Source organism: Elgaria multicarinata, chromosome 4 (genome assembly GCF_023053635.1).
Source record: "Elgaria multicarinata webbii isolate HBS135686 ecotype San Diego chromosome 4, rElgMul1.1.pri, whole genome shotgun sequence".
Taxonomy (NCBI): domain Eukaryota; kingdom Metazoa; phylum Chordata; class Lepidosauria; order Squamata; family Anguidae; genus Elgaria; species Elgaria multicarinata.
Window position 1 is genome coordinate 49322145 of NC_086174.1, and position 55563 is coordinate 49377707.

The 55563-nt window shown below is 42.0% G+C and overlaps 2 protein-coding genes across 3 annotated transcripts in view; one reads left to right on the plus strand and one right to left on the minus strand.

Annotated features, from left to right (window-relative positions):
* Positions 1-429: 429 nt before the first annotated feature.
* Positions 430-25013, minus strand: RSPH9 (radial spoke head component 9). The gene is made up of 5 exons (XM_063125618.1): positions 24779-25013; positions 22325-22484; positions 19547-19676; positions 17150-17296; positions 430-671 (listed from the first exon to the last, which is right to left on the minus strand). The coding sequence occupies exons 1-5, from the start codon at positions 25003-25005 to the stop codon at positions 511-513; spliced, it is 825 nt and encodes a 274-aa protein (XP_062981688.1). The 5' UTR covers positions 25006-25013; the 3' UTR covers positions 430-510.
* A 29980-nt stretch (positions 25014-54993) lies between these two features.
* The window catches only part of LOC134397518 (epoxide hydrolase 1-like), a 16606-nt gene continuing 16036 nt past the window's right edge, over positions 54994-55563 (plus strand). For both annotated transcript variants that reach the window (XM_063124251.1, XM_063124250.1), the window contains exon 1: positions 54994-55128. In XM_063124251.1, the coding sequence (XP_062980321.1) occupies positions 55100-55128 (29 nt within the window). In that variant the 5' untranslated portion in view covers positions 54994-55099. The remainder of the gene's footprint in view (positions 55129-55563) is intronic.

The window sequence follows — 55563 nt, forward strand, 5'->3', positions numbered from 1 at the left end:
ATGTGCCAAGTTGTACATAATTAAGTAACAGCAAAGAACATAAGTAGGTGTGTTAATTTTGTTTGTGCAATTGGAAAATTATATTGTATGTTTATAAAAGAAGCATATTTAAAGAAAAAGGCCAGGGGAGACTGTCAAAACCAAAAATCATGCTGACTGTCCTATTACAGACTGTTTTGGACTATGCACAACATTCAACACCTCACACCACAAAACACAAATGCATTTTCTGTGTGGACATCATTCATGTGCCTGAATGCAGATCCAATTAAATTAGCTGTTTCCTGATATCCTAGGGGCCATCTTAATTTTAGTTAATATGTAAAATGGCCAACTGGGATGAATAAACAGGGTGAATTACCGGAGGAATTCTTTGGACTACTTAAAAGATTTTTTTAAAAAGGCCCCAATGACAACTAGACTGCTTTCACTTTGATTTATTGAAGCATACACGCTGTTTCAAGTACAAAATTAGTAAATAACTTTCCTCAATTTTCAGACTCATGATCCTCACAGCATGAAGGGCAGGTCGATATTCTTCTCTCCATTGCCAAAGTAGATATAACCATGCTGCTTAGTATTAGGAATATGGTAGAATGTGAGTCCAGGCCAAAGCAGACTTCGTAAGACTATCACTCTGCCTCCCCTCTCCACTTGGATACTCCAGGACCCTGCACAAGAATAAGATGCAAGAATTAACTTTGTTTTTGTTTGTTTGCAGTAAGACAACTACAATCAGATGCATTTACTGGACAATGAAACTCAAACAGAAAATTACTCTAATGACACTGAGCTTCCAGCCTAATCTAACTGCCATAATTAACAAGAGAAGGAAAGAGCTCTATAACTGCTTTGCTGTGCATAAGATAAGCGAACGATATCAAACAAAGCATTGTCAAAAGCTGCCTTCAACCAAGTTAGAGTGTTAGTCTATATAGTTAAGCATTGAACTGGGCCTGTTCAGACAGCATGCTAAGCCATGGTTAGGCCACTAACCTTTCGCAGTAAATGTTAGTGATATGTTTAAACCACAGTTAAGTAACCACCATTGTTAGGAATGATTCACATGACACACTAAGCCATCATGTTTAGCTCAAAATGTTTAACCACCGTGGCTTAGTGTGTTGTCTGAACAGGGTCACTGACTGGCAGTGACTCTCCAGGATTTCAGACAAGATCGTTTCCCTGCCCTACCTCTATCATTGAGCTACTGACCTCAAAATATCAGGATAATGTAGAGCAATTTCAGGCAAGAGAAACTCCAAAAAGAAGGAAGGTGTTGCACTTCATAATCTATTTGATTTGTAGTGGGATGAACTTTCAGTGATAACTTCAACTGCATTAAGTGGATTGAAAAGCTGTAAACTATATGCCCTTTGGTTTAATCAATAAATAGAAGCCCCGATCCAGTTGCTGTATGCAAAGTTCTTGACACTCAAAAGCCAGAGCTGGGCATGCATAGAGCCCCAAGTATCTGTTGAGGAAGGTGGGAGGCAGCAATGTACATGACTATGAACATCCTAAATAATGTCTAGCAAGAATTAAAACTGCTATAACAACTCAAGAACCCAAGCTCTCTTAAAAGCATTATTCTTCATATTTAACACAATAATAAATCTTAATTCCTAACCATTTTTTTTTTAGAACAAAAGCAAGAGACAATGCCATTTCAGATTTGGGGAGAGAGGAGGCCAAGATTCTGAAGGATACCCACAGCTGGTCTTGAGTATATTTAAGATTCATGTGTGCAAAAAACTACCTTATTTAGCTTTGCTCGTGAGCAATCAGGGAGGAAGTAATCTTGTTTGGAAATATCATCAACCATAACTGGAGCAGAAAGACCAATAACTCAGTTCTCCCAAATTCAGTGCCTTTGACATGATTGTTGCAATTGATTTATCCAATTCTATGCTTCAGCCTAAAGTTAGCATACTGGTTTATAATAATGGCACAATTATTTGTTGCACGGGATCTAAATGTTTTCTCTCATAGCCACAACATCTTGTACCATGAAAAATGCAACCATTACCCTGACAGCACACACACTGATTGCATAAGCATTATGAAATGAAAAGTTAGGAATGGTATAACTCAGTGACTCCCAATGTGACACCTATGGGGACCTCTAAAAGTGCCCATGAAGCTCTCCACTCCTTTCCCCCTTCAAACCATTTTTCAAATTTAAATTTATTTCAAGTAAAATCTTAGGGTAATCTCCCTCTCCCGTTCTACCCTCTAGCCTTGCTCTTTCTTTTCCCTCTACCTTGCTATTTCCCTTCCCTCCCTGCCCTCTAGCACTGCTATTTCTCTCCCCACAACACACCTAGCCACATCCTCCATGAGAGCCATTTTGCGGTGGTGCCCACTGCAGTTTCTCAAATTCCCAAATGTGCCCTTAGGTCCAAAAAGGTTGGTGACCCTTGGTATCAATCATGTCTTTCTTCCCACTCCACTCCTAGCTTTAATGTTTTAAAGCAAGTGTGTGAGGGCGTGGTCTTCCAGATGTTAATGAGCCAGCATAACCAATGGTGATGGATGATGGGAATTGCAATCCAACAACAGCTGGAGGAGCCACACATTCCTCATCTGTTTTAAAAGCTCCACATGGTATTATTCAAGTCAAGAGTGTTTATTTAACTTATAAAAATCTGACCACCAGCAAGGATCCCTCCTATCCTAGCAATAATGATTTGCCATTTTGTGACAGAGACCACATCTACTCCCAATTTTTAATAGGAGAGAGGGAGATAGCTATGCTGCTTCCTTATGTCCCCAAAGCAAGGCTACAGATGGCTTGGATACCATACTATTATGTTTGAATTGGGACTTGATGGAATATTATCCAGAGACTAAAGTGTACTTGGGACACATATTCACTGATTGCTTGTATAAGTTCCCAGAAAGGAAATTAAGCCAACACAGATGCTTAGGAAAAGGAAACAAGAAAAGTGGTTGACAAAGAAATGTACCAGGCATATTTTATAGAAGAATTAACTTTCCTTGGAGTCTAATTTGCCTCTACCTTTGGCGGAAGTGTGCATTGGGGCAGTAAAGGGATTAGCTTCAATGTTAATTTGCTTTGGAGCTGCTGAGAAGGTTAAGAGGCAATGCAAAAATGAACTTTCTACTAGAATAGGCTGCTCATTGGGTTACTGAATATTTTTGTTCCTGAACAGACAGCCTGAGAAATGTGGAAGTGAAGTAAGCTGGGATATTCAGTTCAGCAAGGTGATGTTTGGAGAAGGCAGTCAAGTAGCATCAAATACTACAATGAAAGGAAAAAAGATTCACATGTGGGCGTTTCCACGCAACAAATGAATAATTGAATAGCAGTCTATAAATATCAGAGCAAACTGGGAGATGTTTCCTAAAGCTGCTAATCTCCTGGCAAATGCTCAATACTATGCATGTCCCATATAAAAATGAATGTTCAGGAAACCAAACTGTATGCTAGAATATTAGGAGGTGTGTGTGAATACATAAATTATACCAAGTTCTAAAATCTGGCCTTAGTATAATTATTTGAGATAGTAAAAAAAAAAAAAAAGCAGCAGTGGGCAATGATACTCTCCTTTTCTGAAGGTCAAGCTGCCGTATCCTCTTCAACACAATTCCAGTCAGCAATTTGTTTTTTCTAGATTGATTTCCCTAACACACTCTATTTGGGACATGCTCTTTGGGACTGCCATTAAAGGCCATTCAGAAATTGCAGCTGGTTCAGAGAGCAGCTGCCTGCTTTGCAACAAGAGAACATCATAACAGAGCACGACTCCCCCATCCCCATCACCTGCCAATCAAATTTCAGATCCACCATAATGTCCTGTTTCTCCTCTTTTAAGGTTTGAGCAGCAGGCTTGACGTCCACCTATTCCGATAGCATCATTCTCCCTACAACCCATCATTTTAATTGCAATCAACACAGTCCTTCACATAACGGAGACAAAGGTTGAATTTAAAATGTTTTTAATTCTGCATGCTGCCTAGAGTACTTTGTATATAGATGGGTTATAAATTGAATAATTAAAATTCGGGCCAAGTTTCTTACCAAAGAGCTACAATTCTGTAAAAAAAATTCCTTGAAAAGATCAGGATGTTTCTATTGTTCACAGAATAAAGCAAGAGGCATTGTTTTCCACAGGACTTTTTGAAAAGTTGGATCTCATAACAGTGCTTTCCTGGTTGACTGTAACCAGTATCAAACCATAATCACGAGGTGGCTGACAAGAAGCAGTTCAACAAAGCACTTCAAAACTGCATCTAATAAACTGTGATTACAAAAACAAAATAAAAAATACTTGGGGTGCTAAGACAACAAAATGTCTCACTCAACCAACAACACTGCTTTTTTTGCTGCTGAAGACAGTGCAATTTGGGGTTTGCTTGTTATTTTAAGATTGATTTATGTTTTAATTTGCAAGCTGTTTTGAGGGCCCTCTTTAGGCAGAAGATGCAGAATAAACATCCTATTTTAAAAAATACAATTGTGTATATACTTTGAAAATATTAGAAGTTAAGGAACCATTTAAAATGATGTTCCAATTACAGCCAAGAGAATTTAATGTGGTTTTTCTGGAATTATGTAAAACACAACCCCAACGTCTAGGATATGAAAAGCGTTAACTAATGCTTCATCATATGTCTTGTTCATGTAATGTTACCAAAAGGCCCTGATCCAACTAATTTTAATCATGACAGACTGAACAATCCTATTGTAACCTTATTCTGCAATCCTAAACACACTTACTCAGATGTAAGTCCCAGTGAATATAGTGGGACTTACTTCTGGGAAAACATACATAGGCTTGCACTGCACATGCCACTGAAATAAAAGGCACAAACTAGTTGCAACTAGTCTCAATGCTTTCAAAGGCGCCACTACTAACTTTAGTGGGAACATGGTCAATATTAAAATCTTCTAAACATTTTTTTAAATGAGGATGCCCAAGTTTAGCTATGGATAAACAAGGCACTTCCCTTGCCTCTGTGGTCAGTAACCCAGTCAGACCTTTGGTGGACAGAGTGAAGCAAATAGCAGAAAGCACAAACTACCAGTTGAGGCATGGACAAGGTGGTGCAGTTCCGACATGCTGAGTATTTCAGCAGTGGTGAAGACTTCGAATAAGGATCAAAGATCTTGGGTACAATGAATTCACGAGAAAGGCTTTGCACAGTTACTTTGTTAGTTTTCATATAATAAGATAATTTGCTTTTTTAAGCTGCACCCACCAGAGCAAGCTAAGCAAAATGCTGGCTGGCCTGAAAAAAAAATTGCCTGTCAGGGCTCCAGGAGGGAAAGGAGGGAGTTGCTGTGTGGGAGGAAAGAGCCTGGGAAAAATATCCTTTGGATGAAGATCTGGAGCTTCCCAATCCCCCTCTGGAGCAGGCTGCAACCTTCACCCTGCCAAATACGGGTGGGAATGCTGAGGAGGTGCCTAGCAATTTTCCAAGCAAGACACTGCTCTGCATGCATTTCTGCCCAACCAGCCAGTGGCTCTTTGGATGGCTTCTGTCAGCCACCAGGATCCTATCACTGCATTTTAAACATTAACCTCCCTCTCAGCTTCTGCTTCCTTTTCTGTCTGCCACCAAATCCATACCTCATCCCCCCATGGCTGTCTGGCCTCTGGCTTGATGCCCCTACTATATGCAGGCAATGGAGATGTTTGAACTAACTGTAAAATGAGAGGCTCTTGAAACAACGGAGAGCTGATCCACTTCAAATCCACTCTTCCATAACACTGGTGCTTTGGATGTATTTCAAAGCTTGTTGTTTGTGGGGAAAGCAGCTTTCAAAGTAACATGCCATTTGGTAAAAGCTGCCTATCCCAAAAGGTCACATCAGGGTAATAAAAAACAATGGTACCTATGTTAGAAATCTTGCCACTAGGGTAGTAGTAGAATTATACTATACATTATTCACAATACATAGAATGGCTGTGTATACACACACACACCCCTTTTCTTGCTTCATTCTCCTGCTGTAGCAATTGCAACAGAACCAGCTACTTCACTTATGTAGCGTGTTTGTGTGTATACATGTGCAATTACATTAAGATTTTAATTACTTCCATTTTCCCCTACATCTTCCTTACAGCATTAAAAACTATGGCTGTCCATGGTCTTTTGCAATGATTATAAGGGCCTATGTGGGGGTGTTTTACTTAAAGAGTACACTCTAGCAACTATTTCTATTCGGGAGGACAGACATTATTAGGATGAATCCATTATGTCCCTTTAATACTGTTTACCCTAGCATGGTTGGAAATACTCATGGGACAATCAAATTGGATTTTACATCAAACTACTGGTGAAATGCAAAGCCTACAGCTGTTGGGGCACTTTTAGTGGTGGATATTTTTTGTCAAGAGTGCACTTTGTAGACCACATTATACCGAGTTTAGATCAACTTCGCTGGCTTCCCATTTGTTTCCGGGCACAATTCAAAGTGCCCATTATGATCTAAAACGCTCTAATGGGTTGAGACCAGATGGCCTTCATCCACATGAATTTGCCTGTAATTTACAATCATCATCAGAGGCCCTGGTATATATCCCACAACCTAGAGAGGCTACACTGGTGGGTACTTGAGACAGGGGGCTCCATCACACCAGCATTTTATTGCACTCTCACCATGCCTAGTTTGCTATTTTGCAGCATGGTACTCACATGACGTCGTGCCTGTCCTGCAGTCACCCTGCCTCTTCCCCTTCATTTTTCATGTTTTCCTAGAGTGGCGAAAGTCCAGTTTATTTCCTCCATGCAGGATTAAAGCGTTCTTCCACCCCATGTATTGCCGTCCTCATGCTATGTCCTTTGTTGGGGGCATCTACTTTGAAGGGAAGTCTTGCTGATGAAAGAGGAGGGTGGGATGGTTCTCTTTCTCCAGCACGCCGTGTCAAACGAACAGGCTTGTGCTGCTCCAATCCCACCCTCAATAGAAATTAACCAAAATGCTTACAGCTCCCTCATTTTTAACGATAAAGAGATGAAACTTGGCATCAATAGCTCTTAAGTAGGACTTTAGGCATGCCAAGTTTGAATCAGATCCCTTCATCCGTTGATTTTTTAGGAATTTTAAAAATATTTCCCCTCAAACCACTTCCCCGCCATAAACACACTGATTCTGCATCAATCCACCCCTGCGGATTTATGTAGGGAGAAAGCTGGAGGGCGAAGGAGGACTAGGATGGAGCAGGGTGGAGTAGGAAAGCGAACAAGCGATGAGGTGAAATAGCGCAACAATGCATGCATGTGAAAGTGACCAGCGCTTGCTGAGCTAATGAAAAGAAGGTCAAAATCATGGGTGCATATCAGAAAAGAAGGTGTGATGGAGCTAAGAATCTTTTCAGTAGCAGCACCCCAATTATGGAGTTCCCTTCCAAGAAAGGCAACATTTGCTCCTTCCTTATTTGCTTCAGATAGACAACATGCACTGTTCTGTTCATTCAGCCATTTAATGTTAAATAATGTTTTGTCACTCTTCAATTTTAGTGCTGTTCTCAAATTTTGCTCTATGTTCTTTGCTTCTGTATTGCTTGGTTTTATGTGAACTTTTAATGTTTTTATTGTACATCGTCCTGAGTGCCTGGTAGCGGAGAGCGAGTTTTATGAATTTAGTTAATAAAGGAGCAAGTCCACAACGCATAACCCACATTACTGAATTCCAACCATCATTTGAGGAGGCGAGCATAGCAAAATTAACAAGATGCTTACTATCTACATATATGATAGTATAGCCATCCCTACTCTCCAGAGCATTTCTATGTTATTTCTCTGCAGAAAGATGGCACCTCCAACGACCTGCATCTCCCACAATTTATCTTATACATATTTATTTGTTTGTGTGTGAGACAGTCACTCACATACAAACGCACATACATATATAATTATTCACCACTGCATTAACTAGTACTACCCATGAAAGTACTTCCTATTTCAGAGCCTGGAGAATGTTCCCGAGCCTCTCATTTGCAAGATAGGAAAGCATTCACCACGTACCTCTGTTCTGCCATGCAGTTTGCTACTAACCTACTCATCTGAGGCAAACAGTAATTGTCCTTGGTGGTTAAATAATGAACGGACTGGAAAAGTTGAGGTGTTTGTGCTGCATGTGTTTTCTGTCTGTCTTCCCTGGAATGATCAGGAAGGGAGTAAGGAGAGAGTTGAGATTGACACTACTTCATTTCCCCAACTAAGCAGAATGTGTTCTTCTGTCTTTAGCCATTAACGCCAGAAAAGTGAGGGAAGACACATAACCAGAAATGCACACTGGACTATGGTGGCTAACAGCGGTAGCTATTATTACCAAATTTCTCCAACTGCAATATTCATTAAAATCACAAATATTAGCTTTGTCCTAGAGGCAACATGTCTGCAGCTTTAACAATGATTATTGATGGAGGTTTTTTACTCCAAAACATTTCTTGCAGCAATGTATTAATGTTGCAGTTTGGCTTAAGGTGGTGTACCCTCATTCCATCATGCTAATTGTTAGCCAATAAACTGAATCTAATTGTGCCTATTTCTACACGCCACAGCTGCTTTAAATGCTATGCTTACAACCAAAAAGAACCTTAGAAATTTCAATTCTGTGACTGTTTGTCTTTAATAAATAAATCCCAGCAGCATTACATTTTCATTCTTCGGGTATACTAATAACTACTTTATGTAGTATTAATTCTTCTCTTCACACAACTGAATTACTTTTAAAAACAGCCCAGGACATAACAGGGCTAGATTAGAACATGCTGTAGATGAAGAATTAACAATAAATCCAGGCTGCACAAATCGTCATGGATTATTTGTAGCAAGTTTTAAAAGCCCTGCAACTACATGGAACCTTTCTTCTAGGGGATGTGTTTCCAAGGAATCTTTACACACACACTTTCTAGCTCAACTGGTTGCTATAGAAACAGCTTTGGTGCGTGCTAGAAGTCACGTAGCATCTACCTGAAAAGCCCCTGGATTAATATGCTACCTTCACGTGTTCTTCAAATCCTATTGGCTATACGGGGGGGGGGGGGGGAATTAAAGCTCTTTTGCTTCATTCATTATTCCAAAACGAAGCCAGGCTTCCTAAATATTAGCTTTAGATTCCAACTTCAAGCTGCTTTTTTTCAAGCTTTTGTCACCAAACAAATGTGACCTCACTGAAACATTCATCAAAATGTTAACCTAAACGAGCAACAGGCTGCTTTGTTCAAGTCTTAGGATCCTTCTGCCTGTTCCAGTTTTTACAGAGTCTCCTTGCTTTCATGACAGCAATTGTTGCAGCAAAAAACTACAAGGAGCCCTCTGGCACTTTTCCTAATTAAGTTAGAATATTTGCCTTTAAAAAAAATAAAGAATTTATAACCACTTCATTTCTTGACATGTCCACTATGGTTTGCTTAAAAGAAATCGCAATTAAGAGTTCCACTTATGTTTGGGAAAATACTGGGACAAACACAGAGCACTCTGCAGAATAAATGAAGGATATATCCAAGCAAATCTCCTCCCCCATCTTGCAAGCTGCTGCTATTGACCAAAAAAAAAAAAAAAAAAAAAAAAGCGGGGGGGGGGGGGGGAAGATGTTGTCCATACCACATTGTATTATAACATGTCACTATACTCCACTTCCTTGTTTTTCTCATGCAGAATCCTGTAGTTAATTAAAGGGGTATAAGCTTTGTGCAATTGGTCTCAACCAAAGTCTCACATTATCCTTCTTTCTGGCCATTGTCCTACCCCTCTTAGTTCACGGAGAGCCTTTTTCTTCCCCCACCCAAATGAATTGGCAACAGATCTTGCTAGAAGCACATGAAACCCTAGCTAGCTTCCTCTGCCACCCACGTTTCAGCGTACTATTAGCCTTACAATCTCTCAACATGTGAACAAATTGCAGTAAGCTTTAGGCTCATGGACTCCATCCTCCTTTCTCCTCGTGTTTTGTGCCCACAACAATGTGAATAGAAGCTTTTCCTTCCAATTTTGAACAAACCACAGCTCCCTGTGACACCCAAATTTGGAGAACTGGTTTGTTTAAATTATGGTTAGCGAAAACAGGACAGGCTCAAACTATAGTTTCACAACTTGGCCTTTTTTCATAGTTTAAGCAAAACCACAGTTACCCAAGTTTGGACATCACAGAGAACAGTGGTTAGTTTAAAACCAGAATAGGAAGCTTCTGATTCCCTCCTTCAGTGTGCAAAAGAGGTGGAGGGGGAAGTTTGCTGCATGGAAAACCAAGGTTTCATGCTACATCTGAATCCAGCCTAAGTCAAATTTCTTGGGGCAGCATGGATGCAATTGGGCAAATTCTGCTTTTATTAAGAAAACTAATCAGTTTTTTTAATTAAAAAAGGCCAGCAACTCTAGTAGAAGCAAGTGTGCATGTATGGGAAATATACAAAGATTAGTTCCAGAGCTGCAAGGATCAAAACTGAAACGAGATGAAATGTGACAAGAGTGCTGGGGCAGAAGCATCTTAATTGGCCACACTCCAGAAAAACCTGTGGGGTGCAAAGCTACACAAGGGCAATTATTCCTCCAACTAATAATCCAACGTTCACAGTAGGGGGAAGGATGTAGGTTGAGAACCTTCTTCCACAACAAGGGAAAGGAGATGCCCAAGGTCAAAGTGGGTGGGCATTTAATGAGAATTTCATTATAGCTTATCCGGTTTGTATCATGTACATAAACATGACCTCAACCTACCCTTTCTCACCATCAAAAATCTAAAGAGGGGCAGTGTGGTATTATGGCAGCTGTCTCCTTCCAAAAAATCTAGTGCTGTGCCACTAAGATGTCTGCTTCTCTTATTTCCTTTATATCATGCTATGGTTCATGATTATTTTTTATCATTTGTTTCAGATTTATAGCATGACTTACAGAACATTTATCCTCACAGCAATCCTGCTAAATAGATTACTTTCCCAGTTTGTGAACAGAGAACCAAGACTGAAAAACAAGGCCACCCAATGAGTCCCTAGCTGAAAAGGGATTTGAAACAACGTTTTCCATGTCTAAGTCCAAGGATTTCCCACCAAGTAACATTAAATCTCACTTCAGCATTATATGTAGTCTTCCCTCATCTCTGCTTTCCAATCTATTAACCATTATCTGTATCAGGTCCTATTACAATAAAGCTGTTAAGAACAAATAATAATATCAACACCCCATACACTTGATATAAACTGGATTGATTATGCTGGCATCAAAGATTAAGACCCGCAGGGTTCCTTTCTGGGATCATGCTCTGTCAGTGACAGTCAGAAATTCTTCAAGGTTTACACTAACTGTGAAGGGTCAGACTTGTCAGAGAATTGCTTCCTCACAAACATATGAACTGCCAAAAAGAATTCACTTTCTAGAAGCCAGTTACCTTGGGAAATTATACTGAGAAGTACTCAGACCATCTCCTCGCTAAGTGAGGCGCCCCGTCAGCTGAGATAGCTAGGAGCTATGTTTCTGTGAATCCTAAATTGCAAGCTTAAGGAGGATCAGCTATGGAAACACGGTGGGACATTCATATCCGTATTTCACTGCTATGCTTTGAAGTTCATTTTGTACACAATTAATTCATAAAGCTCTTCTTTTTTTGCAGAACTATAAATTTCCCTTTTTCCTCTCTTTGACAAATGGAGACGGGGAGACAGCTTGCAGACATGTGTCCCACCCCTTTCCCACAGCAACCCCCACCAGATGCAGATGGTTCCTAACAAAGTCTGACTGTATTACATTTTCTTGTTTTCAAAAAAGAAAAGAAATGGCCTCTTGCTCTAGGATTTTACTTTCACATTAGTTCTCATCATGCCTTAGAATAAGATTTATATCTTCACTGATTTATGTAATAAGTAGAAGCTGTTTCTGTCTCAGACTCTTCAGCTGCATTTAATGTAGATCAATAACAAAACTGAAAGAAAATATGAACCAAGAACAAAGTTGCATATTGAGTGGAGAAATACTTTTATCCCATTATAAAATAAAATAAAATAATAATAATAATAATAATAATAATAATAATAATAATAATAATAATAATAATATCATCTTTTTAAATACCTCTCCTGCCATGAAACTACACTAATTTTATGTTCTTGTCCTCATTTGCTCTGCATGATAAAACACTCCACCACCTCAGAAATGATGAACGGCCTCCTTCAGGATGAAAGGCCAAGATTTCTAGATAAACAGAACCCCTGAAGTGCTTTAGTGTTTGAACCCAAAAAATAATATGATGGTTTATTGCATACAGAAGCAAAACTCAAGAAATATAGGCATTGTTCCAATCATTTGGGCAAATTGTGGGTGGTCAGAAAGCCACAGCAATATTCTAACTTGCTCTTTTCATGTTACTGCATCCCATAAGGATCAGTTTCAGAGAAAAGGTCACACCTTCAGGGAACACCCTATGATCAGTGTAGGAGCAGCAGCAGACTCCAAAGTGTGAATACAGACACACATTCTTGGCATGAACAGGCCCAGTGTGTGGCCTTTGATAAGAAAAATCATGGGAGACCCTGGGTTGAACACACATAGGATGATGGTATTAAGAAATCTATCTGAAAAAGCCAACATGCCTTCCTGAAAGTTGTGTGAACTCTAGCAGGGCTAACAGTCTCCTCTCCATATCCATAGTTCAAGAGGTCAGTATATACCACACACAGTCTAGTTTCTCTGTCCTCACCTCACTAAAGAGTCCAAATCTTTCTCATATTACTTCATTAGGGTTTTTGTTCTTCCCACAGTGCTACTAAGGCTGACACCACAGTGTCCCCTACTGGAAGATGATTGGTACAGCAGGCCAAGGTTTAAGTAGTATGAAACACAAGATGTAAGGCACAGGCAAAACAAAGTCCAATTACCTGCTACCTTTGGCCATTGACCAGATCAATTTATCCTCACACTCTGGGGAGTAATTTGTCCTCTCAACAGCAAACCGAGGTGCTACTTCAAGAACTCATTTCACTGTGTTACTGGAACTACTTACTGGATTTTTCTACCTTGCTGAGTAACTCCAAGGATCGCAGTATGTCCACCTTTTGAGAATGTACAGATTCTCAAGGCTGCCCTTCTCTATTGAGGAACAGACTGAAGAAACACCACCAGATCCTATTTCTCCCCCACCTCTCTTTACAGCAGCATCTCCACTCCCCCACCCCCTACACACACCATTACTTCCCTTCCATCCATTATAGGCCTTTTAGTTTAGTAAAGCAGCTTGAAAGGTCTTGTCCCCATGTGGCTCTTGGCAGACTGAGAAGTAAGTGCTCTGGCTCACAGCTCTCACAGGGCTGTGGAGGTGCTGCTTAGTGTTAAGCTATGAAAGCGGAGGGCTCAGGTCACATCTGTGAAACGTTAGCAGAGAGGGGAGGCTGGGCGAAAGTAGGTGGCCAGTGCAGCGTAGCACTTTGTTGGGTTTTGCAAGGCCGCTTGGGAGATAGGCAACCATTTGTCTTAGAACCACCTCCACCCTACCCCGATAACAGGCTGCCTTGCCGTCTGCTTGCCGGCTCGGGGCTGTAAATACCTCTGCAGACTACAGCTTCTTGAATGGCTGGAGACACAGCCTGATAGGGGATTAATAACTTCAAGAGGGACTTTGAAAGGGAATTAATTAGCTGTGCTAATGCTTGGAGATAAAGTGGGTTCATGTCTCTTGGGTTCACTCCTCTCAGCACCCTGGGCTTTTGCAGCACCCAAGAAAGCTTTGTGTGAATATCCAGAGAAAATCCACCAAGAGGTCCATCTACCACTGTGGAAGCCCCATTAAATGCTGTATAGATAAAGCTCAACTCTGCAAAAAAAAATTTGGTGTGGGGCAGTTCTCATCCAGCTAAGGCCATAGCTAGACCTAAGGTTTATCCCAGGATCATCCCGGGTTCGTCCCTGCCTGAGCGCTGGATGCCGTGTGTGGCACTTAGATGAACAGGTTTGACCCCAGGACAATCCTGGGATAAACCTTAGGTCTAGCTATGGCCTAAGTCTCAGGAGCACTGAGGGAAGGTTAATGTGCCAATATGAGGCCAAAAGGTAACTTCTGGTAACAATACCCACCATCCTCAGTTACTTTGGGCAAACTGGGGGGTGTTTCATTATTAGGTATAACAAATGTGAGAATCACATGCAACTCAATAAAACTACTAGTAAAGTAATATCGAAAGTACTTCCATATGAATGTTAGCAAGACCTTTATACTGAGATGGAACTCAAACACAGAGATCTGAATGGAGACAAAATCCACATCAGTAGTACAGTACAAAGTCAGTGCTTATTTATTTATGCCACTATTACCTGCTTTTCACTATAAAATGATCCCAAAAATGAGCTATAAAATATATGTTCATGAAGTGATCTTTCCATATCTGAAAATAGCAAGTCTACTATACTAGAAACACTAGGACCACATCTAGTATTTAGAGGTTCATAGCTCTTTTGTGAGGCATGTGCCTTGTTGCCATCTTCACTGACACAGGACTGAGCATAATAATAATAATAATAATAATAAATTTATTTATTTATTACCCGCCTCTCCCTCTGGATAGAGGCAGGGTACAACATAAATGCAAACACCATCCCATTGTCACTTGCTTCTAAGCCCTCTTTTCTACATTGGCTTTTAATGGCCTTGCTATACTCTCCAAACTGACTTCTGCACAATCAGCAGCAGCAGGATTTTTTGAGTATTTTAGAAATGGCTCTGTGAATTATTTGGGGATATTTGTGCGCATATATGGGGATTTTATTTAGCAACTTATGATTGCATTAATGTAATTAATGTATAAAACAATATACATTAGGTGGTGTAGAAATGTAATAAATAAATAAAATAAATACTTGGATATTGACTGTGAACCACCTTAGGTCATTTTATAAAAAGGCAGGATATAAATTTGATAATCGTATCTATATAAAGCAGGATGAATAACTGCAGCCATACAGATCACTGGAAAAACATTCCTCCTCTCTCACTGCAGCCACTCTCAAAGTCTGTGCAGTTCCTCATCAAATATATTTTGTGATAGAAACCCCCTTGGAAGCAATATCAAATTTATAGCATTCACTGACAAGCCAAACCATTCCAGGTGCTGTTACTACTTTTTGGCACTAAAAAGCTGGAAAGCTCATTCACTATTCTCAAACTTTGCTCTTCGTGATCTTTGAGACTCTGCTGGCTGAAACCTCTTCTCCTGCCGTTTCCATATAGGTGGCCCATCTTATAGTACTGTAGTGCTTGGTAGAAAGGGAGCCTAGCCATATGCTGCTCTCTGCTCATGAAGAAAGGATGGCAGACAAGTTACTCAGAAAAGTATGCCAGCTACAGGACGTTCACTAACATTGTCCAGAAAAATAAACAAATAAAGGAAATGTTTAAACAAAGAAATAATGACAATATATTAATTTTTGTTCCTTTTTATGCCCCCCCCTTTGCAATAAGAGTCACCCTAATACTGTTTTAAGTAACAAAATTCACTAAGGCTCCCACCTCTGTTCTACCACAGTTTCAGCTCAGAAAAGATCACCCTCAGGAATGGAAAAGGTTGCTTCACCATGTTTTTGAAATGATATAAGCGCCCCAAATTTAATGCATGAAAGAGGAACTTGGCTACTGATTACGAGAAAGGTATAAAAATTCAGCTGGAAATAAAAAAAAAACCTTCTACCCTACAAATCAAATCCCAGCTTGAGCTCCACAGACTCATAACCTGCTAGCAACTTTTTATACATATCAGATGTATTTAGGGGTGGGGGCAGGAAGAGCCACATTAATAGATTTCCATTGCTCTTAGGGGCTCAGATCTTTTCATACCGTAACAAGTGTAAGGATATCGCCATTCCCCAAACTGTTACATTCTATCCTGCCAAGGTAACAGATTGTTCACAATGTAGCAGAGTGCAATAGTTTATCAAAGAAAAGCTTGAACCAAACCTCCCCAGGATATAAGGTTAGAGTTAACAAGACCCCATTTAGATAAGAGAAAGCAATATTGGGTGGAAAGGGGCACCTGAAATACTTCAAGCCCTATAAAAGTTGCTCTATCACTGGCAGTCTTATCTCACTCAGCAAAGGGGGCATTGGCTGCTGCAAACCCCTTCTAATGAGAAGGAAACACAGAGTTCAAACAGAACAGGGTGCTGACACAAGCAGCAGACAAAGCTATCCAGTGAAAGGATGCGACAGCCCCTGTATCGGTTTTGTTTATCTTAAAACTCTCCACACTAGAAAGCTGGTATTTTTGAGTTTGCACAACTATATGAATCATTTCTTATTATGGAAAGTAGTGGAGAATATTAACTTTTGAATAGATATTCGCTGTTTGACGTGTCTAATCCGATTTTATTGGCTGGTGTTTATATGCTCTAGTTATGTGTGGGATTTTTTGGAGTGCTTTTCATTGTTGTGCATTGTCTTGTATTTTATTTTAAATGTTCTCCACTTTGAGAATTATTGTAATGAAGAGGTTATATATCTTGTAAATTAATAAATGCCCACATGACTAAATAAAGAAGAGTGGGAATTTTGAGTAGGAAGTCAAATCTCAGCTCAGACATGAACATGCTAGGCTGCCTTGGGCATAGCTCCTCACCCTGCTTCTCCCTGTCTGGAATATGGGAATAAAAAGGCAAAGCTACCTTGGGTTGTTGCAAGAAATACTGAGATAAAGTATGTTTAGTGCTATGAACACTAAAAAAAGTACTGCATAAATGCTAAGTGTCATTGCAATTACACAGTGATCTGGTTCACAAATAAGTCTAACCCATGGTTTATTTAACACATGGTTAATCCGTGGTTTGTTGCCCTAGCCAGGATTTGTCGGCAAGATGTTCAAACAAACCATGGTTTGTTTTCTCAATCCCTGGGTTGTTTCGTTCCTGGGTTAAGACTTAATAACAACCCATTATTAAAACAACCCAGAGTTCACAACCTCACAACAAACCCTGACTTCCCTTTCTGGGTTCTTCATGATTAATAAATCATGGTTTGTTAGTGTGGCTGGTTTTATATATATATATAACAAAATTCAACTCCCCACAGGTTAAATAAACCATGGGTTAGTGTTATGTGTGAATGAGGTCAAGGAAAAACAAACGGCTCTCCTTAAATGAGCTTGTAAGCTCCACAACACTCCTTTTCCATTTTGCATTTGAGATGCCACTTTCTCCCTACCTTTAGGAATATCATGTTCAAGAGAATCCAGGAAATCAATGGCTGGGTCCAAGTCAGCTTTCTCCAGGAGAGTTTTGTTCTTCAAATTTACAGGCTCAGTGAAATGAAAATAGGAACTTAGCTTTTTAGCCTCTGTTAGAGACAAACCTGTTGCGTAAAGAGTAAAAAAAATTAGTACTGCTTGATAGTCTCTTTTAATAAAAACACTGCCCCCTGTCAGTTTACTATATGCCCATTATCTAATAGACTTATGTATAACTTATGAATTGGTGATACTAAATGAACCACACATTTTATAACCGCCCCATAACTGAAGTTCTCTGGGCAGTTCACAACAATTCACACATGGACAGAGACCTCTAGAAATGGGTGATATTGCAGTACTGTGGAAAGTTATAGGCAATTCCATTTATGCATCCCAATCTGAACTGGCAGTTAATAATAATAAAAAAGCCTCCTGGTGGCTATTGCAATCTAGCTGAGTCCTGAATACCACACAAGCATTCTTTAAATTAGCACTATAACCAGACAAAATGCAGGATCATGAGTTAAAGCCTAAAGCTAATGCCAAGTCAGAGCCATTCCTAGAATAAACCATGTGTAGAGCCATACATTTCTTCCTTTGCTGACTTCATGCAAATTTTTAAGAGATTTATAAGGCATTTTTAGGGGAGGGTAGCTCCCAAGACAGTAGGCAAAATTGAAAACCACAAACACAATAAAACAATGATAAAAAATAAACAATAATAAAATCATTTTCATTTAAGTCCACAAATGTGAACATCCAGCTAGGCCAAACAGCTATCCCTGTGTTGTTAAACACAGGTTCTTATATATATACTGTAGGGTGACCATATGAAAAGGAGGACAGGGCTCCTGTATCTTTAACAGTTGTATTGAAAAGGGCAATTTCAGCAGGTGTCATTTGTATATATGGGGAATCTGGGGAAATTTCCTCTTCATCACAACAGTTAAAGCTACAGGTGCCCTGCCCTCTTTTAAATGTGGTCACTCTAGTATAGCTCCTGCTTTAACTGTTGTGATGAAAAGGGAATTTCACCAGGTTCTCGATATATACAAATGACACCTGCTGAAATTCCCTTTTCTATGCAACAGTTAAAGATACAGGACCCCTGTCCTCCTTTTCATATGGTCACTCTAATATACTGTAACTGAGGGCTTCTACGTGAGATAAATTACCCTTTACACCAGCCTTCCTCAATGTGGCGCCCTTCAGACTGTTGAACTACATCATACCTACCATTGGCCATGTTGGCTGTAGCTGATGGGAGTTGCAATCCAAAACTAGACTGCTTTATGCTCTTGTAAACAAATACATGAAAATCAATGATTGCTCAGTGCACAACTCTAACCTGGGAAACATGATAGTAGTAGCAGTTCCAAGCATGGCCAGCAAGTCTCAAACAAGAGTGTGAGTGAGGAAAATGAGCTGGAGTTTGTGTGTGTTTTCCTAATTTACTGCTGTTGTTGCCCCAACAAAGAGCATAGATGAGTCCTGGTTTACGTACTCCCTTATTTCACCTCCATTCCCCAAAGCAGCACCTATAGCAGTGGAACGTGGAAACAGAAGCTTCCTTCCATACCTCATTCCTCTTTCTTTTCAGTTTATTTCTATGGATTGTAGGCATTGCCACTGACATAGTGGAACAGGCTGAGGTGGGTTTTTGTTTGTTTGTTTGTTTCTTTGCAAAAACAGAGAAGAATCTTATACTCTTTTAAACTGTTGCGTGTGAGGTGCAGCTGATACACTGGGGATTACTACTGCCTAAGAAGCAGAGTGCAAGAGGAACTCAAGACTGGCCTCTCTCTCCTCTTTGCCTTCTCCTTAACCCCATGAGTGATCAACATTAGGCACAGCCCACAAGAATGTTGAGGCTTGGAACCATGGGTTCCAGACTGATAATTCAGCAACACTGAGCAAGGCCTGGAGCATAATTTGGAAACAGACTGCTTGGTTTAACACTTGCTAAGTTTATACTTTGCCCTGGGTGATCTAAAATGTGAAGGAGGATGTGAACAAGCTCTAAATACTGGCAATTCTATTTGCATTATCTATATAAAAATTCCATCAGCAGAGTAAATTCCCACACTACCTCTTTCCTGAAACCAGAACGATTACAGGGGTAATTGTAATTACATGGGTGCTTTCCACACATCCTGCTTCCTTATGTACAGAGCACACAATTTTTATATCTGCCATGAGGACAGGGAGCTAGTCTGAGCTGACTATGCCTGGTGCTGAACAAATATGTCCAAGGCCCACAAACCTCCACATATATGCATGCCTTAACAAGCCAAACATGAATGAAGTTACTCACCACAGTTATTCTTACATTCAAAGATACAGATATTCCCTACGTCCCAACATGCATTTACCTTCAAAGTTCCTGTTTTCATGCACAGGTCCGACTGGCGATTTTACATATGCACCCCGTGGAACGATACCCACCGCTTTATCTATTTGATGTACTGTAGCTACAAGTCGGATCTCTTCTTTGATCAAGGGCTTTAGGGGGGGAAAAGTAAGTATTTAGATGTACACTCCTCAGTTTTATATACTGGAATAAGACCTCGACAAAATCAAACTCCAGCAATCTGATAGATATGAAAATACTCATATGTTATTAGTTAAAAAGCAGTATTAGGACAGTAAGTATCCTAATTCCATTTGCAAAATTACTATATCTCCTCTTGTGATGAACCTAGATGTCAATAAATTCAGAATTTAACTTAAATTTTGAAGCATTTCAGAAATATTAGTGTTGAAGGAAATTTAATTCCTGCTTAAAATATCTTGCTTTCATCCATTACGAAAAAAAGAAGAGCCCTGCTGAATCAGATGAAGGGTCCATCTAGTCCAGCATTCTGTCCACACAGTGGCCAACCAGCTGCCCACAGGAAACTCACAAGCAGGACATGAACACAACAGCACCCTCCCACACTATGATCCCCAGCAATTGGTGTACATAGGCATACTGCCTCTGATAATGGAGGTAGCATATAGCCATCAGGACTAGTAACCATTGATAGCCTTATCATCCAACTAGTAGCCATTTAAAACAACAAAGCAAATCAAACATGTTATATAATACAATTATTTTAAAAACTCATATGAAAATAATTTTCACAAACAGGAAGGAAGATTTCTTATGCCACTCATAGCCATGATTAAAAATTAGTAAAAAAACCAAATCTGCTGGTGCTTCAGAGTATTTATGCTATTAGGCTTTGTTTAAATGTTTTCTAATACTGTGGTTCCTGTATCACTAGTAACACACAATTGTGTATATGAGCTATGGTCAGAGAAGACACCTTTCCATACCATCTCCCAGAAAAAATGTACAGCTACTTTAACAAAAATCACTAAAAGCAAGCCATTTTTATCCATCACGGTTACTCTCCAGCTCTACAAATGCTCAAAGTGCTTTATAGCCTCACATTCAAGAAGCATGAGCTAGCTTTAATCCTGTTTTACAAACAGAAAGTGATAGGCAATGTGGGGGAGGCAGGAGAGAAGAATTGTTCAGTATCATCCAATAATCCCTGGCTGAAATTAAGATTTCAGTTCCAGATTGAAAGCTAATAGGACTATTCATAGGTCCATGAGGATTCTCATTACCTCAAAATGTAGCTGTAGTTAATAAAATCATGGCATATGAACAGAATTATTACTGTTAAAATAGAGCTGAAGGAAACGTTCTGAAGCTAGCCCTCCCCCCACACCAAATTCTTACTCCTAAAGGAAAAACTGCACTTGACATAGAAAAATGTCCCTTTGCTCTAACATACAATTTTTTAATAAAAATGAAAATGGCATCAACTGGAGAAGGCACTGCTAATTAATGGAATCACTGCTAAACTGAAGAAAATCCTTCTTTTGGATCTAGTTACTTTGGGGGAGGAGAGAACTCCATTGACACCAGTGGGAGGTTTCCCTTCAAAGCAAATATTAGCTTCAGGGAAGAGGGAGAAGCTGTACATTGTTTTATCAGTTCATTCTTCATTTCTCAATTTTCATATCTGAAACTTCATATGATAATACATTTTAATATATCATTTATTTCTCTAAGAAAATTGTAAATATATGCAAGATAAACATATAAGAAAAATGTGAAAGACTAAATAACACTATTTTGGATAAATATTTGCAAGGTAGCCTATTATGCAGGGTGGTGTAGGAGTCTTGCAGGTTGCAATGGCTTCAGCGGCAAATATTTGTCACACCTGCCAATGTGGGTTATTTGAGAGTTAAACACCCCCACACACATAATGCTACTACAGACCAACGTTTATGAGCGTTGTTTAACCCTCAAATAACCCACAACGGTTGGGATCACACGACATGGCAACCTCCCAGTCAGGGGTTGCATATTCAAAATGTTGCCTATCCTATACCATGGCTCATCATGGGTTAAACAACCCCCCTATGAGCCCAGAATGTCATGCAAACCAGTTCTCTGTGTTGTTTTCTTCATGATCTTCAAGCTTAGTCCTGATTCTATACTCCTTTGCCTGTATGTCTCGATCTTGCTCCTTTCTTTCTAAACAATCTCTCTGCTTTTAATCCCACTTCCTTTTTTCCAATTCCATCTTCATGAATCATGTCATAGTGCTCTTTACGCCTGGAAAACCCTACCTCTCTTTATGAAGCCAATTTGTTTTCCTCCTTTAGGTCTTTGCTGACTACCCACCACTTGAAAAAGATTTCTTCCCTCAATGCCTGTTATTTTGTGCAGTCTGAAAACAGCCAACATTTCCCTATCCCCTTTATTTACATCTTTATCAAAGTCTTCCTTCTGTCTTCAATACTGTTCTTTCATCTTACTTATATTAGATTTTAAGCCCAATGGGCAAGGACCACATCACTTCAAACTAAGTGTCCAACATCTAGCACACTATTGTCAATAAGTAAACATTAAACAATACTGGCAATTAGAGGTCTAGCTGCATCAAGATTAGAAAAAACTGTCTGAATATTGGTGATGTTTACATTGTTCAATATGGATTGTATCCAATGGTGTTCATCTGCCAATGGAACAGACACAGCTGGTGGATCTAATTTCCCCTCCCTCCTATAGCCCAAATGCAAATTATGAACAAATATCTGGTGATCAATTAGGAAAAAAGATCCAAAGTGTACCCCAATGTACTCACTCCAGTTTCCTCTTCATATGTCTTTTCAGCTTCCTCTTTCTTGTCAGCGTTTTCACATTCATAGGATGGGTCCCCTTGGAAGCGTCCCTTCAGTGCTGCAGTCAGTGCAACCATTTCTTCAGTAGGAGGGGGCAGAAGGCTCCAATCCACGCAGTTCAAGCTGTCAACCACACAAATGTGCCAAAGAACAAAGCATATTTTTATTGAAGAAAAATCAGGAACTTTCTTTTTTAGACATTATGAGGATTCAGAAAATGAACAAGAAAACAGGGCACAAGCAGACAGACATGACAGCATGCAGAGATGAACACCAGTTACCTTGTCATTGTAAAGGAGCACGCACCAGCAAAAGCCGGCCCTTGGACTGGATTTAGCACAGATCCCCAGAACAAACGCTCACAGCTCGCAATTTGGAGGTTTAAGACCATTTATTTCAGGAAATGGGTAGGTTACATGGGATTAGCAACTAAAACTATTAAAACATGCATATATATAAGAACCCAGAAAAAGCAAGCCAGAAAACTAAAACTACAGTTCATACATCACCCAGCCATGGAGTCAGCCAGCCGCACTGAACTCCCCCCACAAGTATACTTTATAGTCTCTTTTCCTCCAACTCCTTCCCCCCTCCCCTTGGCTTCTCATGTGTAGCCGCCTGAGATGTTAATGTCTCTCAAGGCCGGGCGGACATGCCTCAGGCGGTTCCTGGCATCACCATTCTCCCCCATGCAGCTGGACCGCTTATCTCCCTTTTCCTATGAACTATAACAATAAAATTACCACGTTAAAAGACAGGCCAGCCCCAGTTCCATTCACCCATCCCTTACAGTCATGGCACCACAATGTGTAGCAGGAAAAAAGAAGATGGATGGAACGTATTGTGTCTTCCTAAATCTGAGGGCCAAATGAAAAGCAGCAACAGCCCCACATGCAGAATCAGATCTAAAATTCTATGAATCTGGAGGGCTATTTAAAGCACAGTGTGACTAGGCAAGAGAGGGAAGGTGAACTCTCCCCCTGCACATGCTTCCCCACCACAAATAAGCCTTTTTAAAAAAATATTTTTAAAAAAGATTTTTCCTGTTGATGTTCCATGATCAGAAGCTGCCCTTGCCAGGAGAAAAAATGCCTGGTGTAACATAATGGCTAAGAGAATAAGCTATGAATAAAGAAGTCCCCAATTTGAATCACACCTCTGCCGTGAACTTACTAGGAGGCCTTTAAGAAACCATACTCTCTCAGCCTCAGTCCTCCCACCCCCTCTGCGCTATGGGGGATAATACTGACTTAACTTACAAGGTTATTGTAATATATTACAATACAAGATTATAACTAGATAATGCATGTGAATCACTTTGAACATTTGAAAGCACTATAAAATATTAATTATTATTATTATTATCATCATCATCATCAGCTCAGCTTGCCCTTCTTCGAACTGCCCAGATAGCTTCAGCTATTTGGGGGGGTATAAAAATGCAATAAATAAATACATTGCACTGTAAAATTTCTCGCTCGCTCTCGTTCTCTAACATACATTCACACTCACTTTATAAGGAATCAGCAAGACCCATGTTGGGTCTGGCCATTATCACATTTAGTTGCAACTCAAATCCGGTTGCATTAACTAAATCAAACACAGATCAACAGGGGGGGGAAAGTCCTACAACTCCCAGCATTCCCCAGCAAGACATGCTGGCTAGAGAATGTTGGGAGTTTTCTGTCTAAACATGCATAGGGTTGTACACTAAAAACATTTTGACTTTAAAAAGTGCTGCTAATTAATCAAGGCTCAGTAGTCAAATGTTGAATTTTCTATTATTTGTAATATATATGCTTATAAAAACTGCCACCGTCTTAAAATAAGACGCATTCCCTCCTGTGTGAGGAAGAGAGGGATACCTCTTCTGTTGCAACACATGAACAACTTCAAAAAGCAAACTATGCTTATTTCCATTAAATCTATAGGGGTTTTTTTTCCTCGTATGCAAATTGCACACATTTAATCAATTAATCAGATATTAATTTAGCTGGCCAACAGTGCTCCTTCTGAACCCTTTCTTCTGCCACATGCCCAGTGGACCATCCTCTCTCAGCCTGATGTCCTCCAGATACGTTGGGCTGCAACTCCCATGTTTCCCAGCCAGCGGGCACCGGGTTGGGGAAGGCTGCAATTAGATACCGCTCCTGAACTACATTCAACTGATCCTTTCAACTAGATGTCAGCCTTTTTGCTTTCTCCGGACAAGGCTCCTGCGACTGTAACTGGTTTGCTCTCCTCACCATTGCATCACCATGCCAAAAAAATAGTGCACTTGTGGAATTTCTACCTGCCGGGCAGCTCTTAAAGGTGTAAGAAGCCCGGTCAGGGGGGCGAGGAGGGGGCAACGCTGCTGCCGCCAGACTTCCCCCTTCCCCCCTGCCCTATTTCCCCCTGCGCATCCAGCCGCCCACCTGTAGAGGCGGCTTCTGGCCCCAGCCCTATCCGGCCCCAGGCCCTCGGCGATGTAGTACGCCCCACGGATGCCTTGGATGCGGCCCCACAGGCGGACTTGCTCGAAGCGGTAATCCCGGCGCACCAGCAGGAGCGAGGTCCGTAAGGCTGCTCGCTTCTCCGGGCTCAGGCATATGCCGCTGCTAGCCACGAGGTCCAGCGCGTAAGGCAGCGTCTCGGCATCCATGGCTGTCGGGCGGCTCACAGGCGCTCAGCCCGCAGGGCCCGCGGCGAGCGTCTCGTTGCCGGGCAACCATCTCCGAGGCACCGCGTTCCCATTCCTTCCCGCGGCGGACGTGAGGTCAAAGGTCGAGCTCAGACACACACACCCCCGGTGTCGTAGCTCCGCTTTCAGGCCTCGCCTCTCGTTCTCGACGAGGCGCCCGCCCCCCATAGTCGGCATAATCAACAAATCCATTGCCATGGAAACCGGGCCTGCGATGAAAACCGGCATTGTTGCAACCGTCCCTATTCTGGTACGCCCCACCCCATTATTTATAATAGAAGCACGACAGGCAAAAATGCAGTAGGTGCAGTTTCTCTAGGCACGGAGACGCAGTGATGGCAAAAGACTTTACTTAAGAACATAAGAAGCGCCATGCTGGATCAGACCGAGGGTCCATCTCATCTAACACTCTGTTCACACAGTGGCCAACCAGCCATTGGCCAAGGATAAACAAGCAGGACATGGTGCAACAGCACCCTCCCACCCATGTTCCCCAGCAACTGGTGCTTGTTGAATTGTAGACTGTCACGCAGTGTAAAGATCATGGCAGCTTCCAGGGAACTATGGGAAAAGCCATTTTTAGGATCTAGTGGAATTAATCCCTGAGAAGAGTGTTGGATTTGGACTGAGAAGCCTGAGGCCAAGAAGCTGGGGGCGAGCCTCAGCCAAACCCACCTCACAAGGCCATTGGGAGGTGGGGGAGGATCATGCACAATGACCTGAGCTATTTGAGGAAGGCAGGATAAACGTGTAATTTGAAAAATACAATATAATGATACTAATGACTTGAAATCTATTTCTTACACAGTACGCACAGAAAGAATGCTTTGTTGAACACAGTGAATATCAGAATAAATATGCATAGGATCAGGATGTATTGGACATTAACAGTGCAATCTTATACAGGAATAAGCCCTCTGAGTTCAATGGGACTTATTCTCATTATTGTGCGTATAAGACTGTAGTGTAAATTTATTTATTTATTTATATTTATATACCACTTCCCATTCAAAAGAAAAAACTTGACAATGGACCAAATAGTCTCCTCTTTAATTTAAACTAACTGTATGATTATCTGATGAAGTGGATTGTAGCCCACGAAAACCTATGCCATAGTAAGTGTGTTAATCTTTAAGGTGCCACAAGACTGTCGTTTTTGTATCCTCCCAGTTTGCTAACCCTTTACAAGGGCAATACTATTTCCCCAGAGATGGGGAAATTTATTTACAGCAGGGGACTGAATGCCACCCACTCACCTCCACCCCATGCCCATGGCCTCTCCACAGGCTGCATGATGTGAGTGGGCATGGGCATGGGCATGGGCATGCCCACTGAGGTCATCCCTGCTCCCATTTTGCCTTTCTTCAAGCTGAGAGAGGCCCAGAGTTCTGAGTGAAGAAAAAGGCTCTCTGCCGGTACTGAGAGGCACTGCTCCTCCCAATGCCGGCCAAGTCCCAGTTTTGTGTGTGCCCACATCTCTGCTGTTATCTCCCATCACAAGCCCCACGCTGTAGAGGAATCCAAGGAGGCTCCGTGGGCCAGATGGGAAGCTCCACAGACCACATCAAGCCTGTGGCCCAGAGGTTTTCCACCCCTGTTTCATAGATTATGCTTTTAAAATATGTCTGCCAAAACCAACCTCTCAGCTAACTTTAATTCTACTTAATAGTTTATGGTCTTTAGCAGACATATCTTACAAGCAGGGATGCATCGATGTTTTAGGGGAGTGTAGCTGTCCTATCACAGGTGAGGGGCTACTAGGCCATGCCGTAGCTGTACATTGTATGGGGACTGTTGTGAACTCGTCTGGCTTGTTCATTGGCCTCTGGGAATCTGATGCAGAATTAGCAACTGTGCTGTCTGCTTATTGTAGTATTGTATTTGTGACTAGTATGCTCTGATTGTGTATTTGTAGATCAAGCACTACAAAGTCAACATAAGTCTGTCTGGAACTTCTCATGGCTTGAAAGTGGGAGGAGTGCAGAACAGCACTAAATGCTTTCTGATTAGGGAAATTAATGGACTTGTAACATATGAGCATAAAAGACATGGCTTCCTATGGCACCATCCAAATGAGGAGAGCTGAAGAAAAAAGACACTGCTAAGAATCCATACATGTGGCTGCCAGACTTCCTTTCTTTTAAAGCTGTTATTTATGTATGATATTATTTATTTGCGAAACTATTCTGATTTCATTTTAATGACTTTTGGCATTTTATTTCAGAATAGCCCAGTTATACAGAATCACATAGAGCAGCAGACACAGAATAAGAGAGGTGGAAGGGAGTTTGAGGGCCAATGAAATGGAGGTGCTGAGTCATGGGTGGTGCAGGGTTCAAGCTGAAGTTACTGATCCCAGGAAACGGCTCTGCAGAGTACAGCCAGATGCTGCGTCCTTACACTCCCTGTCTTGCCATAATAGAGCCTTTGGTGTCTCAGCTCTGAGGGTGCCAATTAGAATAAATTGAGACTATAAATTTTATTACATGAACACCTATCCAGTATGACCTGGCCGGAGACCCCAGATTATATGAGCAGGGTCAACTAATCAATCTCAGGTGCTAATGAATTTTCCACTCTTGAGTGCAAGCAGGATTCAAAGCAGATGTCAGAGCTGACAGCTCATTATTCCATAACCAATTTTATAAGCCACTCAGCGTCTGTTACCCACCCATCTTGGCTGGACATTATATTAAAAGAAAGGAAGAAGAAAAGAAATCTTTTGCTTAAGAGAAATTCTTCTAGTTCAACAAAGCTTCATAGGTAAGTATACTCTGCTGACCCCCAATTACAAAACACTGTTGAAAATCAGAAAGTAAGTGGCTGGTATTATTTAACGAACGGAAGGTCAGAAGCACTGCCTTTCATCAAGGTCAGAGGTTACCATTGCTGTCATTAAACAGTATGAAAGTGATCTTTCCTGTGGGATTGTCAGATCTCTCCCAGGATCAGGGTCTAGTACTTCAACAAACCTAATCGTGGAGAAAGTCTTCATCCACTTTTCCCCCCCAACAGCCACAATGCCACTTTCATCTTCGTGCTCTGCTCCTCCACCCTCATCGGGGGGAGGGGGAGTTAAACTGAGGTGAGGCCATTTGGTTCTCAAGGAAAGTGAATGAGCAACGTACTATAACCATGGCAAATTGAGATAGGACACAAATGTCAGCTTCCCTTCTTATGTTTTACAATAGAAACCAACCTATGACTAGCAACCATATTTTTCTCATGCTCTGTACTTGGCCCAATATCAATTTGTGTACCGTAGCAACCTTCTCCATTCTACAGCAGAAATTCTAAACATGCTCCAACAAGCAGGAATTAGCCAACAGAATTAAAGAGGCTGTACAAAAATGCCTCATGAATCCCAAGCCATGATTTGAAAGCACTTGTTGCAGCAGTATTGCTAAAGTTAAGCAGGTCTGGTTCTGTTCAGTGATTGGTTGGGAATCAGTTTGAGAATTCCATGTATGCCACCTTCACTTCCATCACACAAGAAAGGTGGGATAGAAATGTAATAAATAAAAATGTAGATGTTTGCCTGCACATTTTTGGAAAATCAAGAATGTACTGCTGGCTCCTATGTTTCCCTGATCTCTTGCATACCAATTCCTGGTGTGTCTCTGAATTGGATAGACTGTGGCCAGTGTTTCCAGGATTGTCTCCAAGCCATGGTTTAGAAGCCTGTTTCAAAGTATGGTTTGGAGGCAGCCCTGCTTAGCTTGAACAATAGTTTGCCAAGTTCAGAAGTCATGACAAATGATGGCTAAGCAAATCATGAAACAGGAGAGAATCAGTGTGCAAGAGGAAAGGGCATGCTCCAGTGGTGGCCATTTGCTAACAGTACAGAAATCAGTGGTGGGATTAATTTTCCCTTGTCCTGCACCCCTTTCTGCCGCCCAAAATCTGCTCTGAAGGGTGGGGCAACCATCTGCCCTAAATATTTCTGGCTTTTCCACTAAAAGGCATGCTGTTGGCGACAAGTAGAGAATCACCGCATGAGGGAGAAAAGGGTTTTTTTAGAGAGAGACTTGCCATTTCCCTTCTCTCAATAACGAAGGACAGTGTTTCAAGAGTACTTGTAGCACTTTGTTCTTTGGCTACCTGACAATGTGCTAGGAACACACTGTTAGTTTTATTACCCTTGCTTCAAAGAGGGGGAACCAAATGAATCTTCTAGAAATACACACTAACAGTATAATTTCCAGAGGGGTAGCAGTGTTAGTAATAGTAACTGATATGGTTAGTAGCAGGGCAGTTACTAGTGTACAGTATAAAGCAGACAGTGCTCAGCAAATGGGGCAGCAGACTATTCACCTCCACTTCTACAAGCCCATGCACTCTCCTCCCAACAATACACCCTTTCCCAACCCATTAACCACTGAAGGGTGTTCTCACACTGCTCAGTAGCAAATCTCAGAATAACAATAACTGAAAACATGCCTAGTTGTGTATAAATCAGCAAGCACAAAATGTCTTGCTGACTAGCACAATCTGAACTTTTTCTAGAAAGGAACAAAGAGCACCTTTTGTCCACATTCATTTCTTCCTGTTCATTTGTTTTCTGGTCTTTTCAGTTTATTCCCAGCATACCTGTTGCTTCTTTCTACAATTCCAAGTTTCTGCTTCATTTTCAGATTCCATAATCAGGTTTCCCATCCATACATCATCATTTGCATCATAGTCCGTTTGACTGCTTTCCTTTTCAAATAATGGGCCATTGTGTTCCTGAATACTTGGGTACAATCCCCCAAAAGCACTCAGTCCTCATGATGCTTCTGCTGATTTCATTATGTTTAAGTCAGAGTTATTAATCAGATTCATGAACATGCCCAAACTATTTTTCATTGCCTTTTAAACAGCAATGGAACTTAAGTTAATCATGGATTTTAATACTTACGACGAAATGTAGATCCAACCTATGTTGTAGGCAAGCATTTGTTCTTTGGTTAGGGCTCCATCACACCTATTTTCCCCCTGGTTTGCCTCCATGTTTTTTACCTCCATGTCAAGTGCTGCAAGCGCTCCTCCCTTTCACAATCATAGCTATACCGCCAAACTCTCTTTTCACTTGTTTGCTCTCCTACTGCTATTACACCCACCCCATCCCTTCTTCTTCCCCCTCCAGTACATTGGTTCTTGTTGTTGATGGACATTGTGATCCACGTGGCAGCCTTCCTCCCTTGCCCATTGGAGCTCCTATGGGAATTAACCAAAATGCTTACAGTTCCCTCATTTTTAAAGATAAAGTCATTAAACTTGGCACAGTGATAGCTCTTAAGGAGCACTTTAGCCACCCCACGTTTGAATCAGATCAGTTTATGCCTTGATTTTTAGGAATTTTTAAAATGGAAATTTACCGAAATGTTTACATCTGTGTAATTTTTAAAGCCAAAGAAATTAAACTTGGCAAGGTGATAGGTCTTAAGGAGGGTGTTAGCCATGCCAGGTTTGAATCAGATTGGCTCATCCCTTGATTTTTAGGATTTTTAAAATTTCCCCTCCCTTAAACCATTTCCCCGATAGTTCACCAATGCGAAAGTCCACCAATTTGCATTTGTGGAGGATCCATTTTCCTTTATTTTAATAATGCATATCTGTGCATCTCCAGTAGGGTGACCAACTGTCAGGATTTCCCCGGATTTGTCCTGGTTTTTGTTCTTTCCATGGTGTCAGGGGGGATTTTCTATAATTTTCAATAATGTCCTGGAATGACACACCTTCCCCTTTAAGACTGCCATTAACATGGCAAAAGGGAATGACATGCTTTCTTGAGCCACATCATTCCCCCACCCCGAGCTCCAATTGAGGTCTTAAAGGGGAAAGGGGGTCATTCGTGGACATTATAGAAAAGGCTCCAATTGGAGTGGATGGTGGTGGTGCAGAATGAAATCCTTTCCCCTCCTCCACTCCAATCGGGTTCTTTAAGGTGGCAGGGGAATAATGTACTTTCTGCAGGACTCAGAAAGCTGCTTCCCCCCCCACACACTAGGTGTCCTCTTTTTTGGTTTCCCAAATATGGTCACCCTAATCTCCAGTTCATAAAATAGAGATCTGCCGGTTCCCTTACTTAAGAGTAAATCCCATTGATTTCAACTGCATTTACATTCAAGTCATACTAAATCCAGTGCATGCTTACCTTTGAGTAAACTCCATTGAACAGAAAGAGACTTTTTTCTGAGTAAACAGAAGACCTCAAAAGTATGTATAGGGTTGCAGAGCACATCTTTCCAGTTTGCTGTTTTAGACTTTTCAAAAAAAGCTTCTGAATGACCACACCGTTAAAAGTCAGTTCTATACGTATTTACTAGCCTTCTTCATGCCACAAAAAACCCACCCCAGTAAGTCCAACTTCTTTTTTGAGACAGAACTTGCTGCTATCTCCTGCTGTGTGCAGGAGAAGCAGCGTGATCAAAATAGCCCACTGAATGGACCACGTACACATTGTTTACTTCCTTTTTCCTCTCCCTTGAGAATGAGGAAGTAATGAAGGACAAACGCACAGGCAGGGAAGCAACAGTAAGTAAACGCGATTTTCTTCCCCGTGTGATGATGCTCTGGGGTGTGCTTTTGTTGCGCGAAGGCTAGAAGGGGTGGGAGGTGTGGGGAGGCAGATGACGCAAAAATCCATGAGTGCCCAGTAATGAGCGTACAATAACACACTCTTCTGATGGAGCTGGCTGAACAGGCATCTAAATGGGTTGCTGAATCTTTCCCATGCTCATGCCTGTTCAGTCCTTCTCACCATGATGAGATTATTGCATTTCTTTTTTAAATTATAGTAATTATTTACATACACACACACACTTGATGTAAATCCTGACTTCTTTTTGTGTGTGGATGCCTTTCCTCTTTACTGGAGATGCATAAATGGCCATCCTACTAGTTCAGCATGCTGTGGGCAGCCTGATGCCTCCCAGACGCCCCTCATGCCCTCTCCTGCTGTTATTCCCCAGCAGTTGCTCTTCCATGGCTGCCCCTCAAAACAGAAGGGATTATTGTTGTTCTCTAAAGGTTTTTTGTATTTCGGTTCACCTTTGGGTTTCTCCAAGTCTGCTCCTACCTCTTTGTTGTGCGTGGATAGTGCTGTTTTGGCTACATAAGGATCCACGCTCTCCTCTAAACTTCAAAAACAGAGGAATAATAGACCACAGCCCATGCTCTGCCTCCTCCGGCCACCCTACTGCTTTGATTCTGCCTAGGGGGGTGGGCATTATTATTATTTTTAGATCAGAAGCTGACAATCAGTTTTTCCCTGTAGTAATTACCCTGCAATTCCTATTGCTGCTTATGTTCCATACACACACAGAGTGAACAAACCACACATATTGTCATGTTTCTTCAGTTGACAAGAAAGGAAGGAAGGGGTGGGCAATTCTGGATGCTGCAGAGCTTGTCATGCATTCAACAGCTGGAATCCCTGTAGTAGCATTCTCAGTAACAAGACAGCAAACAAACCCCAAAACAGGCCAGTGGGTCATGATGGGAACAGCTGCGCTGAGGAGTTGTACAATGTGCTTTCACTGTCCTCTCATTTTGGCATGATGTAGGAAGGCAGTTTGCCCAAACAGTATGAGTAGCCTGCCTGAGTCCAGAAGAAGGTTGGCAGTAGATGCCAAAGACATGTCTTCATTAAAGTATTTAGTTGCATGTAGTTTTCTCTGTCTTTTTAATTTTATTCAGCTGTTTCCAGAAAACTTGATTCCCAGATCATCTGCAGCTAGGGAGAAGATAAACATAAGAAATAAGAAGAGCGCTGCTGGATCTCTCCAAGGGTCCACCTAGACCAGCATTCTGTTTACACAACAGCCAACCAGCTGCCCACAGGAAACCCGCAAGGAGGACAGCAGTGCAACAGCACTTTGGATAAAGTTCACCATGCAAGAAATGCTAAAGGGTGCTGTTTACAGTGCTGTTTACACTCTAAGGCAGGGCAGCCACCATTCCATTAGCCAATAGTATTCCACATCACAAGCATAATTGCAATAGATGCATTACTTGAGTACTAAATATGACACGTTGTGCTCAGACAATCTGATTCCCTACTGTGGAAGCACAGCCTAGAGGGAAGGCACGTACGCGGTATGCTATTGATGAGGAAACAACGGCAGATTTATTGCACAAAACATGTTGGGAAAGGGCCTAAGAATAACATTTGAGCAAAGAGTTTTCCTCTTAGTTTCTGGTTAAGGGAAAAAAGAAGTATTGGCTTCTGGAGAAAGGTTTCTGAAACCTCCTCCAAACCTCCCCGTTCTTTCTTTCTGTTTCTGTTTAAACTTGCGGTGAAAGCAGAAGAAATCTGAGTCACCAGGATGGGAGAGAATTATAGTGACTTTGGCTTAAGCTATTTAATTTGCTAATATCCTCCCTTTCCAAAGACTGGCATGGCACCTCAGAATTCTTCCATATGATGGTGCTCAAGGCAGACTGGATATCCCCTTTCAAAGACAAAGGGCCTGAAAGCATTATTGGTTTATCTAGTATTATGTGTTTATGAACTCAGAATAAAATCCCATAGAGCCAGGATGGCCACTTCAGAATCACCCGAAAAAGAGGACAAGCATCACCAAAAATGAGGGCAGCAATTTGCATGAAAATTTGGCTATGCCATGTTATATGAATAGATGGAAATTCAGAAGTCATAATTTAAATAGAAATACGGTACATCTCACCACAATGTGGAAGACTGTGACCATATGACCTGTGTGCATGCTTGTTCTGTCTGCTGTCCAAGTACTAACTGGGCCACAGTTCTTATGGTTCTTTGAGCATCTCTACATTAATTTTGTCTTCCTTTTATTATTTATTTATTGCATTTTTATACTGCCCTATAGCTGATGCTCTCTGGGCGGTTCACAAAAATTAAAATCATTCAAAGTATAAAACAAACAGTAAAAAAATTAATATAAAATACAATATAAAAGCACAACCAGGATAAAAGCAGCAGCAGTGCAGAAATACAAATTTAAAACAGCAAAGTTAAAATTAAATTTATAAACTGTTAAAATGCTGAGAGAATAAAACGGTTTTCACCTGGCGTCTGAAAGAATATAGTGTAGGTGCCAGGCGAAACCTCGTTAGGGAGCTCATTCCACAGCCAGGGTGCCACAACAGAGAAGGCCCTCCACTTCCTTTGGCAGGGGCTCATGGAGAAGGACCCCTGAGGATGACCTTAGGGTCCGGGCAGGTACATATGGGAGGAGGTGTTCCTTCAGATAGCCTGGCCCCAAGCCGTTTAAGGCTTTAAATGCTGTGGCACCCCGGCTGTGCAATAAATAAATAAATTATTTTATGCATTTTATTAAACCATATGAGGAGACTGCAGAGTACAACTCCTTGCATTAACATTTTCGTAATTTGTGTCTTCTGTTTTTTTCAGCCAGACACTATAAAGAACAACTGAATAAAGGATAAATAGATGATAGATAGATAGATAGAACGAACGATCTTGGGGGAAAAAATATTCTGAAAGTTGGAGCTGCCCTGAGAACTTTGTTATAGAATGGCCTATAATTATGGTCGATCAAACACAATAAAGCGGTTATCTCAATATGGCAAACTATTGTGTGTGCAAGCAAACCACACACCTTACCACTGGAGTTTGTTCTATTTGAGATCTGCAGTAGAAAAAATGCACCTGAAACAGCTCGCTGTGTGGAGAAAAGCTATTTATCCCTAGCCCAGCCCTGAAACCTCATTCATATTGTGTTGCTTAGCATGCTGAAACCTCATTCTACTTTTGGAAACATTATTTTGTCTGCCCTAGCTTCCATCCCACTGCATTTTTATCATACAGTTAAATCATTTTATTTTTTTAAAAAATGTCATAAATAAAGATAAGACCATGTTGTTAATCCATTAAAATCCATTAATGTTTATTAAAACAGATTGTGTCTGATGAAGATACATTTTGTACCTGGTTCTGTAATTTGTCAGCTGCATTTGCACAGTGCACTGATGTACTCTGTTTAGCAGAACACTCCAGATAAGGGAGTCTAGATCCTGCTCATAGTGATCATTTGCTTATGATTAACATTCTCTACTTGCCAAGGACCAGTGCACATAAAACAATTGTCACATGGAGACTGCTGCAGTGGATGAAGCTAGATGAAAACTTCGTCCCATTGTGTAGCTGTGACAAAAGGCAAATTCCACCTTGGAGATAATTACAAAAGGAATCAAAAATCACAATATCACATTGCCTTTATAATATGACTCTATAGTGCGACCACACTTAGAGCAATTCTACTAGGAGAAAAGTTTACAATCTTTGGTGCTTTTTCACTTATTATAGCTATATATTACCTCCAGTATCAGAGGAAGTATGCCTATGTGTACCAGTTGCTGAGGAACACATGTGAGAAGGTGCCATGGTATTCACATCCTACTTGTGAGTTTTCCATGGGCATCTAGTTGGCCGATGTAGGAACAGAATGCTGGTCTAGATCAGGCCTTTAGTCTGATCCAGTATGGCTATTCTTATATCCTTAGGTTGTTCTGCACATGACACCAGATCATCAGCAGTTGCATAAGCAGTTGCTGTCTCTGTGTGTTTGTGTTTAACATTACATAGTTTTTATGTAAGCTGCTGTCAGGAACTACTGGATCTGTATGCAGGTCTCCCATGTGTTGAACCACAGAAATGTAGGTGGGCTTCCTGTTCTATTTGAGCCTTTCTTGAACCATAACGTCTTCTTACTTCCTTGGTTATTATTTGACTTCCCAGAAGTCAGATCCAAACCTGTTTCCTGATTTGTCCTTTAATTCCAATTTGCCTCCGGTTAGCCCCTTGGTCCTGACTTATTCTTTGGTCCAGACTGTTGGCTTGTCTCACTACTGTTCCAAGCTTAAAAATAAGCCACTTTATGTGTTACTGTAGGTGAATTAAGGGAGCAGTACTGGTTTGTCATTAAATAGTTAAGACAGTGAGCCCTTTGGATATAGCTTTTTATTATACTGCTTGGGACCGCCATACCTGACGGAACACCTCTCCTGACCTGTGCTTGTCTGGACACTACGATTGACATCTGAGGCCTTCCTCTGACTGCCACCTCTAGGGATGGGTTGGAAGGTGGTAACAAGGAAGAGGGCCTCCTCAGTGGTAGTATCCCTACTGTGGAATTAGCTCCTGACTGAGGCCCACATGACACCAACAGTCCTTTGTTGCAACAGGTTAAAACCACCTTCTATTCCCAGGCATTAATGGCATAAGATGCGTCATTTATGCCTGTTGTCTTAAACAGGTCTATGATGAAAAATTGTTTTACTGAAATTGTTTTTAATCTTACTGTTTAATTTTTTGTGTGTTAAACACTTTTTAGACTGTTTTCATCATAATGTTTTTATTTTATCATGAGGTTGTTGTATTTTTTTATGAATTGTTGTGAAACTCCCAGAGAGCTTCAGCTATGGGGCACGATAGAAATGAAAATAATACCAATAACAAAAATAACGTACAATTGCTGACATTTACCCTGATATCATGTGATGGGACAGATTTAGAAATATAAAATGTGTTCAATTCCAATACTATAAATGTTTACCTGTTCTAGTAAGTACAGAGGAGGTTCCCTGCCAACAATGTTTTTTTCTGAACAAGGTGGTGGCAATAGGGGTGTGTGTGTGTGTGTGTGTGTGTGTGTGTGTGTGTGTGTGTGTTTCTTAGTGAGTTAAATGCATGTGATTTCTTTGCCCTTCAACCTTCTCCAGAGAAATTTCTGGAGCCATTGGGATGATTGATCTGGGTGTTCTGTGACTTGTGCTGGCAAACACCTGTGTAATTGTTTTCACAATGTGGAAGCAATTAATTGTCCCTTTTCCTTTTATAACAAATGCAATTGTGCCGGCTTAACATCTGGCACTTTGGAGCAAGGAGATCGTTTATCTTTGAAGTAATAAACTCTTCCTCACAGCTGTATGGAGTTCAGTAAAAGTGGGTTAATGCTTTGGATGTTTTACAAAGAAGTTTTAACCCAGTTCGTGAAGAGTTAGATTAAAACCACATCATTCTGAGAGCTTCTTCAGACGAGCATGTTATCGCACACTCACAACTGGTCACTCATGGATCTTTGCAGGTCATTTTGACAACCCTGTGATATTTCTGTGTCTCCTGCTCCATTTCCCAGTTTTAGCAATTAAAAAAAAAAGCTCAGAAAAGCCAACTCTTCTGATATATGTCGCTATTTCCTGCCGTGTGCAGACATTCTGCTATAAAACACCAACTAGAGGGTGCTGTCCCATTAAACTGCATTGAAGCTGTATAAGCCACTTGGTCCTGGTCCCCGTCTTAACGGCAGTGTGTCTGCACCGTGAGGCCTTGGGCTCCCGCATTGGAGCTTCTTCCAGGCATTTGCACGGGAAGGAGCATCAACACGCAGTTGTAGCTGCTGCCGCCAGGCCAAACACCAAGGAGTGGGGAGGAATGGGGCAGCCAGTCTCCTCCCTCTGGCTGCCCTGTTCCTCTCCTCCTCCTCCCCCCACCCCAGGAGGAGCAATAAAATGGAAGCAATGGAGGTGAGATGTTCGAGTCACTGAGGGAGGGAGTCCATTGGGCTTATTGCCCATGAGCCCTCAAAAACCTGGAGATGGCAGTCTCTGTCTCCTGCAGGTCTAGAATGTCTTGTGTAAGAAAATGATAGTATTTTGGAGTATGCTTAAGTCTTGAAAAGTCAAATGTGCCCTTGTGGGAAAGCTTAAGTCAGTGATTCTCAATATGTGAAGGCGGGCCTCTTTAAAGATGTGCAGAGTGTTGCCAAGCGATACTTGGGTTTCTTCTTGAGTCCTTGGCAGAATGTATTCTGATTGGCTCAAGGTGGCAATCTTTGCCTTAATTGCACTTGTGAAGGATACTTGGGCAAACTAGAATTTATTTTCTCCCCTGGCACCTTCAAGCATCTAGTGTTGCATGTGATCCCGTTCCCTCTCAGCCTTTGCATTTGCTTGTGCCTGTATTTGGGACAAGAAGGGAATCTTTAGCAGCTGAGACTATCAGCTTAAAATTTGGGGATGCTTGGGCAGCCATTTCATCTGGGCAATTCCCAAAGTTTGAGAAGCTTTGCCTGAGCTGGCAACATGATATTGGGGGGGGGGGGGACTTCATTAGAGCTTGTCCTCAAGATGGTTTTAAAAAGGGAAAGGCTGTAGAAACATTTGTAGTCCATTCCCTATGAAGCAATGGTGCCAATTTAGCACAACAGCGCTATATCTGTCACTGTTGAACGAGGCTGACAGATTACTCAAAACATAGATTCTGCAACATTTATCCACAGCATGTTTACTCAGAAGTCAGTTCCACTGAATTCAATCAGGGCATATTCCAGAAAGAGCACGTTTCAAGATTGCAGCCTTAAAGAAACACTACCACTTAACTTTGTCCAAGAAATGTTCCTTTTACTACATCAATGACTACTTGTGAGGCCTTTTTGTGAGCGCACACACCGGTTCTAACTCACATAGGGAGAGATTTCTGGTTATATGGTTGCAGTTGTATAACTGTACTAAAGTCCATTAAGCTGATTTCTCAAGCCAGTGGTAACCTTGGGGGATGACTAGCTGGCTCTATGCTCTATAAATCCTGCCTTATAAACATTCCTAGACTCTTACATCCTTTGTCCTCATAAGAATGTGAAGCAGGTAATTCCTCTCATACAAAATTTAAGAATCCGCTTCTGCGGCAAGATGGCTTGCAGGAGGTCTTAGCTTGTGATTTTAAAATGGGTTTTGGGGCAGCTGCATGAAGCAAATCGCTGATGATGATGTCATTTCTTTTCTTCTTACATTGTTCTGATCAAACAATGATTTAATTCAATATAATCTGGGGAGAGGGGAAGTGAGGTGGTTTGCTCTTTCTACGTCTGAATAATAGTTCTGTTTTATTTTATTATTTTTTAAAAACTGCTCTTTCTTCATAGCTCCATACTTCTCCAGGTCATTGACCTTTTAAAACACATCTGGAGTGGCCAGAAGGAGCCATCTCTCATTCCCTACGTACGGTGAACAGATGTGCAGCATGTTAGAAGGACGATTTATATGGACTGAATGTTTCATTGTGATGATGGGGAGATAGTAAATTTAAGGGTTTAGAAAGGGTGGTGGAGACAGCAGCATTCAGGAAATTCAGAGCAGGGCAATCCGTCTTTGGAATGAGATCTTCATGTAGACAAAGCTTAGTAAATACTGCCCTCTTGCTCCAGAAATAGTATTACATCTTACACATTGCTCACCCTGCATAAAGAATATGAAAAGCTGTTGCTATTCAGTGTACAAATCTATTTTAGAACTGCTAAACCCTTACAAACAGACAACAACAGCAAATATTTCTGAAGGATAATTTTTCTTCTAAAAATGAAGCTTTGGGATTCAGTGGGTAGAGTGGACACAGAGTAGTATCAAATGTTAATCCTATGTAGTGTAGACCAAGATTAATTAGACTTTAGTTGTTCACTGATGTAAGCTCCATTCATTTCAATGGGTCTATTCTATATAGGACTTACATTGGACCTGGCACTGTTGTGTTTGTTTAGTTCAGGAAGTAGTGGAAGCAGAATTGGGGTTCCTCTTCAGGTCATGTAGTGTGGCAGACTAGAGAAGATAGATGGGGTGGGGGGGAACCCATACAGGAGCAAATAAGCAAGGAAGAAGCAATGGTACAGCTCCGTAATTTTAGACATTGAACTTCATTGGTTTATTGGGGGGGGCTTCAGATAGCTATGTGTATTAGCTGTGGCCATGCGTATTCAATTGCGAAACACACAAATAATGTTTCTCTTCAACTCCATATCAGCAAGTGCATTTACGTTCCTGAGCAATAAACAAAAGACACTTTGCCAACCAAGATTTAAAAAGAAAAGAAATACACTGAGCATGTGCAGTTTCATACTTTAAACTCACTGAAGTTATAGCATGATTGTGACAACAGGAATAATTTGGAATTTTCTTCTGTTGCCCTGATGTCTTCACTCTTGGTGGTTATTTGGGGAGAGGGGCTGGGCTGCAAAGCCATGTACTTTGGCCTCAGGGTCCGGCCCTAGTTGCATCTCTGTCCTTAGGATGACAGATGATGATTTAGGAGGTTTATCATAAACAAGGTAAGGGGATAGCCCTAGAATCTTTTTTTCAAGCTGTGTCACTGGGAAGAAGGGTCCAACAAGGAGAGATCAAGGAACTGAGATCCACCAGCATTATTGTACTGGGAAGTTCTGGTAGAAGAAGTATTTACAGGTAGTTAAGGCCAAAATCCGTTACATACTTACTTGGGAGTGAGTCTCCTAGAAACAAAAAGAATTACTTCTGAGTAAACATCATAGGACTGTGCTGTAAATAAGTCAGTTGAAGCCAACGATTATAGAGAGGCATGGGTGAAGCTCAATAAGGTGTTGTTGAGGACAGTAAAAAAAAACCAGTTCACCAGACAGTAACATGCACACTGTCGTAAGTTACATGCACACCATATTTTATATCATGTTTTTATACTGTTGTTTATACTTTGAATGGTTTTAATTTTTGTGAACTGCCCAGAGAACTTTGGGAACCCTGGGTGTTTTTGTTGTTGTTTGTTTGTTTGTTTTTGAGGGGAGGAGTTGAGAATTCTCGGATGATTCCATTCAGAGAGCTACAGTTCCCAAGATCCTTTGGGAGACTATAGTAACTTACGTCTAGAGTATGGGCCTGTTCTTAAGTAAAGAGTGGTTCTGTGCTTGGGCAGGAGTCCAGCTTGACAGACAGAAGCTACCTAAGACACCTCATTGCAGAGAGAGATCTGGATGAGTAGCAAGCTTAGCCGAAGGAGCCCAACATTCAAACACAACACAGCTGCTCTGGCTGGCTCATGTTCACAGGTACGTCAGAGGTCTAGGGGCCATCTTTGTTCCAGGAACTAGAAGAAGAGGTAGCCAGGACAGCGATGTTACAACAACAACAAAAAACCTACATAATCAAGACAAGAGACAAACTCTGCTAGATTTCAGTTTGTTTTCAAAGCATCAGCATCTTACAAGGGTCTCATAATCATCTCTAGAAATCTTGCCCCCACAGAGGAAACCATTAGGGTAAAAAATCTACTCCACACGAGAATTGTGTTTATTTTTTCATCGCACTGACCATCTCCTGTGGAAATATCCCTCTGCTCACCTCCAAGATATGCTAATATCTCAGCCAAATAATCCTCTTCCCAAACAACTCTAGCAGTCACATCTGCCTGAACTGCAGGAGAGCCTTCTGAACAGACATTACATGGAAATGATTTTTCTCAGACTCAGGCAGGATCTACATTACTGCTTTAAAATGGTTTATAACAGTACTGGCAACTGTTGGGGCCCAGAACACACTCCATATACAGTTTTAAACCATTTTCAAAGTGTTATATCCTGCTTTGTGTAGATCTGGCCCTATAGAACACATTTTATTGGGCAACCATATATAGTTGCAAGGAAATCCTATGCAAGTCTACTCAATATTACATTTCATTGAGTTCAATGAGACAAACTCCCAAGTCAGTGTACGTAGCATTGCAGCATTAGTTACATAGGCCTTATCTGCACCAAGCAGAATATTACACTATGAAAGTGGTATGAAAGTGGTATATAAAAGGCAGGAGCCACATCAAGCAGTATGAAAGCGGTATACGTTATGAGTCAATGGGCCCCAACAGTTGTCAGTGCACTTCAATACTGCTATAAAGCAGTAGTGTGGCCTTTTATATACCGCTTTCATAGTGCAATATCCTGCTTGGTATAGATTAGGGTTAAACAAATAAATATTCTACACATTACGTAGACTGAAGTGGCAGAACAGTGGATTGTACCACATTATAGCCTGCAGATGTGTGTGTGAATTCTAGTCTGGAAACTTCAACTAGTTCAAAATATGGCAGCCAGGTTGGTCACCGGTATACCTAGGGGAGACCACATTACACTAGTTTTAAAATCTCTTCACAGGCTCCCAATTAGTTTCCAGGTGAAGTATAACGTGTTGGTTATCACCTTTAAAGCCCTACACGGTTTGGGTCCAGGCTACCTGCGGGATCGCCTTCTCCCGTTCAATCTGCCCCGCACACTCAGGTCCTCTGGGAAGAATCTACTTCAGTCAGCCAAAACTAGGATGGCAAGTATTACCCAGAGGACCTTCTCTTCTGCTGCTCCCAGACTGTGGAATGGCCTGCCAGAGGAGACTCGTCTACTTAATAGTCTTTTAGCATTTAAGAAAGCTATAAAGACTGATCTATTCCAGCAGGCCTATCCAGTGGAATTTTAAGATGTTTTTAAGATGTTTTAATAATGTATACTATGTTTTTAATTTAGTTTTATGTACTTATGCTTATTGTTGTTCCCCGCCTCGATCCAAATGTTTAGGCGGGTAAGAAATAATTTTCTTAGTAGTAGTAGTAGTAGTAGTAGTAGTAGTAGTAGTATTTACAATGTTAAATAAAATAAATAGTTTGGATGCTCCACAGCATAAGTAAACTAGCACATGAGGAAGAGCTCTGTGCTCACATCCCTTTTAGCACTAGGCATGCCATAGTACAGTTCTTACCATTTCTTTTTGCATGATGTGCAGAATGGCTTTATTTATTTATTTGTGTATTTGTTTATCCTATTTATATGCCACCCTTCTTCGGGTGGCTCACACAATAAAGCAGGTTTAAACTGACTTAAAAACAATAATAAATACAATAAAGATTTGAAAGGACTCTCAACTATACAAACCTAATATTTCAAATGCTGAGAGAAGAGAAATGTCTTCAATGGCACCGAAAAGATAAAAGTGAGGGTGCCAGATGAGCATCGTTGGGGAGAGTGGCCCATAAATGGGGGTGTCACAACTGAGAAGGCCCTGATTCTAACTTCATTTGGTGGGGTACCTGTCCTCCAAGATGACCCAAAGGTTTTATTCTTGTCTAATGTGGATTTCAAAGGCCAAATAATGGGGTTCTGTCGTCCTTTTCGTACTGTTAAGTGTGTGGTGAACGGCATAACTCCAGAGGCTGTCATTTCTTTGCTCCAATATGTCTTCTCTGTGTAATGACAGCACTGTATTTTCTCTCTTCATTTTGTTTTTATTGATTTTAATTCCATAACATTGAAATGTGTACTTAACAACATGAATCATGACAAGTAAGGCAGAACTGCCAGTGAGGAGTAAAACATTAACTAGACTGAGAGAAGTGAGATGAAACAATCAATAAGAAGACATTTATATTATGAAATAGAAGGAAGCATTCAGATGGTTGTTTACATAGCTGGGACACCTTTCTACATTTAGATTTTAAGACTTGTGAATAACCTGCCACCGCTTCCGCTGCCACAGTCACACACACCTGAACTCAAACTGCTGTCTGAAAATGGCTTAGATGAGAGAAACCTGACATGGCTTCTGAAACGAAAAAGTGGAATCATCGGATTGGATTGATCTATGCCAGCCTTCCCTGAAGTGGTACCCTCCAGGTATGTTGGACTATAGCTGCCAGCATGCTGCAGCCAAGCTGGGACATGCTGGGAGTTGTGGTCCAAGACATCTGGAAGGCACCAAGTTAGAGAAAGTTGATCTACACTTTGAACTGCACTTTCCCCATAGATTCAGCTCCATAGAGCATTTAAATGGAGCTGCCTGCTACTTGTAGGGAGCAGGTGTCCTAACCCTCTCCTGGAAGTACTGGCTGTTCTCTTTTTTCCAATCTCTCCTCATCTCTTAGAGAAGCCCAATCACTCTTCACCTCTTAATGTTAATGCTACACAGTGAAGGCCCCAACTGCAAAAGTGGCAAGGCCTTCTTCATGCTCCAGCTGGGCAAAGGTGGAGTTTCACCTGGCAAATATTGACAGACCTGAAAGCAACCACCCCCCCAAAAAAAAAACCCCGCAAGAAGCCAACAACAAAAAAGCACTTTTCAGCAAAAAGGATAGGTCCTTGAGCTCATGGAGGAAGCGCCCAGGCTGGTGGGAGAGTGATGCCTCTGTTTACAGAGCGGATGTAGGAAGGCTGTGTAAGCAGCTGTAATGACAATAGCAAGCGCATGAGTGGATGAATCACCGGCTGACTGCTCAGTTGCCACACACAGCAAATGGTGGCAAGTGCTTCAGTATCCAGAACAAGCAGTGTCGGTATCTCTTCTACCCAAGGCAGAGAAAGAAAACCCTCGGAGAAAAGCACGTATAACGGAGCCAAGCTTAATCTTGCAAAGAATTTGGAAGCCGAAGCCTTGGTAAAGGTGCAGGATAAAAGCTTCGTATAGAAATACCCATACACAGAAGCAATATTGTTGCTCTTTACTGTCTTGACCCCATTTTTTGCACTAAAGAGATCACAATCGCCAATAGGGACAGTTCTGAAATAAGTCAACAACGTAGAAATCTCTTCCTAGGTTCTCTGTTTGCTCATTTGAATGTACATAATGGAGATGATACATTCCTCACTTTGGGGCAATATCAGTTTAGCTTGCTTGCATACAGAGCCGACGCATGTTCACTTTGCACAAATTATCCTGAATACACATAGGGTGCAGGGGTGGGGCCAGATTGTCCTCTATGCCCGTTCAACCTAACTTGTGAAGAATCCAAGAGATGGCCGAGGGTGATGGCAGGACAGAGAGCCTTATGCTATTATAGACCACAAGGAAGGGGCTGGTGCTTCCAGATGAGATTTTTAACCTGTTGGTTGTTTTATTATAGTTTTAAATTTTGTGAACCACCCAGAGAGCTTCGGCTATTGGGCGGTATAAAAATGTAATAAATAAATAATTTTTTTTTTAATGTGCTATGCCCTTGTTTATACACTGAATTTTAAGGGAGCTCCTGTAATCCGTGTGTGTGTGTGTGTGTGTGTGTGTGTGTGTGTGTGTGTGTGTGCTCCACTTTTGCCTGTCTTTTCTCATGAGGGGGAAGGGGAATCTGTTAATTATTTGAGTAATAACAGTGCAAACATCCATGGGGTGGATATATGTTAGTGCTACTTTGAGTGTTTTGCTGGGTTTATCTTAGGACATGTGCTCTAGTGGTTCCAGGCAATGTATTCCCTGTCCACTCTGTGCCATTCAATTGCGGGGTGTTCTTCCGGATGATGTGTGAGCTGTCATAGTGCATGCATCGGTATAGTTGGGCATCGTTGGCTTTCCGGCCTATTTTCCAATGGCTGAATGCATGTCAGTAGCAGAAAGTGCAGTGGCAAGTCGTTGGAAAGTGGGCAGCATAAGGGAGATGATTTTGTAACTTACTGTGAAAATATCCTGCCCCTTGTCTTTGTATGTATGCATGGATTTAATCCTACTACTATTGAGAGAGACAGATGCCATTTTAGAACGAAAACATAAGCTGATCGACCCACTTCATCCCTCAGGCAACTGGGAGAATGACAATCTCTTATCACAATCCCAAACTAACAAGTGATACTGAGTTCCACTTAACTCCCATGAGGGAAGAAAGCGAGAGAGAGAGAGAGAGAGAGAGAGAGAGAGAGAGAGAGAGAATGGGTGGGGAGAAGGGGAGAAAGAGGGCTGAAAGGGGGGGCAGAAATAAAATGAGTGGCCCATTGCCAGCTCTGGCTCCACCCCCTTTTGGCTTAAGCCCCGCCTGCTGCTAATTCTGGCTCTGCCCACCCCTGGAATGTGCCCTTGAGATATTCCTCACTGAGGGAATGTGACCCTCAGTATAAAAAAGGTTTCCTAGCCCTGGCTTAATGGGTGGCTCTTATTGTTATCCTTGTCTCTGTCCTAGGTAAAAAGATCAGGCAGTGAGCGATAGACTGACATGGATCTGGAGAGGTGATGGTTTCCATGCAGGCCCAGAGTGGGAGTTGCAGCTTGACAGCTGTTTATTTTTCCTGGCGATTGCCCCAGGACTACGCAGGATCTTTGCCCATAGGCTGTTTTCCTGGAACAAGTGGTTACACATTTCTACTTGAGCTGATCATGTCCTGTTTATAATGGCCTCTTCAAAATAAAACACAGTGGTTGTTGATTTTAAGAGATAGAAGGCTGATGTGCTCCTGTCTGCCAATTCACTGTGCATTCTCTTGAGAGCATCAACAACCATCACTGATTGACAGGAAAGCTCTTAGGGTGATTTCAGACAGGAGTTCTTGAGTGTCAGGTGGACAGACACCCACAAACTGGAGGATGGCCGTGGCAACTCCCATGCTCTGCCAGTCCAAATGGCAAATTGGAAACTAGTAGGATCCGTGAAAGTAGCACAAAATAAAAGAGCACAGGTCTCCATTGTTGTTTATTTCATGGTTCCTTCCCCACCTCCCTACTAAAATACACACATATCATATTTCAAGTGTAATTCTAGTAGCTCTGTAGCAGCCATAAGGAAATGTGCCCTCTGGCCAAACCTTAACTTCTAGACTGTGAAGGACCAACCTGATGGACCCGTATTTTCTGGGGAGCACAGAGATACTTGGCAATTCAACTAGTATCCAACCAAAGCTGTATGATTCAGGCCAGCTGGAAGTCAGAAAAAGGTCTTGCTTTCCCAGACATGTAAACAGGACAACGGGGTAATTTCTCATGGATTTCTACTTATGTGTAGTCAGGATTCCACATCTCTTTACCCGGCCAGAGTCTACACTACATCCCCTTTGGTTTCTGAGGCATTAGCCCTATTCAGGTGTTCCTTAACTGGGTAGGTTAAACTCCCCAGGAGGGGGAGCTGCTACCTCCACCCTCTCCTTGTGTGTTTTCACCACCTTCTACATGTAGAAAAGAAGAGCCCCCTTTATCTGCTGTTGCTCTCCATGCAATTTGGAACATTGACTTTCCAGTGATCCGGATCGCGGATACAGGAGGTAGGACTGGGCAAGCTTTGGATTCGGGATTCTGAAGCAAGGCAGTCATTTTGCATACCATCTGCCATTTTGTGCACAGCTCTAGTATAAAGACAGAAAAAGTCCTACAACTCCCAGCATGCATTGCAGCCAATCAGAGAGCAGCCTTTTCTTCTCATTGGCAACAATGAACTAAGCATTGAGCGATGATGTGTCATTGAGAGAATAAAAAGTGAAAGTTAAGAAAACTACAGCTACATCTCTAGATTGAGCAGCAGCAAGATCCAACCCACTTTTCATGGAATTCTCCCTCTTTTCATGGAATTCTTGGAGAAAGATACTCCCTCCCACCCCCTCCCCTTCTTCAGAATTCCAAAACATGATTTGGACCACTGATTTTTCCGGTGTTCCTGACTGGGTGGAGAGCCTCCAAGGGTACAGGAGGCACTCCTCTACAGAACACTGCACCTTTTAGGCATGTTCATGAGTGGTGGTTGGTGTTTCACTCATTAACGCTGTGCTAGAAATGGGGATGCGAGAAAAAGGTGGTACAGGAGAACAAAAGGATGTCTCTTGACCATCTGCATGGTCTTTGCATGCAGAAGACCCCAGTTTCAATATCTGGCATTTAGGGCTGGGGAAAACTCCTGTCTAGGGAAAGCTACTGCCAGTCAGTGTCAACATATGAACATAAGCCCCACGCTGGATCAGACCAAAAGCCTAGCTCAGCCTTCCCCAACCTGCCACCCTCCAGAAGTCATTTGCTGCTAGCTGGGGGGTTGACAGAGTTTTAGTCCAAAACCTCTGGAAGACATCAGATTGAGGGAGGCTGGACTAGTTAGTCCAGCATTCTGTTCCCATCCTGAAGAATCAGACTCCTCTGGGAAGGCCAGAAGCAGGATGTGAGTGCAATAGCACCACCAGCCTGCTCATGTTCCCAGCAGCTGGTTTTCAGAAGCGAACTGCCTGATAATAGAGGTAATATATAGTCATCATGACCAGCAGGTATTGATGGCCAATACTTACAAGGTGATGGTTTTGATCTCTAAAGCCTGAAGGAGTGGCATGAACCTACCCATATACTACATCTGTTGACTGCAAACAAAGATTGATTGATATACTACGTTCATCATCTAAGGCTCTCCTCCAGGTGTCTCCTCTGAAGGAAGCTTGGAAGGCAACAAGGTCAGAGGGCCTTCTCAGTGTTGGCCCCCAGTTATGGAATGATCACTCCAACAAGGCCCACCCAACACTGTTATCTTTTTGGTGCCAGATTAAGACCTTGCTTTTCTGTCAGTCATTTGGCAGCATATGATGAGATTTTAACCAGGTCCTAGATTTTTCTTATTTAGATATATGTGTGTGTGTGTGTCTCTCTCTCTGTTTATATGTTTTTATAATGTATTTTTTAAGGTTTTAATCTCTGTAAACAGCCCAGAGAGCTTCAGCTATTGGACTAGTATAGAAATCTAATACATGAAATAATGAAATCCTGAATGAAATGGAGCACACATCTGGCTCAGTACAAGGCAGCTTCTGCATTCCCATGTGTTCCTTCACCGCAATTGGGCAACAACGTAAGTGCGATATGCACTCGACAACACCATACTGTGCAGGTGCTCCTTTAAAGACAGGAAAGGAGCATCCACTAGCGGAACATGAGACAGTGCTTGTTTGGCAGTGACCCTGGGCCTGAGCAACTGCTTTGCCTTGGACGCTGTGTACCTTTCTATTTAGCCTATTGAGACCATGAATCTTGCCAGCTTGGTTCTGTGGCTGGAAGATGTAATTCTTCAGGCCTCATGAGGGTTGAGCATCTTGTTCTTTCCACTTATTGCAGGTGTCAAACACTATGAGAAATAAGAGCTGTAGTATAGATATAGTAGGATCATTGCAGTAGTAGTATAGTAATATTTTGTAAACTTCCCCACTGGCTGCAGGAAGTTTGCAGTTGCAGTGTAGGCAACCATCTGTTCTCTTCAGAGGAGCGAGCGTTGTGAAATCTTAGGGTGTCGTTTTACTGATCACTGTGGATTTACCAACATAGAAGCTGAGCATAGGAGCAGGGGAGCATGAACCCTTAGACAGATCATCTTTAAAGAAGCAATGGTTTCCCCTCAAAAGCAAAGAACACACATTCACAGGCATCCATGCAAGGCTGATCTTTACAATCAGCTCCAAAACCGTGGTCTTCAGTCTCCTTCCAATTCCAGATTTAAAAACAAAACAAAGATAGCTGCATTGGACCATGGGAGGTGGGTTCCAACACAGGAAACTGCCTTATACTGAGTCAGACCATTGGTCCGTCTAAACCAGCCTTCCTCAACCTGGGGCACTCCAGATGTGTTGGACTGCATCTCCCAGAATGCCCCAGCCAGCTGGCTGGGGCATTCTGGGAGTTGTAGTCCAACACATCTGGAGCACCCCAGGTTGAGGAAGGCTGATCTAAGCTGTGATGATGATGATGATGATGATGATGATGATGATGATGATGATGATGATGAGCCATCGATGTTCATGGTGCTGTTCAGAACAAAATAAAACAGAATACAAAACATTGACTGGCACCATTGGCTGGCACCTGTTTTCCAGGGCTTGGGGCAGGTTGTTGTTTTTCCAGCAGTCCCTGGAGATGCTCTGCCACTGAGCTACAATATCCACAGTTGGGCAATACCTATATTAGGAACAACCAAAATGCCACAAAAGGGTGTGCAAGCTTTCAGGCTCTCCAGAGCACTTCATCAGGCCGGGTAGTAGAAAAGGCAATGGAGAGGGGAAGAAGCAGAAGAATCCCCAAACTAGGCCACACATTGTGGCCATGAAGTCTGCAGCACAGAAATCAGCGGCCTCCAAATGGAGGGTGCTTCTAGATGGAAAGCTCTGAGCGCTACTAATTAGAAGGCATTGTGCTGCTATTCCATCTTTTTCTCTTTGTCTAGTGATATAGCGGAACCAGGGCTTAGCAGGGATGCAGCACTGGCACTATTGCGCAGGAATGCTGACATCATCTGCCACCCCGCTCAGGATCCCCTGTTCCCTCTGAGCTTAGCTGCAATCTTCACAGTAGTTGGCTGCAGGGGGAAGGGGGGACAACTAATGTTCTCAGCACTAATATATTGTGCCCTGTTGTAAAGCAAAACATTTTGCGGTGGCCTGGTCTTGAATTAAGGCCCATTAGCTTTACAAACAGATGAAAACTCCTAGAACTGGCTGGTTGATGTGGATCAACAGAGCTGCCTGAATTTTTGGACTCTTGTAGGGGGCGTGGCTATGGCGACTGTCATTATGAGCACCTGCTCTTCCAGATTTACCCCTCTATCACTGTCCTTGACAGTTTTCCTGCTGTAAGAAAAAAGTCAGAAGAGGTGATGGGAAAATGTGGGAGGGTTATGTGTTGTCTGGACTCCCTGTAAAATTCTGTGAATGAGGTGGGGCACCAGCATAACAGAAGTCTTGTCCAGAAGTGGCTGGAGTTTGCAGACTGAGTGAAAGTCACTAGTAGGTGTTGCAGTGATCAGATTACACCAGTGGAGGGTGGTGGGTCCGGAGTCAGTGGGGTACTGAATCCTCTCCAGGTTTCAGTCACAACCATTCAGAATTTTAAAGGTACTCTCCAAGGTACTTCACACCTTGGAGAGCTCCTTAGAGCTATGACTGGCTCTGATTGAAACCCGGAGCGGATTCACCACCCCACTGATTTTGGACCCACCAGCCTTCACTGAATTAGGATTAGTATTCTGGGAGGAAGAAGCAATGGCCGACCCCCATTTCTGAAAATAGAAATGCAGTTTAGAAATCTTTTCTGCATTGTTGGTTTTCTCCTTTTCTGCGGGGAGGAAGGGCGCCTCAGAATATATTTCACCAAAGGTTCCCCCTTCTGTGCTCTCTGGCTCCTGGATCTCAGAAGGGGCAAGATGAAACACAAAGCAGGAAATTACAATATGATCCAACATTTCTGGTATTGTTTGACTTCCCTTTCCCCTGCAGGGGGTTGGTATTACTGTGAGGCCCTGGCTGGATGCGTTTTCATGAACTGCCCAGTGGGGAGTTCTATGGGGTAGGATGTTACGCATGACTGTGAACTGTTTATTATTCCAAAAAGGACACTCTCTTTGGCTTTTCTTCCAGCATCCTACTGAGCTTCCAGTGGTGGCAGGTGGGGATGCTTAGCAAGCACCAGATCCTTTGTTGGACATCTTAGGGATTAAATATCTATTGAGAACTTCTCCTTTCGTGCTCTGATTTATTGAACTGCAGACTCAAGATATTAAGTTATTGCTGTCCTGTATGCAAAACCGCAGCAGGTGCAGGGCAAGAGGGCAAGCAGCTGAGTCATGGCTGGTGTGAATAAAAGGAAGCAAGAGACCCTCAGAAGCAGAAGAGTTGAAGATATCAAGGTCAGCAAAAGAGTGGGGGCTGCTGCCCTGATGTCAGTGGGGATGTGAATCCACTCCAGGTTTCAGTCAGAATTCTCAAGGAGCTATTCAAGGTGCTCTGCACTTTGCTTGGATAGCTCCTTGAGAGTTCTGACTGAAATCTGGATTCACAGCCACCAGCCTCTACTGCAACAAAGCATGTGAACAACCTCTCTCCCAGCCCAATTCTAACAGGGAAAGCTTGCAACCAAGTGCAGCAGCATGGAGGGCTCCTGTTCAGGGTTCCAGCCAACCAGTTCATGCCCTATTAGGGCTGCTGCTGCTGCTGCCGCCGCCGCCGCCGCCGCCGCCTCCTCCTCCTCCTCCTCCTCCTCCTTCTGTTAACCTTGAGATTATCCCCCATTTTGGCGACATAGCAGTCGGCACTCAACACTTTACGTCACTGTTAGAAGGGAGTGATGGTCTAACAGTACAGTGGGGAAAGTTGAAATACAACTGGGCCTTTTCAGTGGTTCCCCCCCCCCCCCCCGACTGTGGAATAATCTCCCTGATGAGGCTCGCCTGGCGCCAACATTGTTATCATTTCAGCGCCAGGTCAAGACTTTTCTCTTCTCCCAGGCATTTTAACAGCATTTAACAACTTTAAGTTTGTTTTTAATGGACCCCAGAATTGTTGTTTTTAAATGAATACTGTTGTTTTTATACTGTTTTTTATGTTTTTGATGGTTTTTTAATTTTGTATACTTTTAATGTTTACCATTTTTAATTGTTGTAAACCACCCAGAGAGCTTCAGCTGTGGGGCGGTATATAAATGTAACAAAATAAATAAATAATAAATAAACTGGTGGAATGGCCATCTCACAGTCTAAATTGCTGCTCTCCAGAGCATCCTGGGAATGTGCTGAGTGCTTAAAGAAAACACTGGTGTGTCCCCCATCAACACTCAAGCATTCTACTTTGGAACAGGGGCCAAGGAGGGGCAACTCAGTGCGCAGAAGAATTCCAACCCAAAACACAAAGGAAAAAAAGATTAAGAAGGCACAGATGTTCTTTATGCATGTCTACCTTACTCCTGGGAGACAGCCCACTGCAGCTGTGGTCCACCTGAGGATCTGTTTGCTTAGCTGAACAGTCAGCACTGAACCCTCCCAGCCAATGTGGTGGTGGTGGTGGTCTTCTTCTTCTTCTTCTTCTTCTTCTTCTTCTTCTTCTTCTTCTTCTTCTTCTTCTTCTTTTCAAGGAGGGGACTCTGGCAAACACTTCCACAGAGACAAGCTCTTGAGGTAGGAGAGCTTTCTACAAATCCCCCCAATTGGACCATTCCAAGACAAATCTTATCCTAAACTTTCCTGTGGAATCAAAGCAGCAAGTAATGAATGAAACCTTTACCTGGAAGAAATAGCATTTGAAATCTCAGAAAGTGCAGAAAAGTGTGAGCAAAATGACCAGGGGACTGGAGCGACTCCCCTGTGAGGAAAGGGTTCAATATGAACATTTACAAAAAATTAGGTCTGGATTTTTTTAAAAAAAATCCACAAGTTTTTCTTTCCTAGTATTTTTCTCCACAATCTATCCACTTTTGTGGTCATAGTTTTAATCACTTATGCAGATAAGTGGCTACAATATATCTGTAGAATTCTGCAGTGCTTGAAGAACCCTACTGCCTGTGGACATTCAGATCAAGAAAGTGGAGAAAGCATGAAATAATACTGTAGCCGGAACCCAGGATTTTGCAACAGAAGCATAACCTTGAGGAGAGATGCCTAATATTGAAATAAAGGTTTTTTAAAAAGGAGGCAGTGGTGTCTGGGGAAGTCAATGATGTAAAACAGCCTTCCCCAGTTTGGAACCTTCCAGCTGTTTTGGATTACAGCTTCCATCAGGCACAGCTGGCATAAGCAACGGTTGGTGGTGATAGAAGTTGTAGTCCAAGACATCTGGAAGGTACTACATTGATGAAGGCTGATGTAGAATGTCTTCTCCCTAGTCCTTGTGTTAGAACTGCTGGTCCAATGGGTGCTCTTTAAATGGTCTGCAATAGCCACAGAGGAAATGATCTCCATGAAAATATTCTATCAGTATCAGGTAAGGTGGCAACATCTCATCCAGTTTTCATGACAAGTGTATGTGTATGGCTTATGTTTTCTCATGATGACCAGTTTGGAGTGGCAGCCATTTTTTGGCGGCCTGCAATTCTGGTGTTTCCCACCCAAATGGCATGAAATTTGCAGCCCTTCTGTTTTCCTCCAATGGTATCAGATTTGACAAATTTCAGACAGGTTGGGCAAAGGACTCCCATTTTAGCGACAATTAAAGAGGCAGATACTATAGTCATGACTTGGCTACTGGGGAAATATACACTACCTGGAGATAGATAGATAGATAGATAGATAGATAGATAGATAGATAGATAGATAGATATATTTTGACAGGAATGTACTGAAAGAGCTTTTTCTACAAGAACAGCCAGGCTAGAGAGAAGTTGCAATGGCATCTTCAAGGCTAACTAGAATATAGCCGTACTGGTGGTACAGACTGCAGTTAATAAACTCAGCTAAAGCAGTTGTGCATTTTGATCACTAGAGGTTACAACATAACAGAAAATGCTGTTTGCAATCATAGAGCAACAATTTAGGTAAAGCAGATGTGTATTTCAAAAACAAGGGTCCTTAAATAGAAGTGGATTCAAACTATGGGGGCTATGTTGGTCCCAGGGAAATGGATGCAGTGATAACTTGCATTAGGCCCACTCATGGTTCTTTGTTTTGCCCTGACTCATTCAGGAGCTCTAGGACAAGGTTGGGCAACATGTGGTCCTCCAGATGTTTTGGCCTATAATTCTGCTTACCCCTCACTATTGGCAATGCTGGCTAGAACCTGCTCTAGGCTCTCCAAAGACAGACGTCTCTGATTAACACATCTGACCTTTTAATATAACACAAATCCGATTTAAATGTGATGTCTGGGTTGCACGCAAAAACAGTCCCCATGCAGCATTTCAATGCCCGGTATCTAATTTAAAACTATGGTGCCTTACCTGTGCATGCAATCTTAGCAGTACATGAAGGATTCATGTCCCAGGAAGGCATCATAACACTAGCATGTTAACAAGTCCTCAAATTGCAGGGGTGGGGGTGGCAGAGGACAGTGCCAGCTCCAGTTTTCTGAGGGACATTGGGCAATAAACACCCTCTCTCGGTAAGGGCACAATCCTTTGGACTGCATCTTCGCTGTTCGGAAGCCCCTGAACTCACAGGCTCCCGAGATTCCTATGGCCTGGTGAGCAGGGTTAGTTCTTATACCAGGTAAACTGTCATGAAGTTGAATGAAGTTGAGCATTTTAGGTGTTTAGAATTCCTCTGTTGCAGATCCCAAGCACCTCTTGGAGAACCACAGTTCCTATTGTTCCCTGGGGAGTCTAATTTCACTATTAAAACCAACTGAAATCTGTAGCATGGATCCGTCTTGAGAAGCCACTGCAATGCAGGTCTTGGAATGAAAACCTTCAGGCTATGGAGAGCAACCTCTGTAATGTGGTTGCCCGGAGAGCTCCGGCTATTGGGCGGTATAGAAATGTAATAAATAAATAAATAAAATGTGGCAGGAATGTTTGTTTACTTTTGGAAGAGATCATGCTATAGCCCCATGTACAAAGAACACTGAGTGTGCAAGGTGGTGCTTCACCCCCTGTTCTCTGAGAAACAGATAATTGCAAGGTGTTATAGTCAAGTTATTATGAAGAGCAATAATGGAAATAAGCCTTTAGGCACTAGGGGGCACTAGGAAACTGTGTTCTGTATATTCTCTCTTCACAGCACCGGGTGGGGGGGAGCAGCGGAAGTCAGAAAGAAGCAGCTGGAACTATTTTCACCCAGCGTTAGTACTGTGCCAAGCAGAATTGCTATTCACAGGCCTCCTTTGCAAACATGTGGCAGGAGATCCTACAGAATGTCCGGTGAGTGTCAAGAGCTGGCAGGCGCTGATGGGGTGGGATGGATTACAGTTGGTATTTGGCTGGAATCAGCTTGGAGAATCCAGCTCAGGCAATGAAGAGAGACTAATCTAATTGCTGGAAACAGAGTTTCAAAGCCAAGGCAGCCTATCTAGTTAACTGTGAATAGGAGAGCAAGATAAAACAGCAACAGGTCAACCCCCTTTTATTATGGAGGAATGAATCTGGAATAGCTACTAGCCTCAGCTTAGTGACGTTGATATACTCACTTCCTATATAAACATGCATAGAAAAGAGGTAGGGAAACCTTTCATTTTGTTCTTCTCAACAGTTCCTGATAAAGTCACCAAGCAGATTTTTAAGTGTTGAGAGCAAATGATGGGAGGTTTTTTAGATTACACATGGGAGGACGGACTAGAAGAATCTTGGTACTCTGTT

Bases quoted from the DNA above. Each gene is read 5' to 3' on its own strand.
- RSPH9 (XM_063125618.1), bottom strand. From the start codon at position 25,005: ATGGATGCCGAGACGCTGCCTTACGCGCTGGACCTCGTGGCTAGCAGC. The intron at 19,677-22,324 runs GTGAGTACATTG...CCCCCCCTAAAG, and splicing joins CATATGAAGAGGAAACTGGA to CCCTTGATCAAAGAAGAGAT. The intron at 672-17,149 runs GTAGGGAGAAAG...ATTCTTGTGCAG, and splicing joins TGAACATGATATTCCTAAAG to GGTCCTGGAGTATCCAAGTG.